The sequence below is a fragment of the Amphibalanus amphitrite genome, unplaced genomic scaffold (assembly GCF_019059575.1).
Source record: "Amphibalanus amphitrite isolate SeventyFive unplaced genomic scaffold, NRLGWU_Aamphi_draft 002127F_arrow, whole genome shotgun sequence".
In the NCBI taxonomy this organism is placed as follows: domain Eukaryota; kingdom Metazoa; phylum Arthropoda; class Thecostraca; order Balanomorpha; family Balanidae; genus Amphibalanus; species Amphibalanus amphitrite.
In genome coordinates this window covers 1-60,071 of record NW_024883620.1, presented here as the reverse complement: position 1 = coordinate 60,071, position 60,071 = coordinate 1, and the positions used below count along the sequence as shown (strand labels likewise).

At 45.4% G+C, this 60,071-nt stretch overlaps 4 protein-coding genes and 1 non-coding gene across 13 annotated transcripts; 3 read left to right on the top strand and 2 right to left on the bottom strand.

The window, feature by feature from the left end:
• Window positions 1–6,356: 6,356 nt before the first annotated feature.
• LOC122376407 (phosphatidylinositol 3,4,5-trisphosphate 3-phosphatase and dual-specificity protein phosphatase PTEN-like) lies at window positions 6,357–29,237 on the bottom strand. Of its 9 annotated transcripts, none has more exons than XR_006255626.1 (12): window positions 29,159–29,237; window positions 24,923–25,081; window positions 23,705–23,834; window positions 19,159–19,333; window positions 18,475–18,582; window positions 17,388–17,529; window positions 16,910–17,071; window positions 16,153–16,387; window positions 13,757–13,871; window positions 12,942–13,068; window positions 10,527–10,675; window positions 6,357–7,986 (listed from the first exon to the last, which is right to left on the bottom strand). XR_006255626.1 is itself a non-coding variant. In XM_043356275.1 (12 exons), the coding sequence occupies exons 2-12, from the start codon at window positions 24,999–25,001 to the stop codon at window positions 7,964–7,966; spliced, it is 1,347 nt and encodes a 448-aa protein (XP_043212210.1). In that variant the 5' UTR covers window positions 25,002–25,081; window positions 29,159–29,233; the 3' UTR covers window positions 6,357–7,963. The 9 variants fall into 9 exon arrangements, 6 of the variants coding, with proteins under 6 accessions (XP_043212210.1, XP_043212211.1, XP_043212212.1 ...); XR_006255625.1 differs by lacking the exon at window positions 29,159–29,237 and adding an exon at window positions 25,718–25,818; XR_006255627.1 differs by lacking the exon at window positions 29,159–29,237 and adding an exon at window positions 25,723–25,762.
• LOC122376409 (H/ACA ribonucleoprotein complex non-core subunit NAF1-like) lies at window positions 28,507–38,291 on the top strand. Its single transcript, XM_043356278.1, has 10 exons — window positions 28,507–28,547; window positions 32,039–32,858; window positions 33,274–33,394; window positions 33,975–34,093; window positions 34,461–34,559; window positions 34,970–35,118; window positions 35,587–35,684; window positions 36,810–36,924; window positions 37,408–37,607; window positions 37,916–38,291. Exons 2-10 carry the CDS (start codon window positions 32,087–32,089, stop codon window positions 38,187–38,189), a joined length of 1,947 nt encoding a protein of 648 aa, XP_043212213.1. The 5' UTR covers window positions 28,507–28,547; window positions 32,039–32,086; the 3' UTR covers window positions 38,190–38,291.
• On the top strand, window positions 36,551–36,623 carry Trnam-cau. Its single transcript has one exon. It is a non-coding gene; the product is annotated as a tRNA-Met (tRNA).
• A 1,448-nt stretch (window positions 38,292–39,739) lies between the features above and the next one.
• LOC122376411 (adhesive plaque matrix protein-like) lies at window positions 39,740–56,629 on the top strand. The gene is made up of 4 exons (XM_043356280.1): window positions 39,740–40,004; window positions 41,460–41,520; window positions 53,838–55,523; window positions 56,068–56,629. The coding sequence occupies exons 1-4, from the start codon at window positions 39,987–39,989 to the stop codon at window positions 56,340–56,342; spliced, it is 2,040 nt and encodes a 679-aa protein (XP_043212215.1). The 5' UTR covers window positions 39,740–39,986; the 3' UTR covers window positions 56,343–56,629.
• A 647-nt stretch (window positions 56,630–57,276) lies between these two features.
• Window positions 57,277–59,165, bottom strand: LOC122376410 (prefoldin subunit 1-like). Its single transcript, XM_043356279.1, has 3 exons — window positions 59,032–59,165; window positions 58,539–58,667; window positions 57,277–58,219 (listed from the first exon to the last, which is right to left on the bottom strand). Exons 1-3 carry the CDS (start codon window positions 59,128–59,130, stop codon window positions 58,127–58,129), a joined length of 321 nt encoding a protein of 106 aa, XP_043212214.1. The 5' UTR covers window positions 59,131–59,165; the 3' UTR covers window positions 57,277–58,126.
• Window positions 59,166–60,071: the final 906 nt, after the last annotated feature.

Genomic DNA, 60,071 nt, shown 5'->3' with positions numbered 1-60,071 from the left:
AGGAGAGAGAGAGAGAGCGAGCGGAGAGAGAGAAGAGAGAGAGAGAGAAGCGGATGAGAGAGAAGAGAGAGAGAGAGAGAGAGAGAAGACCGACCCACCCCCGCACAACCCTTTCATTTCAAACCATGCCACAGCACCAATTCGTGACAATCTCTAGCCCCGCACCACGCGGCCGCCCCCGCCAGGGTCACGCTGGGGTCACGGGTCACGATTAGAGGTCACGAGGTCACGGTGCGCACCTGTCGTCGGGCGACTGACCTGTATTCCCCTCCCCTCCCCTCCCCCCACCTCCGGTAAGTGAGTATGACCGCTACTTGAGCTAGGGTCCATGATTTAAACAGCAGCTGTTGGCCGTGAGTTCATGCTAAGAACCGTTTAAAGCTGCAGAGTCTGGTGCAGTGGACAGGAAGCAGGGGACATTATACAGCTCATAACAGGGTGATGGTGGGAGGTGGTGGGTGGACGGTGGAAGGTTGAATGTGGATGATAAACGGTGCACGGTGGACGGTACGCGCCACGCGATGGGTGTTGTATACCGGTGGAATGTGGACGGTGGACGGTGGACGGTGGATTGTGGAGGGTATTTACACTAAACTTACATGTGTAGTCGGTGGGGAAGTAAAGAAACGGAACCCAGGAAAAATGTTCGAAAGGCCATAGATAAATGGACAATTTCGCAACTTGAAATTTTGCGGTTTTGCATCCTTTATTGGCGCCGGATGTTGCGTGGTGCACACAATTGAAATCTTTGTTAAGTACACGGTGACACCAATGGTTAAATTAAAGGAGATATAAGACTTCAGGACTCAGGTATTTGAACGCTGTGTTGAGCATTGTAGTAACAAGATTATTAGAGGGAGGAAGTTTATTAGAGACATCAGACATCGGACATGAGTCCACACTGAACGACAGACCATTGACACCAGGCGGCAGAGGGCGGGCAGCGGCCGGCAGCAGGCGTCGGATCCAAACCAAACGGTGCCAGTTCAACGCTCATCACCTCACGGCCACCTGCCGGCGGAGACTACGGCAGATGGTCAGGTAGTTAAAGGGAGATAATGAGCTTTCTTTTTTCTTAAATAAAAACTACTCGACATCTATACTATTTCTACTGTAGTTTCTATAAAATATGAAAATTTCCTAGCACATTTTCGTATGTGAAAAAGGTTTTTATTTTTGCAAAAAAGAAGCAGTACTTGCAGTACTTGTAACACCCACCGGAATGCGTTGTCCTTCTCTATAAAAAGTCGCAGTATATGGCGCTTTTGTTTCAAACAGCGACGCTTGGGTTTTTGTTTATGTTATCGCCTTGTCGTTGCTTGGTTGTAAGGATTCTAATTTGAATTAGAGTTAATTCGGTTAAGAATTAATTAGATTCTAATTTGGGGGTACATAGTGCCTACTCTTATTTGTTTCCAAGTATTATTTTGCGCCACAAATGAACGGCATGCGCCAGAAACGCAGCCAAATCTTGCGATTGCGACTACGAAATTCATTATTTTGGCGTCAGAGCCTGAAGCGAAAAATATAAGCATATTTATTTCAAAAAGACTTCAGGTTTGTCGAACGGTGTTATGAGAATTTTGATAACAGTACTGCATAAGTTTTTCAGTGATGCCGCAAAAGTGTTGTATCTATCTTCTTTTATTGTGCAGTCGGCGGGACCGATTCAAAATTGAGTCGTTGCTACTAAAATAGCAGCATATGGCGTCAGATGATGAACAGGAAAAATAGTTGCGTAGCTTTAGACATAAACCACCCCCAAACCATGAATATCTTTTGAAGGCACTATAGACGACCATTAACTAACTAGATGTGATGAAGATCAAATGTAAGGAATACGCTCATTTTACAAAATTACATGCAAGTACCAAAAAGTGATGTAAGTACTTATTCAACGGTCATTTTCAGCGCTCCCCGCTAACGTGACTTCAAGTTGAGATATTTGCGGCAAGGTACCGAATTGAGCAAAATGGTTTTAATTTACATTATAACTTGTTGTGTTTTGTCAGAAAATAGTCCTAACTCAGATTTTGTGGAAAAAGGTCATTATCTCCCTTTAAACCCGGGGCCAGCCCGCTCCGTTAGGAGGCCCCGGCGGTGCCTGGAGGTCTAAGGGAGCGCCCGAGGCTGGGCTGAAATATCGAGGGCATGTGAGAGGCGTTGCTGATAACTAAGATAGATTGTGATTGCTGATTGCACTGCATTGCTGATTGTGGTTTTCTGGATCCGATTAGGTCTACGAAAATGGAATGAAGAGATTCAAAATACGAAATATTGCCTGCCTATTTCAACACTTATCCCAATCCGCACGAGGGTTGCATGTGCTGGTATTTTCATACGAAGCAATATTATACACGTACCATACCTATTTAAGATTTTCAGTTGAGCTGCTGGAAATAACTTCTCTCGCTTGCCTTGCATCTTTTCAAGGTTATGTGTTCTAACGGGACTCTAAGCGATTAATAGTCGTTTCCTCAAGACGATGCTTTCAGCTTTGTCGCGGTATACCTACTGACGATAACATCAGTAAGCTGCACGCCAAAACAAACTGTTTCCGAAGTTCAGCATTGGACCGTGCTGAATTGACGCCACGATTATCATCTCATTAGCATAGCGCATACCATTTAGCAATTAGCCTCACACCCACCTGACTGAGCGATAATCATCACCTTCCCTCCGACACTGTCACAAACGAGCAAATCTGAGGACCCGCTACCGAAGAAAATCATCGTGTAATCCCGCCTAACGATGCCCAAAATGACCAGCTGTTTGCGTGTGTGGCCAGCTGACGTTTGACGTCACTGGGCGTGTGAAATGACGCAGCAGGTGGCGCAGCTGTGACGAACGGCGCACCAGCTGACTGTCGTCCTTCTGAACACCCGCAGAGCGTTGGTGGTGCTGTTAGACGCCGGGGGATGGTTGTCGGAAACAATTTACACTGATCGATCACTTCCGGTTATCCAAAGACAAGGGATTTGGGAGGGGATATTCACTTGCGGTTCCAGCTAGGGCTGAGGGAAGGGTAATAGTAACAACCAAAATTGTTGTTTTGATGTCGATTCATATGCATACAGGTACTGCTGTGCCTGTAGACATAATGCTGACAAACGATTTTGCTACTAAAAAATGCCACAAAGAGCAAGAGCATGACTGGAAAAGAGCATGCTCAGTCATGCGGGCTGAAGTGGAAATATCTTGAGCTACAAACTTTGGTCCGTGAGTGTGAGTTGAGTTTTGCTTGCTGAACACGCTCAAACAAAAGCTTCACACTCAAACGACGCAGTTACAGCGGGAAGCATCCCGATAGGCGTTATCACAAGTGTATTCGCGGCCATTGGGGCGACGTAAGGAAAGAAGAAAACATCTGGCCCCAAGAGCTTTAAATTATCAGTTAGCATGCAACTTTTCCTTGCTGTGTAAAGATTCTACCATCAATTATTAGATAAAATTGCATTTAAAATCTTCCTTTTATGTTTTTCCATCGTTTGCACGATATATTACTTTACTAAGCTAGATTAACACTAATTATAAATAGTTCCAGCATCATCAAGAACAATAAGGAAGGCTTGAAGTGAATACAATAATCTAAACGGTTTTGCAAGATGTGAAGATCACTTCTAAAATTGCCTCTAGAAATATTGAAGGCAAAAGTTCAACTTTTTTACAAGACGGATGTCTATAAACCTATTCAACGTGTAACAACTCAGCCAGTATTTCGTCGCCTACAGCCCAGCTTTCCCTAGTGACCGCTAGAGGCGCTGCTATCGATGTCCACCCGTGCCGCCTAACGCCGCGACATTTTAGGTTATCCTTTCTATGCGTGCCTGCAGTCTCCGCAATTTCGGTGCTATTGTCGTGTGGTCTGCTGCAGTCTCCCGCATTACACGCGGAGACTGCATTCTCACACAAAAAGAAAACACCAAATCGAACGGAGACTTCGGTGGAGGCTGCAGACGCGCACAAGAAGATATCCACAAACTCGCGGGCATTTGCTTTGACCGCTAAATAATCAAACGACAAATAAACTAGCTCGCTTGTTTGTCAGCATGCTGGGTGCTTTGACCATGGGTTCGTTATGTACCCCTAAATAAACCAGCCCAATGAGCTCAACATAGACCTCTTAATTTCCAAATCAACTTACACACATACCGTTATATCCACCACATACCCTTCAGGGATAAAAATACCGAATATATTATGTCCCTTGACCCTATGCAAGCTATGTTCATCTGCTTATAACAACTTAGCAGCTTAGGTTATATGTGGAACTTAGCAGTTTACCTACTGTTTGTCTTATAACATACCGGATACGCTAGAGTTGCGCTAGATGGCCTGACGTATCGCCGACCGTCCTAGCCGACTGCCGGCGCCTAAATATCTGTTCACACGTGCCAGTTACGCGCTGCTGCCTCCGAGCCGCCCATCACACCCACCGGTAAACAGGAGCTGAATGGATACCAGTTTACATCGGTGCTTCAACAGGACTAACAAATAACAATTGAAGAAGGGTCATCAAAGCGCATTAACTTGTGTAAGAAAACTAGCAAAAGAGGTCAAGCAATTCAGTATAGGTGCGTCAGTGCTTGATGCTTATTTTTTTAGCTGGGTTATTCCCGTTCGGTCTGTTTACCTACTGTAAATAGCATTTCAGGGCTGTGAAACGATATAGAGTAAGGCCACCATAAGGAGAAAATGGGCTGATATGACACACGCTCACGGCGATGAACACGTCCACTGTCCAGTAGGAAGGAAGGCTGTGAGACTCGCCAACCTAAGGAATTTGCTGACTGCTGATGAGTAAACGAGACCATTTCAGAGCCAGAGGGATGATAGAAATTAGAGGGAGATATTGGTCTGGGCGGGCATCCTGGTGAATCTTCTGGGTTGAGACCGTTTCGATGGACCAGCCCCGCGCTTGAACGGTCACCCCACCGCACGTGAGCCTGCTCCTGAAAGGAGCTACACGCATCGGATAAAGGTGACCCGTCACTCGTCAGTACGGATCAGGGAGTTATAGGTGAGAAGGGCTGGGCTGTCCCGGAGATACAAAAAAAAACAAAAAAAAAACGGAACGGGTGGGGAATATTCGGTCTGAATGTTCTAATCCAGAGCTTCCTTAGCCGATGTTTACAGTTCCTTCCTTCCTTTCCTTCTTCTGGCACCTAACGTCCCCCAAATCACGAGTCATTTCTAACCAGTGTTTTTCTTCTTTCACAGCGAGCCCCCACGGTGGTTCTTCTCCACCTATCTCTACGAGGGAAGTTTCGCCGACCTCTGTCAACAGATGTCTCGACATCCAACACAACAACTCTGCCGTCAGCTGTTCCCTCATTGTGCTGAGGGCTATCGAGGATGGGCGAGGTAGACTGCCATCTGGTGAGCGTTCAGAGAAGCTGTAGTGATAGAGGTGGCCGCAAGGCGAAGACAATGCCTGGAATTGTGGGGGATTGAGCCCGTGAAGTTTGATGAACTGTGGGCGAAGAAAAGTAGTTTAGTTTATATGCAGCATGTGTTTTGTTGACGCTTGGCATGTGATACAAGTGTTCTTTTAAGTGTTAGCATTCCGTGGCTAGAATAAATGTACAAAGCTTTCGAAGGCTTTGTAATGTGACTAAACCTACGGACATTTATAACGGCTGGGTCGACCTGTCAGTGCTGCTAAATCGTTGACGCATTGTAACTTTCGATTGTATTCGTAGCGAAACAGTATTTAAGACCTTTGATTGTTATTGGACATATTCAGCTAGAATTCAGAGTGTGCATATGGCTCGACAAGTGCCGGTCTGCTTGTTTTGTTGCTAATTATGTTGCCAGTTGTTTGTTGTTTGTGAAGAACTGTTGGCATTTACGGTTGTTTTGCATTTCTTATCAACTGTATGTATATGTAGCTGACAGCTCGATGATTATTTATACGCGTTATTTATTGTACATCGATGGTTAATGGCGTTGTTACGATGTTACCTTGTTGCGTTACGCTGCGCAAATGCCGTATCGTAGAATGTTTAGGTGACGCATCTGCCGAGCGTTTAGACTGGCGTTATTTTCATTGTGTCGATCAAATATAGCGGGCAATCTAACGCAAAAGCTGTTCAGAGAGTCCTTATTAATGTCCTGGGAAAATTCCAGGATGTAAATGGGTGGGAGGGGAGGGGGGGGGGGGGTGCATTGAGGTTTTCATCAGCGAAATCGCCAACGCATCGTATACAATATATACGTGCGGGCAGGCCAAATATTTCCTCGCGCACGATTCCAACAAACGTTCTAAATAGTAAATTCACATCTAATTACAAGAACCATCGGGACATCACAATGTTGAAAAAGGAGCCCAGATTTTATCACGATATAAAACATAATTTACGATGGTCGGCTTGTATTTGGAGCCGGGGGCGCACTGCGCACATTTCCCATACACTTCACAACAGCGGCGGCCCACCAGTGACGTCAGCGCCGTCCCCCAGTGACGTCAGAGCGCAGAGACAGACTCGGGCGCCCGGCGGCTATACACACGGGATACTCCACAAACACACACATACATACACACAGCGAAATGTTGACAATTATGTCTATTGCTTAGAGACACAGGGATTTCTCTAACGGCATATAGACATCAACTAAAACCAGGTGATAGCGTCGAGACGCTACACTAACATATGAGCATGCGATCTCACTGATGGATTCTCACATGTAAGACAGTCTCACTCGCGTCACTTCTTACCACTCACACTCCCGTCAAATATCTCACTCGTGATTCTGTTGAAAGTGTTGCAGCAAAACACGCACGTGTTGTTTTGAGACGATTCTCGAAATCATACACGTGCGGTTTTGTGCGGAGCACTCCTTGGATGTTCAAAAATCCCGCTCGGCACCAAGCGCTAAAGCCATCTTCAGATGGCTACACAGCCAAGCGACAAGGTGCATCTGGCAACTCTCCTTCTGGGCTGCCAGATCTCGCCTCACTGGGCGCGGTAGACAACACGGTCACTCTCAAACTCGGGCGTCCACTCGGTACTCGTACCTCGGATCTACCAACTCCCCAACTCACAGCTCACAGCCCCTCCTCAAGACACCCCGCTATCATCCCAGCCGTAGAACGAACCCATCCAACTCAAACTCCACTCACAACTCAGCTCACACTGCCACCAACTCATCAGCTCAACTCACTCCGTCTCCATCAACTCCTCAAGTCACTCTCCACTAACTCATGAACTCAATCTCTATCTCCAGCTCAACCAAATACCAACTCTGGCCCTTCCACTTCGTCTAACTCCACATCTCAACCCACTTCGACTCCACTCTTATCGTTACCATTCGCAAATTCCTACCAAAACCCAAATCAAGAAAATGTCCTGTTTGTGCTATTTCCAGCACATTTTTACATACTCCTGAACATTAAATCCACCACTAAAATACCGTCAAATGGCCACATTGAATCCCTTCACGCTTCCACATTTTCCACGCTGTCCACATCTCTCCACACGTCCACATTTTAGCGATGACAGCAAGACATCACTCATACTTGAATCTTGATTCCACGCCAATCCCATACCATAGCGAGACCCATATAAGAGATAAACATACACCCGCTAACACACAGACACACAAACGCGGCAGACGCATGGGAGCTTATGATCTGAATTTGCTCAGTCTATGGCGGGGTTTTCTCACGCTGAATGCTTTGTTTCGTAAGCGAAGTTCCAACAAAGTCTAGCTTTCGGCTAGAGCATAAGCTGAAGAAGCCATCCCGATGGTTTTGATTCTGGAGGTCCATCTCATACGCTGAAGATCAAGCCTTGCTATTGATGAAGGTTTGCGCAGACGATACCTTCTGAATTCAGTCCCGCCGCCGCAAAATACACGTGTGGGACACCGCTGCTCCCATGCTCTCTCTCTCGTACGCTCTCGTTCATTTTGTACTTGGCTCTCTCCTTTGCCGTCGCCACAGTCAGTGCGCCGGCAACTCCTATAGGTGGGTGCTCTCTCGTTCTGAAATATAGAAACCAATGACGTCATAATTTATAAAGATATAGATACACATTGGCTCATGGGTGGGTGCTCTCTCGTTCTGAACTATAGAAACGGATGACGTCATTATGACGTCAAGATATATACAAATATCGATACACATTTGCTTATGTGGGTGCCTCTCATTATGAAATATGAAACGGTGAGGTAAAATGAAGATATTAGGAAAGGCAGACAATCTATAGGTGGTGCTTTATCGTTCTGAAATGTAAAACAAATGACGTCATTGTGATAGGCGTAGTTCTAAAGGCGGGTCTCTCCGAATCTGAAAAAAACTTCCATACGTGGGTGCTCTCTCGTTCTGATATATAGAACGAATGACGTAAAATGCCGTCATTTTCGAACACCGAAGGCAGTTAAGGTCTAAAGCACACCGGCGTACAATTCTCACTGAAAATTGAAAGCTCCCAATTTTTTTTTCGGCGAAAGAGGAAACCTTCGTCAATTTCTGACGCTACAGGATGATAAACCGAAAATGTCCCCTTGAACCCCCCAGTGAAGCCAGATTAGAAACATATACCCGACCATAGCACTCATCTCCGACATTTATAACGGTGAGATGAGTTAAGCATTCTACTTTCTTTCCTTAAATGTTTAACTAAGACACAAATGTGCAGAACCATTGAAAAATTGTTTGTACACAATTGTAAAAATATGACAAGGCGTTGACATAAGTGTCGAGAAATGCTTTTTAGTGACGAAGTGGTAGTTGTAAAAAACTTAGAATCTTCCTTTTAAGCTTTATGTAAAAAAAAAATTGCAAAGGAATATCGTAATGGGTTTTACGCAAAACATGAACTGCTTCATAAAATACAACACTACATACAACTTTGTTATAAAGCGGATGACATGGTTTTATGGCGTAGTGGAGGCAAAGCGGCGACGAAGCAGAAGTCTAACATAAACATGGGGACAGAAATAAAGCCATGCAAAAGCGATTCGCCAGGTTTAGGACAGCACATGCTAAGTAGGCATAAAAGCGAGCAGCAGGCATATGTACAAATTCATGCGTACCTAGTCAGGGAAAACAAACAAAGGTGGAAAATCTGGATGAGGTAATGACGAGACTTCACAAAAAGTAGACAACACAAGTTACACGCGCGTACAGCGCTAAAAGGCTAATTTAACAAACAAAAAGCTACAAGAGGAGCATAACAGTTAAAATTAATTCCCAAGGTAGCAAAACGAATACATAAAATGGTCAGTAGCGGTCGCATTTATTTAACGTGCTGTAAAGACTAAAGCTTAACGAATCAGTCGCCAGTAAATTTCTACAGCTATGCACATTCTAATAGCGAACGTTTAACAAATTACAATGGCGTCACCTAGCGGTTTATGGACAGCTGAAGGTAAACTTGGCACTGGATTAGTCCCAAGAGTCTAATACGCTTAGACGGTACAGCCTGGGTCATTAGTAGTATGTTCACGATAGCTGGTAGCCATGCTGAATACAATAGACAATAGATAAAATAGATAAAAAATGGCGTACAGAACAATACATTAATTGTTGGTTCTGTTCAGAACCAACATAAACTGTTGGTTCTGAACAGATCATTCTGATCAATATCGCTCAATATTTCTCGGCGTTCGAAAATTATCACACGACCCAACAAACAGCTAAATCTACACACAAGTACGTCAAGTAAAGCACTCTTTCCAATCTTAGCTAATAAATAGAGACTGTCAAACACAAACTTTACACTGATATAAAGTAACGAGTAGACTGCCCCGGTATTTTTCTCGCTACTTGCCCTAAATATCCTCAAGCCCTAAGCAGTATCGCTAGTCTACAGATTATGGCACACAACGCGCCAGGTCAGCTAGTTTGGAAACAACACAAATTCATCGGAATGTATGACACCGGTTACTGCAACACACACACTATTAGACTCACGCATCCAATTATAATCCTTTCTTGCAATGCCGTACATGCTTACAAAATCATCAAGTCAACAAAGACATTCTGCGTCTTCTTACACAAAATATTAACTTGCAGCTATTATCAAACTATCACTTCCCTTCTACTATCGCAACTTACATCTTCCTTCACTTATTCCCGTCTTTACCACAACTTTTCTAACTCTCATCTTCTTCTTTCCAACACCAGTTCCCACCAAGAGCACAAAATAGCCAAACCAAGCAGCACAACATAAAACACCGAGAAACGAAACGAAACTAAATAGCCAACCTACCAGCAAAACAGCCAACCAGCCAAACAACCAACTAATGGTGTGAAGTCCTTTAGCGAGGACCATAGCGAGAATAAACCAACCATTATAACCAACCAACCAACCAACCAACCAACAAAACAAACGCACCAGTCAACCATGAACCAACCAACCAACCAACCAACCAACCAACCAACCAACCAACCAACCAACCAACCAACCAACCAACCAACCAACCAACCAACCAACCAACCAACCAACCAACCAACCAACCAACGCAACAAACAACAAAACCAAATAAACAGTCACACAACTCTCCCCCCAATCACTTACCGAGCTAGACCGGCGCTATCACCAGCTCTTTCTGCCCGGCCGGGGCGGCGACACGGGCCGCTAGCTCTGAGGTGCCTGTGTCCTTAGCCACGGATACGACCGTTCGGTAGGTCTGGACGGCGCCGGCGGCGCCGGCGGCTGAAACAGCGCTGTGCGGCACGAGGGTGGAGCGAGATGAGATAGAGGGAAGTCTGAGGTTATGTCTGAGGCTATGGGACAAAGATCATGTATTTAAGGGCGAGATGAGATAGCTGAGGTTATGAGACAAAGATCATGTATTTGAGGGCGAGATGAAATAGTGGGTTGAAGATTGAGGCTATGGGACAAAGATCATGGATTTGACGGCGAGATCAGAATATATAGGGTCGAAGTCTGAGGTTATAAGTCTGAGGCTATGGGACAAAGATCATGTATTTGACGGCGAGATGAGATATAGGGTTGAAGCATGAGGTTGAAGTCTGAGGCTATGGGGACAAAGATCATGTATTTGAGGGCGAGATGAGATAGAGGGTTTAATTATGACATTATAAGTCTGAGGCTATGGGACAAAGATCATGTATTTGAGGGCGAGATGAGATAGAGGGTTTAATTATGACATTAAAGTCTGAGGCTATGGGACAAATATCATGCATTTGAGGGCGATATGAGATATAGGGTTTAAGTATGAGGTTAAAAGTATGAGGCTATGGGACAAAGATCATGGATTTGAGGGCGATATGAGATAGAGAGTTGAGGTCTGAGGTTAAAAGTTTGAGGCTATTAGACAAAGATCATGGATTTGAGGGCGAGATGAGATATAGGGTTGAGGTCTGAGGTTAAAAGTCTGAGGCTATGGGACAAAGATCATGTATTTGACGGCGAGATGAAATAGAGGGTTGAGGTCTGAAATTGTAAGTCTGAGGCTGTGGGACAAAGATCATGCATTTGAGGGCGAGATGAGATAGAGCGTTTAAGTATGACATTAAAAGTCTGAGGCTATGGGACAAATATCATGTATTTGAGGGCGAGATGAAATATAGGGTTGAAGTCGAAGGTGTGGGGCCGTAGGAGAATAGATGCTACATAGCTTTGAGGATATAGGATCCTGGATCATAGGTGATACACAGGTTTGAGATCATAGGTCTGAGGTCCTAGGTCAGGTCACAGGCCGCAGGTAACATGCCAGGTCATAGGCCAGGTCATGGGTGAAATGTTAGGTATAGGTCAGCTGAGATTATAGTTGAATTTGTTTCATAGCTCTGAGGTTAAATTTAGTTTTGAGGTCACATGTCTGAGGTCATGGGTTTGAGATCATGACAGCCGCATAGGTCATAGACCTTAGGCCTGAGATCATATCTCAAAGGTTATGTAGGAAGTAAGACACGTGTGAATTCAGAATTGAGGATGTCTTGGACAAGCTGCCGGCGAAAAGACGCAGAAGCGAGGCATGACGAGGCCAAGCAAGGCGACTGTATATAGAACTGCCGGGTAGTGACGAATGTGAGGAAATTAAGGAAGGGACGCACAGAAAGGGAAGCCATTGGAAATCGATATCATAGTAAGATGTTTACAAGGATGAGGACAATGTAAAAAAAAAAAAATACAATTAGACATGGCGAGGTAAAGGACAATACAATCAAAAGTAAAAATAATTCATATCATACTAAACGTTAGACGGGAAAGCCTCAGATGGGTATATGTCGAGATGTCTGAGTTAGTAAGGACGGACCAGATGTGTGGTACAAAATACACTGCCCTGCAGTGTCGGATCCAGGACAAGTCAGAGGTCCGTCAGGTCAGGTCAAAGGTCAGGAAAGGTCAGAAGAGGTCACAGATCAACAGGCAATCGGATGCAGCTGACAGCATTCATAGCATCATTGCGCGCACATATCAGAGGACAGCAGACCATGCGAAGTACCAGCACCATATTGACAGTTTCCGCAATTCATGGAGCCACAATAAATGCCCGAGAGCTGACAGTTCTCGCGATTCATGGAGCCACATGCCCGATAGAACTGACAGTTTCCTGTCCAAGAACCACATGCCCGGCGGAGCAGATAATTCTATTTTTTTTTTTTTCGTCCAGAGACTATATCGCCGTTGGTTTTATCGGTCCAAGGGACACATGTCCGGTAGAGTTGCTGGTTTTATCGCTTCAAGGGACACATGCCCGGTAGAGCCTTCAGTTTATCCGCTTCAGGGCCACAAACCCGGCAGACGGAGAAGATAAAAATGCCTCGTCCGTGTGAGAGAGTCGAACGGCAATTTTATTTTCGTTTTTTTTTGGGGGGGGGGATTTTTCAGGGAAGTTCTTCTTTTCAGAGTGAGTATCAGGAACAACTATTAACGATGCTTTCCATGCACAATTTTGTATACCCGTTCCCACTCTCTCGTTCTCTCTCATCCCCCCTCTCCCTCCCTCCCTCTCTCGCTCACCTCCGTCCCTCTCCCCTGGATAGTCGTCCCCGCTGTCGTCTTCACTATCTGAGTCTGACCCGGTAACCCTGGGCAGCTGCTGCTGCTGGGAGACCCGCGCCTTCCGTCGGGCCAGGCTCAGGTGCAGCTGGAAATAAGGAGAGGTACGATCGTTAAATATCATATGCATAGGAAATATAGTAAGGAGATACATAGTCCGTCGGGCCAGGCTCAGGTGCAGCTGGAAACAAAGATACGATGTTTACACATGAGATCCATAACATTACAACAGAAGAGCGGAGATCCTCCATAACAGCCGGCGATCTGAAGAAGCTGAAGAAAAAAAGGTTCATAGGGGGATACAGGTCTGATATACGCAAAACTGGGTATAGAAATGCCTCTTAGAGCTACCCAGGTAAAGCTGGAGCCGCGGGAGATATTTGTCACCTAGGTAGGTACCATATATAACATAGATATAGTTATATGGAACAGAGCTACCCATCTGCTCCATAATTCCAAAATCCCTACTCAATTAAAGAAAGTAAAAACAATCCTACAGTGCACATCAATTTACAATATGTTACCAGCTCGACAGTTTGGAACATAGACGCATAGATAAAGGTAAAACTTGCGCTCATCATCGACCTTTTCCACAAGTACATGTCGGCCAATTTGAGCTCAGCTAGATGCAAAGAAAGGCACGGTTGCAGTACCTGGCATTGCAGAGAAAACAAGATTTCAGCGCATTACCTCCTGAAAGTTACAATGAAGCTATCGAGCCTTAGCAGTAAGCAGACACAAACGCATTTTCAATCTCACAATCTCAAACATCTTACCTTGAAGCTCTCGGGTAGCCTGGAGTCTTTCCATCCTTTGTCCAGTTCGTCCTTCCCAAGTGTGAGCGTTATTCTATTACTGGCACCCAGTGGTAGCCGCGCGTCGCTGCAGGAACTGTAAGAACAAATGGTGAGAATGAGTTACCCGAGTGTGAAAGTTATGCCATTACTGGCACCCGTCAGTAGCGGCGCATCGTTGCATGAACTGTGAGAACAATGGTCAGATCAAATGGTGAGAATAAATGGTAAGAATGAGTCCCCCAGTGTCTGAGTGTTATCTTATTACTGGCACTCAGCGGTAGCCGGGCATCGCTCCAGGAACTGTAAGAACAAATAGTGAGAGCGAATGGTGAGAGAATAAGAGAAGCAACTAATCACGGGCGTCACTGTGGGTACTGTGCGATAGAAATGGCGACAGCATTATTACAGCGGGTGAAATTATCATGAGAGTCGCTGCGTGGTTGTACGGCAGAAATGGTAAGGACCAAAGGCGAAACAAATGGTGAGAATGGTAGCAACATGACGGACATCACTGCATGAGCTGTGAGATAAAATGGTGAAAAAAAAACATTTACACTTCACAGCGATCAGAAGTCACAGTTCGGACCAGGAAAAACAAACTTTATGGTTAGGAAACGATTGCAAAATGTTAGCAGCATTACAGAGACGCTACTGCACGAAATGTGAGAGCAAATAGTGAGCAATGTCAGCATAGATGACGAGAAAATAAAGTAGTTAGAGGTTACTACACGAACATTAAGAGTAAATAGCGAGAAAATGGTTGGAACAGGTTAAACCGAAATGTCAGCCAAACTACAGGTACAGTGAGGGCCAAAGGTAAGAAATGCAGAAAAAAATGTATCAGACCCGCCATTGAAATTTGATCGTAATTTCATGGGCGGTATTTGTTGTTAACCCTTTACATAAATGGCAAGCCAACGTAACATCGTAACAGAAAACACCCTTCAAGGCAAACAAAACCCACACAGTGAACCGGTGCCAAAAACAAACACAAATCGCGTGCCGATACCAGTTTAACACCCCCGAGTGGAAAAGATCATCTGCGTGCAGTCCATGAACAGGACGACGAATTGTCGCATACAAAAAAAGATCGTGGTTAACTTAAAAACTTTCACTTCACTGAAGCTTCAATTGATCATCTGATAAGATAAAACACATGCTACCCAAACTTTTTGATCAAGCACCTTTCAAATATCCATAGTACCCTGATTGACACTCAACCCCGACAAAGGACTCTCCGTTAACCTCCACCAGACACTCAGCACTCAGAGCATACTCCCGCATGGCACTCAATTATTTACAACACTCATAGGGTGTCACCACCACCGTTAACCAGCACCACTCGAGTGAGACAAACGTGGGACTGAGTACTCATAGGGTTCTCCAAAGAGCATACTGAAAGTTCTCATGAAAGCACTCTTAGAGGTTTCGCTGGAGACATCATGGAGGAGTTGTCTTGCGAACTCTTCAAGAAGACTCCTGGTCCTGAAATAATCTTTCCTGAATCTGAGAGGAATTTGATAAAACTTTACATGATTATTTCTTAAGGCGTTCCTTGAAAGCCCCAGGTGCTCTTGAAGAGTTCCCTATGAGTACAGCTCCTCTAGAGCACAGGCCCCTCGTGAAGGCACTCCCTGGACACTCTCCCGGACACTCACACTCTGCCGGCTGGCGGCGGATCCAGGGACACCGGCAGGGACTCCTGTTTCCTGTGGATGTTGGACTCTCTGACTCACTGACTCTCACTGACTCTCACAGACAAAATAACTCATGATACACTAACTCCAACATAGACACATCACATTGATTCACAAAGTACATCTACCAAACCAGATACATTACCAGAGAACGAGCTCATTGGCTCACAGAAACAAAACAGCCGATAGACTCAGACTCAACATATGAGACCAGATTGACAACTGGGCAGCCCTATCTCACTGAACTCACCTGCTATTGGGCAGCATATATCTCCTAATTTACTCCCTTGATCATCGCACATCCCTTCGCTCACGTAACTTTAAAGTAGATAGCTGTTATCCTTAGGCCTAGCTTTAGTTTTATCTTCTTAGCCATAAAATCCATCCTAGCTCTGCCATGCAAAGGCAAAAACGAGTACGTAGGGTCAGAGGTCATTACGTCGGGTGAGTGGTCAACCCAACATAATCGTTTTTGCCTTTGCGTGACGGTAGAACTCTATCCCTCTAGACTTTATTGGCTACTATTGGTAGCCATTAAACATATGTGCCTCGAGTCTCGACTCACTCGACCATTCGACAAACCCTATTCCCTTCACTCACGCCGTAACTACCAGGTAACCGCCTTCCCTTTGATTCATCAGCATCAACTACAGGGCAGACGCGTCCCCTTTGACTCACCTGACTATGGGGTACCCCTGTCCGGGCGGACCCTCGTCCTCGGGACAGCTGGACGCACGCTCCATCCTGTCCGCCCGCTCCGACGCCCCTCCGGCCACGAAGAACGTGTTTAGCCACAACCAGCAGAGCTTCTCCCTAGGCTTCAGCTTGTTCTTCGGCTTGTAGAGGAGCTCTAACTTGAAGTCGCCCCGGACGGGTAGTTCGCCGTCGACGGGGATTCGTAGACAGGTGTCGCCTGCGGAGAGAGAAGGGGTATTGCAAGGGTTGATATTGGGGCCTATAGTTTTTGTGATGGAGATGTCACAATGGAAGTGAAATGTGGGTGTTTTTTTTTTTTGCTTTGTAACACAGCCGCATTGAGGCCAAGGTTGCTGTATGCCAACTTTGCATTGATTAGAATGAGAGATGGTACAGCATATAATTTCAGATAAAATGCTGTTACAATTATATTGAGTAAGACATTATCCAAGAACCTCCATTATTACTTACTAGAAACATTACAAACTACATGACTTATCAAGCAAAGTAGGTATAAACAAAACGCATCCATGAATCGAACACAGTTAAAAATAAACCTTCCCGCTCACTCACTGATCTAGCAAACCAGACCTGACCACGGCTCCAATGTCCATCCCTGATTCATACCCTTCATCTTAATCTATACCTCACAACCACTCTGATGTCCATCCCTGATTCCTACCTATCTAGCTATACCTCCCGGCCCAGCCTCCCATGTCCGGCCCCTCCCCCGTCTCACCCTGCCGCCTGGCCGGCTCCACGGCTCTCGAGGTCAGCAGTTTGCGCTCCTTATCCTTCCTCAGATCCGGCTCTATGATGGTGTCCATGAGGGTGGGCCGTGAGTCTCCGTTACACGCGGCGGGTACGGTACTGCAGCGGGTCTTCACGGAGAAAAACACGTCTGTGGGAGATGAAATAGTCAGACCTATAGCGCCTAGCTGCACGCCTTCAAACAGGAATGAAACCATTTAGATGTCATCACCAAAAAGGAGAATTCGATGAGGATAAAATACCTAGAGTGAAATGTTTAGTAAGGACCGGGGTCTTCACTAAGAAGCACATGCGCTCGCTATTTTCATCTTCCCTCCCTCCCTCCCACCTTCTCCCTCGCCCTCTCCCTCCCTCTCTCTCTCTCTCTCTCTCTCTCTCTCTCTCTCTCTCTCTCTCTCTCTCTCTCTCTCTCTCTCTCTCCGTCTCTCTCCCTACCCAATACTCACTGGACACTATGTTCTCCAGTGCTCTCTCCGGCTCGAGGGTGATGGCCTGCAGGTAGAGCTCGGTAGGGTAGTAGACACAGCGCGATTTCAGCATACGATGGAAGTACGTCACGTACCGCTGCTGGGAGGGAATGGTGACGCCCTGTAGAGAGAGGGGGATACGGGTCAGTATCTGAGTATGGGAGAGAGGTCAATAGAAGCCAACAGAGGGAATGGTGACGCCCTGTGGAAAGAGGGGAGGGTACGGGTCAGTATCTGAGTATGGTGACGCCCTGTGGAGAGAGAGGGAAGATACGGGTCAGTATCTGAGTATGGGAGAGAGGTCAGTAGAAGTCAACAGAGGGAACGGAAGAACAGGTCAGTATGGTGGAACTGGGAGCAGAGGTCACAAACGGGTCAATATGAGGAGAGAGGCCAGTGGATGTCAACACACAGGGAATGGTGACGCCCTGTGGAAGGGGGAGACACGGGTCAGTATGGTGGGAGCAAGTCAGAAAAGGTTACAACGTCTGTGATTAAGAGACAGAGACTAGAAATGGTCAGTCCGGAGTTCAAGGAGAGGTCAGAAGAGGTCAGTAGAGGCTACTGGGTAACCTGTGGTATGATATAAGGTCACAATATGGAGTCACGTCAATAAAGTTCAACACAGGGAGAGGTAAAGAAACGTCAGAACGGAACATGTGAGGGAAGGAGAGGTTAGGACAGTAAATAGGTCAAAAGAGATTATAAAGAATGAAGGGAAGGGAAGGGAATGATTCATAAAAAGATTGGGAACAGGGTTGAACACCTTAATATCGAAAGTGCAGCTAGTTCAATGAATTGCTGAGTGAAAACTCTAATCACAAGCATATCCATGTATAAATATGTAGTAAGCAGCGTCAACTTCCGTAAGCTTTTTCATTCCGGAATGAGTCAAGGGCAAGATCGTCCCACGTTTGGACATATTATCAGCTATAGGCTACAGTACATTTTTTTTTTACTCCAAGCTTGAACAGAATTTCCACCTTTTTACAGAATACAGATATCGTCATACTCTCGCCAGCACAAAAGATCACAACCACAAGCAGGCGACTCGTTCGTCACTTACCTTGCCGTCTTTGGTTCGCTTCTTCCCGTAAAAGTCGAGCACTTCTTCGGGTGTTGCGCAGATACCGGCGTAAAGGAGGTAGCAGCAAATCATCACCCCCGTGCGTCCCTGGAGAATAAAATATAAGCGAGTCAAGCGAGCGTAACAGCTGCAGAACATCACCCCTCGTGCGACCCTTGGGATTAAAAAAGGTTTATCAGGAGCTTCAAAAAGGCAACACAGCGATGTAATAGCGATACACGTACAACTCTGCCGTAACGTCTTAACTCTCCCTCAAATCAAAGTGTCTCCCTCCAGCCGTAGCGTCTCCCCGCCCCGTAACGTCTCCCTTTTCTGCCGTGGTGTCTCTCCTCCCCGTTGAATCACCTTGCCCTTGCCCGCCGTAGAGTTTCTCCCTGCCAGCCTTAGGATGGATGACCACCACGTAGTGTTTCCCTGTCCCACATGAAGTCTCAGCTTCCCTGCCGTAGTCTACCCATCCGCAGAGCCTCACCGCCTCAAAGTTTCGTCTTTCCTGTCGTTAAGTCTTACTACTCCGTCTGCCGGCTCTAGTAGATGACTACCCCTGAAAACGTATCCCTACTCCGTAGAGTATCACCATACCGGCTCTACAGTGGATGGCGACCCCTGATTAAGTCTCTCGTCTTTCCTGTCCTAAGTCTTTCTTTCCCCGTAGAATCTCACCTTTCCCGCTTTACAGTGGATGGCCACAACATTCTCCTTGTTCGCGTCTAGCCACTCCTGGACTTTTCGGCAGAAAGTCTCGATCTGTTCAATCCGGGGCGGCTTGTGGTCCTCAAACGGCTCCCATTCGACCCGGCCCTCGAACATGGCTGAGTCGTACTGACGCTCCCGGCAGCTGTGGAGAAAATGACGTCATTATACCAATAATGTCTTATCTATGTGTCAAGGATATGGCTGAATCGTCATCATAACTTTTAATGCTTGTAGTTTGTCGATTGCTCAAAAGAGTAGGTACAAACTACAAAGCATGAAAATATCGTATAATGGCGTGGGTGAACCAATAACTTCACTAATCTCAAAGTCGCCGAGAAGAACAAACACTGCAGAGTGATGCACCTTGCAATGATGCAAGATGACCACCATCCGGCAATCAGAAGCAAGAAAATCGGAAAACCAGAGTTCTCTGTCACATAGACCGCACTGTCGCGACAAGCGATTTACTTGAAAGTCGTACGATTCCTATGAGTCAGGCAGAACGTGGGAGCAATACAGGATGCGACTGCACGTGGAAACGAACAGTACGCAACAGTGCCTTGGTAAGGCCCGACGACAGTTTTCTGCGTAACGTGTGGCATTGCATGGATTTACCGCGACGCATTGTCCTCATATCTTGCACGGAGCTTCAACAGTCAACACAATGGTTTAAAGTTCAAATACCAGTACCTTCCATTTTCAAACCAGCACGCATGCCACTTCCTAAAAACGCATTCTTCTATTGCCCTATCTTTGCTGAAACGACAGCTAAATAAAACTCTCACAAACTATAGTCTGGCAAACCTAAGAAAGAACGGATTTAAAGTGCTACGGCTGTTAAAGCATGTGCATTTATATTGTGAGAGCATATTTTCCCTCACAACTTTTCACACAAATTTCTCCGAACCATACATTTCAAGTGATCAAAACACGTGCAAAGTGATTCAGGCGCTTTAACTCCGTTCTTTCTTAGGTTTGCCAGACTATAAAATAAGAAACCAATGCACCTAAGAATCTATCCATCATTCCATCTCATTACCGACTTCCTTTATCTCTACTCTCCTCAGGATTCAAACAACCAGCCCACACCCACACCACAACAAACCCTCCCCTCCCCCTGATAACTTCCTCACAGCTGGCCCGCCTGAGCAGCTCGCTGTGTGCGCTGTTACTGCGCGATAGATAGCCCGCAGGCAGTGGTTATCCGGTCTCCGGGGCAGGGGTCCGACCGCCCTTAGCAACAGTGACGCTGAGCTGTGAGGGGAGGGGAGGGGAGGTGGATAGGGATAGGAGGGAGGAAGGAGCATGGGCGCTCTGCACATGCACTTCGGTTGAAAGAAAAGAAGCATAACCATAAAAAGTACGTTGGGTCCGATGAATAAGGAATGTGTGCAAAAAATAAACATATGAGATGAAACATGCACTAGTTTTGCACCAGAAATCAAACTGTAGTAAACATATCGAATTTGGTTCTATGTTTTGACTGTAAAACCGCAACAATTTCGCCTATTATGGTATGAAACTAACATCAAGTTCTGTCCCCTAGCAACAGTGAAATCGGTCTGTAAAACAAATTTGAAAAGTAGGCACCTACGCTAGGAACGAACCGGGTAATGATTCGCCGCTCCTCGCTTATCTCGAATGAGGCGATGTAATTTCACGAAAAATTTAATAATATATGTCTCCTAGCAAAACTTTTACAAAAGAGGCCGATATCAAGTCCCCGCTACCTAGCCGCATCATGACTCCTTTCCTTCCCTTCCCCCTTTTCCACTCGCTCACGCCTACCAGTCAGCACCCCTCCCCTCCTTCAAAAACGGCGGTATCATGACACAACCCCTCGCTCCCAGCGGGCCGATTTAATGAACTTTGTAGGATTTTCACATCAGGGACCAGGGTATATTTTACGCCCCAACAAACTACAACCAGTCAGAAGAAGGCAGTTTTATTAGGATCCGAGGCCGTAATATGCGCCAGTTATGTTTTTTGTTTGTTTGTGCTGTAGGTATTTTACTACATCCACTACTTAAATCATAATTCATAACATTATATGGTTGCATCCACAATCGCTTTACGAAACCATTCGGACGTCAAATGCAGCAGAATGGGTAGAAAACTGCGCCAGTGACTTTCACGCCCTTTTATGAAATCGGCCGCTGTTTTCTCAGGCTAGGTACCCAAGTCCCAATCGCGGTTAGTACCCCCTCCTCCCCCCTACCGCAGGGCTTAGATCACCCATCTGCTGAGGTTAGGAAGGTCAGTAGGGGGCGGGGCAGGATGGGGGAGAGAGGGGGGAGAGGGAGAGAGGAAGGAGGAGTGATAAGGCCCAGCAGAGCCCGCACAGACTCAGCTGGAGTGAACCGAACGCTCGGCCTGCCACTAGCCGGACCCAGCAGAACCTACAGAGACTCAGCTGGAGTGAACCGAACGCTCGGCTTGCCACTAGCAGACACTGGCTCGGGATATATGAGCGAAATAAATATGCATTAAACACACCTCAAGGATTACAAGTAACCTTCTAAAAATAATGATCTGAGGATAAGACGATGACGATGACGAAAGATGATGACGATGCTGGGAATGATCTATAAATGACGGGCGATGTAAAATAATGCATACCCGAAATATTTATGCCGACATAGTCGGCAAAAAATTTAGCACGATGCTTGTAACCGTCCGATGTAAAGTGGCTTTAAGCAGGATGCTGTGACCTGGCTGTGACATCGTTCCTCTTGTAAAAAATCGTCCTTCACATTTTACATATTCAATAGGCTTGCGTTTCGCTCTGGCCGTCGCCATAAAGTAGGTATATCACGAGTGCTGTAAGCGTCCCAGCGAAGCGGACAAGACATGAGTAAAGTGGACGTAAAATCATTAATTTTGCATAAAAAAGAGCTCACAACACGCATATCTACAGTTTACAAAGCACTTCACCACGACAGTGATACACCGGTCAACCCTTCAATTGATCAGCCACAAATTGTGATACCCGTAGCAGGGACTATCTGGAATGACCCAAATATATCACAGAAAAAATATCCAACGGGTGCATTTGCATCCTCTAGGTATACGTGTTTCACGTCGATTTAAAGAAGTAAGTAACGATCTAAAATAAATAAGTTCAATTGCAAAAAGAAGATAGAAGTTGCCAAATGTGTCAAATGTGCCTTGTGTCATAACTTACAAATGTATTCTTTTGTGAATCGCGCTTCAAATCGTGTGTTTCACATTGAGACATTGAGGCTGCCATACGTTAATTTTCAACTCACTTTATTAACCCGCGCCCTGCTGGGGGGGGGGTGTTTGAACACCCCCCCTTGTGGTTTTTCGCGAATATCTCAAAAACGGCGGCGCTCCGCGCCGCCGTTTTTGGTACACCTTATCATACATCAATTCTACACATGTTGTGAAAATTTCAGACCAAGGTCATTCAAGGTCAGGTCACCAGGTCACTTGAAGTGACCTCACCTCATAAAAAGTTTCAATGTCCGTCATAGCTACACCGAGTGACCGATCGCTTTGAAACTTTCAGCGATTGCTAAGAGCAATAGCATGTACAAAATGTATATCTCAGAATTTTGATATCGATGACCTAAGGACAGGTCAATTTTGCGACCTCCCCATTATAAGTCAATGGGAGAAAATTGAAATGCGCCTCTTTTGGACGAAAGACATTATAAACACTCCCAAACACTGAATTACAAGTGGTTTAGACACACTGAACATGAAAATGGTGTCCGTGACCCCTGTTTATGCCCTGAGGTCATCTTAGGTCACGAATGGTATCTAACAATTTTTCGCAAATAACTTTTGATAGGGGCATGCTAGAGCGATGAAAACGCCTTAGATGTGTTCAGCTCGACGATACGGATCGACTGATATGCAACATGACCCTTTCCGGTCAGGTCATGACCTTGACCTGAGGTCAAATTTTCAAGTTGACCTTTAAAGGTCAAGTTATGGTTCATTCGATGCGTCTTGACGAGAGGAACACGATGCCGGTAAAAGTAAGCTCGTACAAGGTCTGGGTCAAAAGTTATTGCAGAAAAACTGTTTCCGAAAAAATCGGCTATTTTTGCAGTTTTTGCCCCCTGCAGGCAAAACCGTTGACGTTAGGTCAAATCTGAGAAAATTACTCAGAAAGGGCGTTAATAGGGCTATCGAATGCGCTTTTCCGCGGCGCTGTAGCTCTATTGGTTCCCGAGTTATGCGCTGGCTTCTTGGAAATTGTCGACATTCGACCTGGAAATCGGCGAAATTTTGCCTTCAATGACCTCTGGTGACCTGACCTTTGACCTGACCAAAAAATTGACCGAAGTGATTTCCTCATTATTTTTGACGCTCTTTCGAACGCCGCCTTCCGCGTATCGCTACGTGGCCCAGGAGCCGAGTTAGAAGGGGGGGTGTTCAAACACCCCCCCCCCCCCAGCAGGGCGTGGAAATCCAGGACCCCCAGCCGGGCGCGGGTTAAGTCGACGAGAAAATGCAACTTAACGAGTTAAGCGGTACTCACAGGTTGAAGAGTTTATATCTCTGCGGATGCCTCTTGTTCAGGAACTCCAGTACCTCCTTGGCATCGTTCCTATAGAGTGTCTCTATGGCCTTCGCCGGGTATCCCATGGCGATGATGTTATCCGTGATGTCTGTTAGGGGAGTTAAGGAAACACGCAAATCCGATCCAGACCTGACTCTCATATATAGGAATGGTGATTAATGTTATAACACAGATAACAGTTGTACTACTACATTATTTGTGGTTAAAACAATCGATTTTGTGATATTTCACCAAAGGATTTCTCGTCGATACGAGTACTGGACAATACAGACTGGCGGAAAATCACGGAAAGGTGGATTCGAACAAAGACACTATGAATGTGTCCCGTAGATCATTTAATATAGCATTGAAGTCACGGTGGCGAGAGCCCGAGTTCGATTCACTCCAGCGCTCGATGTTTGACACTCCCGAAAGGGATGGTCTGCAGTTGGTGCAGTCAGCTGAAGCCTGTGGAGTGGGACATGCCATGTTGCGGTGCACGCTGAAATTTGGAGTCCTGATTCAACCAGGATTCGCACGATCAGACGATGGACAGTAAGGGTTGAATTTGGGGCCAACGACACAAGCTCTGCTCAGTACGTGTTAATCTGTCAATGGGTTCATTCATACATTCACGCTGACTTTATGAAAATAGTACTTGACAACATCATTTGGTGGCTGCATCAAGGATATGGACTATGGAGGATGGATTCAAAAAGAGCAAAACAGATCACAGACCAACACATGATGAAACAATGTCAATTGGGGTGAAACAGCATGCCACACAGACTTGGAGCCTAATTCATACAACCAGCACAGCATAACATATTTCAGATGGAAAATAGACAAAATATCTAACAATGTGATAACTAGCAAACTCATGAGCAGATTACCAGTTATCTTGGGTATATTTATTTTAAAAAAACTAGAAAAGCAAAGAAAATGTGATGAAAAGATGCCAGAAAGACTTCAAGTTATTAAATACAAGCAGTGTCCCCAATAACACATGACACCTTAGCCGTAGAACCTGTTAAGTGTTAATCTCCTAATCATGAATTCAGTCAATAACAAGCAAATCTGTCTTTTCTAAACCAGCATAAAACATCTCTATCTCCTCTCCTCACAAAACCATAACAATCATTTGCCAACATCTGACAAGCCTGCCAACTAATCAGTGGTCAGTATCAGAAAGGATACATGATAGATCTAAGTTGAACTTCCCCTCCTCAAATCTCTTCTTATTCTTGGATACCATGGACTTTATAGAGGTGGCCATGGCTCAGTCCTGGGTCCCAGGTCAGGTCAGGTCAGGTCAGGTCAGGTCAGGCTGGTTGGATCCAGCCAAGTTGCCAATGCCTGCAAACAAATTGAGAAACTATGTTAGCAATAATAAAGTACAAGCAAATATCTAAGATTTGACTGATATTGAAGTCAACTCTCAAGGCACATATTGAGATTCAATATTATTTTACGAACAATTTTGTAAGACCTAAACAAACCAACCATAAATCCAGCAATTGCAAATTGCATTTGAAGTCCTATATAGGTGAAAGGATAAAAATGAGGTAATACTTAAAAATACAAAGAAACAGAACAACAATTACTGGTACAAAAGATAATGACCCTGTGTAGCTGTGAAGTGTGATCACTAACTCAGCTACAGCTTTGAGATGCAAGAGTTACGTTGAAAGTAAATATTTGATAGCAATACATTCGAATAGACGACATGCATATTCTAACATGCTGAGAGTACCTGCATTAATATCAAAATATTTAAAAGACATCAATAATTACATGACTACCAAAAGGATGACTTAAAATAAATTTGAACAAAAAGAATCGTTACAAACTGGATGGACTACAATGCACTTAACAAACAGCTTGCCAGCTTCCAGCATTTGCATGTTAAAGAAAATGAGTAACAAAGATATGGTCAGTGCAATCAGCATTTTAAAAATAAGCCAAAAACATAGTAAAAAGATTAAAAAATATCTTATCTTCAAATAATATCACGGCACGAAAGAAACGCGGCAAACAGCAAGGAAGGAGACAAATTAACGATGGCGCTTCAAATACATTTGTGGCGTGATTTCTGTCAATTATCATTTTCATAAATGGCGTCATCATGAAATGAATACAAATTTATGTAGTGTTTGCTATAATTCTATTTCAATAAAATAATTTTACAAATTATTATTTATTCAACCTCGCTCTGAATAGAAAAAAAGGCTCAAAATACAAATGAAACAATATTTATATTGACGTCATTACATATTATTTTGAGACTGAAATTCTACTCCAGCTCCTTGAAGTTGAAGTTGAAGTTGTAGTGAGCTGTAGTAGACTAGGTCTATTCAGTGCTCACATCGAGCCGGACTAGGAATGAGGTCAATTGTGGTGCGAGGAGGCAGGTTCGGCAGCCCTGTGGTCTAGCCTGTTTTTAAACGTATTTGTAGATGGAGCCTCCACCACATCTCTTGGCAATTTGTTCCAGTCGTTTACTACTCTGTTTGAAAAGAACTTCAGCCTGTACAGATGGCTTGATCTGCCTTTCTTCAGTTTCAGATGGTGTCCTCTAGTGCGGTCTTCATGGTCGACTTCGAAGAACTGCTCACTATCCACCTTAACCTTCCCTGTTAGGAGCTTGTACGTTTCGATGAGGTCGCCTCGACGCAATCTGTCTTCCACGCTAAGAAGTCCAAGTTTGTGGAGGCGTTCTGGGTAGGGTAGGTTCCTTATAGGTCTGACAAGCTTTGTCGCCCTCCTCTGTACTTGTTCCAGCAGCCTGATATCCTTTGCAGTGTATGGACCGACAGCCTGCATACAATATTCAAGATGTGGACGGACATAGGTGGTGAACAGAGGCTTGAAGTTGACGAGATCGAGTCTGTCGAACGCTTGTTTTAGCATTCGGAGGGCTGACCGGCCTTTAGCAGCAGCTTTCTGACAGTGTATTGCCGGTTTTAAGTTACTTGACACGTGAACTCCTAAGTCCTTCTCCAAGGTACTTTCTTGCAGCTTTTTACTGTTTGTGCCGTCAGACATGAAGTAGTCAACATTTGGATTGCTTGAGCCACAATGCATTACTTTACATTTTGATTCGTTAAATTTCAAAAGCCATTCTTCGGACCACTTCTGCAAGGATAATATGTCCTGTTGAAGTATCTCAGCATCTTGTTGTACTTGAATAGGTCTATATATCTTGGCGTCGTCCGCAAACATTTTCATGTTGCTGCGCACAAGGTCTGGGAGCTCATTTACAAACATAATGAATAAGACAGGTCCCAACACCGATCCTTGGGGGACCCCACTGGTGACCGAGCACCATTCAGAGTGGTCTGACCCTATCACCACTCGTTGTCTTCTGTTTGTTAAAAAGTCACATATCCAAGACAGTACATTTCCTTTGATGCCATACCCAGAAAGCTTTTTCATAAGTCTCTTGTGTGGCACACTGTCAAAAGCCTTTTGGAAGTCTAGGTAAAGTATGTCAACTCCTCGTCCATCATCGATAGCTTTCGTCCAGTGCTCTAGAGCCTCGAGTAGGTTGGATTGACAAGACCTCCTGGATACAAATCCATGCTGGTGCTCGCTCAAGAGGTCATTTCTCTCGAGGTGAGTTGTTACACTCCTTTTAATTAACCTTTCCAACACTTTCCCAACTTGGCTGGTCAAGCTTACAGGTCTGTAGTTTCCTGGTTTATTTCTGTTACCCTTCTTGTATATCGGGACAATATTTGCATCCTTCCAATCCTGAGGTACTTGACCCTCTTGCAGTGACTTGTTGAACAGTTGGTGGAGAGGCTGAGTCAGCTGTTCTGCACACCTCTTCAATACAATGTTGGGAATGCCGTCAGGACCAGGTGCTTTTGGTTCGCATAGGTTGACAAGCTCATTTTTGATTGATTCAGGTGTTATTTCTATGTCTGTGATGGCTTCCTCTGGTTGCAATCGATCTTCAAATCCTGGTAAGGGAGCATCACCCTCTTCTACAAAGACAGATTTGAAGAAGACCTGCAGGGCAGCAGCAGTTTCTTTGTCACTTGAGGTCAATCTTGCTCCATCTTCAACTGCGTGTACAGCTGGTTTAACTTTCTGCTGGGCCCTGACATACTTGTACAATTTCTTTGGATTTTGTTTGACGCTTTTGGCTAATGCCGCTTCATATTCATGTCTCCGCTCCCTGATTTTGCTTGTAGCTGCATTACGCTGCACAGTGTATGCTTTATAGTCTTCACTTGATTTGGTTGCAGCATATTTTTTCCAGAATTCATGTTTGAACTTCACTGCCCTGGTCAGTTCCCTGTTCCACCAGGGTGCAGCCTTCTTGCATGGTCCTTTCCTGTGTTTTGGAACTAGGGTTTCAAAACAGTTATTTATCTTGCCTTTTATGTACTGCCAAGTTTCTTCAACTGAAAAATCATTTAGAACATTCCAATCAACAGTTCCTAGTGCTCCTCTTATCCCTGAGAAATTAGCTCGTTCAAAGTTCAGACTGTTTGCCTTATCTTTCATTGCCATTCTGTCTGGTCGGTCTCCCAAGTAGAGGATCCATGAGAGAACAGCGTGATCACTTTTCCCTAATGGGACCCCAACACTGATCTCTTCAATCATGCCTTGCTCATTTGTAAACACCAAGTCAAGCCTGGAAGGTTCTTGGCCATCTCTGAAACGAGTGGGTTCGCGCACATGCTGATATAGGTAGAGCTCCTGTATTGCATCAAGAAACTTTGCTTCTTCTGATTCCTCACTTCCATTGACTGTTTCATTTTCCTTACTATGGAGGCTTGATGCTTTTGAAGTGCGAGAGAAACATCACGTGGTTGGTTGGATGTGGATTGTGTTTTTGGAAATAATTTACATGACATGTGTCCGATATTCGTTTCATTACACGATTGTCAATTTGGCAAATTATATATGATCTGTCGTAAGCGAAGATTTGTGAAACACGTATGATTTAATCATTTATCAGTACCTAAATTACAAGTATTTCCTTTTATCTCGTGCGGATCACCGATGTCAATATGTCTGTTTTAATTTAATCAGTTGACAATTGCTTTTTGCTTTTTTTCCTTGAAACCATTACTTAGCTATATCATTTACCTACAAATTTGTATTCAATTAATGCATTTTACTGTTACTTATGTGTACTCGCACAAAGCCCAATGTTTCAATGTCAGTTGGTGACATACCAGGGAAATAAGCTAAAATTAGAGCGCTCTATTTATTGCTCCTGCCCCATGTTGAAGAGATACCCCTAAAAGCGTGATCTTTTATCGGCCCTTACGCAGCAAGGCAGTAATTCTCAGACCGGTGGATGGTATCAATAGAAAGAGAATGCGTCAAAGATTAACATGAATTAATTAAAATAACATTAAAATGTTAATTAAGCGTGGAAATTAGTCTCAAACATAAGCTAATTGTTGCTCCTACCTCGGCGACGGCGCTCCCCGCAGTCAGCGGAGAAGCTAAAATAAAAGCCACCATCCTCCTCCGTAAGTCAATTTTAGAGCGGCCGAGTGGGCCGATGCGGGGCCACCAAACTGAGATGAGACGTGGCTAGCAATTGTGAACTGCCATAGAAATCAATATCTTAACACGTACAATACCTATGGGATGATTACTCTGAAGCTGGAGTGAAAGCATGAGTAGATTGCAAGAAACGAAATGCATAGATTGGTTGAATTATGTACAATAGGCACAGCTCAGATGAAGCCATTTCTTTGATGTTGACATTTGACATAACCCTTCCTCTCCTCACCTACGACCTAAGTGCGTTGGCAGTTACCGGCATAGTTTTTTAGCACGAGTGTAATTCGCCATCAGACCGCAATGCATGTTGCTAGGCTGCTGCAATTACAACGAACATACGAATACTGCCTTCATTTGAAGACGTTTGTTTTTTAGGCGGTCTTTGACGTACAAGGGGGCATACCTGTCGACAACTTGAGTTTCTCCGAATTTCAAAAACTCCCAGAATTCCAATTCCTTATGCACTGTTGTAGGTACAGCTATGTTCACAAGTTTTCGTTTCCTCCTGCTCTAAAAAGGATGATATTTGTCGATTTCGTGCGTCGCTGATAGAAGGGTGCGTTTAATAATTAGGTCCAACGCTTTCTGCATCCGCGAGTACCTTGAAAAGGGAACAACAGTTTCCATTTATTACACTATGGGATAAGTGACAAAATGACCAATGCAACACGCATGAAACGGAGCTCATATTCCTAAAAATGTCTACAATCACTTCTTTTCTGACACTACTAGCAAATACCATCTCAAGTTAGGTGGTTGACAGACAGTCAATTGAGATCTGGGGAGACTGAGTGATGCCAATTCACCACTTAACTGATAATGAGAGCCGAGGGAAGAGAAACATGCAACATGCACAACTGACAACTTGACAAGTGACAAAACACTACCACTATTGCGCAGTGCACAACAAATTACAGCAGCCAGCCCAAAAATGCTTTTGGTGGCTAATTGCAAAGCAAGTCACTAATAAATGTCTTAGTTGCAGCTGAACACTGCACAATGATCACACTGTTCACACATTGAGTGAGATGCCACAGGTGGTTTGAATCACACTTTGGTACAACTGCAAATCTGAAGTGTTGTCATGAGGTTCATGCCTCCATGATCACAGCACTTTGGTTGTGGTTGGCATAACACTTGTAGTCTGCAGAGTTCCACATGAACTGCAGACACCTCATCTGGTGGTCTTCATGTTGCTCAACTTCTTCAGGAGGCAAATGTCGACCACCCAGCGGAAGCATGGTCCTGCAGAAAAGAAAGGTAATGCATAAGGTACAAACATTATCTGCTGAAACAGCCCCTTCTGTTTGCTGTTATTAAACTTTTAACATAGCATAACAACATGTATTTCATGTATATTACATTTGTTGAAGTAAAATATTTCAAAACCAGAAAATGAAATTATATTGTGGCATAATTCACATGCTCAGCTATCAGTATCAAATAATAAATTAAGTTAAAATTTGGCATATTCTATATAACACATTCATAGAATATTCTACTTCACGTCACAAGGACTCACAATCTTTCTGTTGGGTGTTTGATTGACGCATTAACTAGGTTTGTCTTAGGTTTTATTATTGCAAAAAATTCATATTGCATTATTGTATCAAAATACTGCCAGCAATAACAAAACAAGAACATGAAATGTCAATGAGCAAGTCGCCTTTCCTAAAAATGGATTACTTTGAAAAGAATTTGTTTCTTTTAAGGAAAAGGAGAAATGATTATCAGGTACTTATCAAAAAACCACTCAACCAGCAAGTGGCTGGGTGGTTTCACAGCAAACATCAAGCCAAAACATATGCTTACATTTATCTAACAATTGTGAGCCATTTGACTACACAAGGATATGTGAGCAAAATAAGAATCCAATTAACCAATGTTGACTTCCTTGCAAAGTTTATGCCTTATTTTATGAAAATGTGTCGCTAGAATATGATACTTATCATCGAATATTATTTAATTTACGATTTATTTCGATCGGAACGCACATGGGGTCCCGCGCCATTTTCGTCGACAATGATTTGATCGTGTTTCATGAAGAGATAAGGGGTTTCAATGGTCTTTCAAAGCAATAATTTGATGCAAAAATTTGTAGGAAATAATATAAAGCTGGTTCAAATGGCCATCAACCATTTAAAACACCGAAAATACTCACAACTCCGTCCCGACGACCACGCAGCACCGCGCACGCCACACTACTGGCACAATGCCAAAACTGCTGTCACAGCAGAAATATTTTTTTTTTCTCGATTGCAATTGTGGAATTATTTATTAAACAGAAGATGCTCTTTCCGGAAAACCGACTGATTTCATACACAGATGCATGGAAAATAAAAAATCCCAGTAAGTTTATTTGTATTGTTTTGTCGATTTTGACATGCTCCTAGTTTGCAGCCATATTTCGATATGTTCTACAGGGAGTTCAGAATTATTTCAGGACCAATCTTTTCCTCGTTCATTTTCCCGTCGATCATGAAATTTTTAGAGCGGAACAATTAGTTTCCAGGCGGTCCGAGCGGTTTTCGTGAGATGGGTGCAAAAATCGGCGTCATTTTTAGAGCCTCGACACCAGCTCAACACAGGACCCTATGGGAGACGGTGAAGTAGCGGAAGCAATAAATAGAGCGCTCTAATTTTAGCTTATTTCCCTGGTGTGTCACCGACTGATGTGTTCTCGATATTGATGAAATTAGTAGGTACTTTTACTTCAATTTCAACTTAAACTACCTATTCTTAAGAAGAGGTATCATGTGACATTTGCTATCTTCTTTACAGGTGATGATGTGCTAGTGTACTTTCAACACCAAGTATTCTGCCAGCAATATGTCAAATGACATTACAACGACAGACGCCATCAATCCTGATGAGCCTGCCAATGGCAACACACCTCAGTCAGCATCATTTTCTGAAGAGCCTGCAGCCCAGGCACCTGTTGCTGAAGAATCAGCACATCCAGCAGAGCCGACGTCTCCTGGGTCTGGTTCGCTCCCAGCGGCAGCTCCTGCTGTAATATTAAACGGGGCTGGTGCTTCAGTTGAGAGAGACTCTGCAACTGCTGGTGATGTGTCTCTGACAGATGACTCCATGATCACCCATTATGTAACCAGTGTCACCACTCTACAGCCCACTGGTGCTGGTGACTGTGGAAAGATTGGAGCTGGTGAACATGCTGGAGAATTTGTGACAGGCCATGCTACTGGCTCATCTGAAAGTCCAACTGGCATTTCCAGCAAGACTGAGAGTGAGACATTGGAAAACCCTCCTGTCAGCATAGAAGCTGGCTCAGGATATTCACAATCAAGTGGGAATGTGCCTGTAGAACCTACAGAGGAGTCTGTAAATTCTTCAGAAATACCATCAGTTCATCAACCCAACACACCTTCATCATCACAGATCATTCCACCAGTATCAGAATCATCATCATCATCCCTCATGGCAACAGATGTTACCATGGCAACTGTAAATCCAGCACCTGCAGTTGACAACACAACTTCTAGTTCGGATTCTGGCCAGAAGATGGCAGCATCAGGTGCTTTGGCCATGCTGGCAGGCTACAATTCTGATGGAGCCGATGATTCAGAAGAGGAGGATACAGGTATGTGTTTCATTTAGATAATGGAAAAATATTCGACTGCATTTTTATCGACATCTTCCCAACACATTTTCCTTTATTCTATTCCTCTTTTTTCCTTTTTTTTTGGGGGGGGGGGCTTTTTGTGTATAAATTGTTCTGCCTCAGCCCCACACCTTATTCCTACAAGTGTATTACTATGCATAATTTTTGTCATGTTGATGTTGAGATAGCATAAATGTAACTCATGAGCTTTTCAAATTTCACACCCAGCCATTTTACAGTCCATCGTAGGTAACTTTATTTATTCACAATAACACCTTCAAATTTCAACCTTCCACGCATGTAATCCCGATAAATTAAATATCGCACCCGCGCCGTCGAACTCCAGTGACGTCATTTATCACCCCATTTGACTCCAGTGACGTCATTTTCACAGCGATGGCCGTGGAGCCGGAGTTGACGGTGGACCGCGAGGGACTCTATCGTGACTCTCTGGCCGCGCCGTGGAGCGGTGACTCTGAGTCTGATAGCGAGTCGGCGGACGAGTCGTCAGATAGGTACGGCCTGTGAAGAGAAGATTCAGACTGATAAATAGGAGAATCAGATAGGTAATACTAATTGAGAGAGTTTATGAGAGGTTATTTCTTGTAGTTTGTAATCAAGCTGCACTGTTGCAATGCTGCTTTTTGTCGATGGGTATTGCGAGACGTGAAACCAATTGATATACATTATACAAGTTATTTTTTATCTATCGAAATTTGGCCAGTTCAGCTGCTTTTTGACGAAACCTTGGCTTATCACGAGGATATACGAACTGATTTTGAGCTCGCCAGTTAGGACTCGAATCAGTTGATTTTGAGCTCGCCTATTTTTCGTTCCTGCAATGTCAGGAAATATTATTGATTACAGTATTTATAGTGCCAAGCTGCAAAATAGAATCATTTTGTAATTCTTTATTCTAGGTCATTTTAGGTCTCTGAGCCTATGTATCAGGCTTGCTGTCCGTTTTATTCACAAACTGCCCGCTCTACCGCCGTCAGCTCCTTCAGTTTTTCCTAGTTGTTGCCTCGCTGCTGAGCTCCGTCGTCGGGCTTGCTGTCCGTTTTATTCACAAACCTCCCACTCTACCGCCGTCAGCTCCTCAAGCTCGTCAGACTCGGACTCGGAGCCCGCCGCCGAAATAGACAAGGAGGAGGAGGATGGCGAGACGGATCAAACGCGGAGTGTGTTTGGTCCGATGACCAAAGGAGAACTATGTGAGTACTTTGTTTGAGGGCCACTGAGGAACTTGACAGGATTTTTTTTTTGGGGGGGGGGGGGGGCAGGTCATGACTTCGCGACTGAATATGACCGAATGATTGCGCCTTGCCCTATTTCCGATTTTGAAGGCACACGTTTTTTCATCTTTCTCAACCGTTTCACGTTTCTCTGCTACTTGTCAGTTTTCGGTCATGATTTTGCAATGGTTAATTCGTTTCCTTTTTGTGGGCTTTGCAAAGCTCTGGCTGATTGATGCAGTTTGATAAAGGCGTGGCATGACGTTGGTGTTTCCAGTTCTAACATCATGTAACAATTATCTTCTTTGCCATGCCCTGACTCCCTGCTGTTTCTATCCCCCGTCAGGTTTGCTGGACCTTCCTCCCATTGAGCACCTTCACATCGTTCTGCCGGAGGATCAGTGCACTAAAGTGGGAGTGGTAACCAGTGTGGTCGACTGTCTCGGTAAGTCACTAGATATATCAGAAATAACTCTAGATTAATCAACGCACCAAAGTGGGCGTGGTGGCCAGCATGGTGGACTGTATCGGTAAGTCACTATGTAGACTATCAGAAATGTCTCTAAATGGAGTTGTGGACTGTTTCGGTAGGTCTTCAGATATATCAGAAATGTCTCTAGATGGGCCGGTGGACGTCCCTCCTCCACAGACAGATATTTCAATCAGTAACCTCCCCTCCCCCTCCCCCGGCAGTGGGTCCCCAGCTCTCCTTGCGCCCTAAAACACCAAATCATCATCACATCACCCCCGGCATTGGTGGTCCAGTCTGTACCCGGTTCCCCTGCTCTCGACATTTACTCTGTACACCCCTCCCCCACCCCACTGACAATGTACCCCCCCCCCCCCTTCCGACAGTGGTGGTCCAGTCTGTACCCGGTTCTCCGGCTCTCGATATCGACTCTGTACTCTTCCTGGAAAGAGGACGCCGCCCTCTCGGCAGAGTGTACGACGTCATGGGACCTGTAGCCGAGGCCGCCTACTGCGTCCGGTTCAACACACCCAAGGTGAGGGGCCTGGGACTGACGGGATTATAGTCTGTGCCATGTCAAGCTTGCGGCCGAAGTGCTCTGCTGAAAGCAGTGCGAGATTTTTTCTACATGCAGCTGATAGGTACAGCTCTACATTCAAAGACGCAAACTATTGAACGGAGGAGCGAACTGCCGAAGGATCTCCGACCGCAAGCTTGATATGGAACAGACTATAGTGACATTAATTAGTGACATGACCTGTGAGATGGGTCAGTGATACCTATTGGAGTGATACTAATGACTTGGGATGGTGCCTGTGTCTGTGACCTGGGTTAGATTAAGCGACTGTGGAACACTTCCCCCATCTTATGAAGGGCGTGCTATGTGACCTGGGGCAGGGCCAATGACCTGGGATGGGGTCAGTCACCCTGGATAGAGGCTAGTGACATCCTTTTGAAAATGTCATGTTTTGTGATGCACAATGCACATGCTCCTTCATTTCAGGAGATTGAGGAGTTCGGTGTCCAGCCAGGCGCCGAGGTATTCTACGCTCCAGGTTCTGCCGAGTACAGCCACTATGTGTTCGTGGAGGCCCTCAGAAAGTGAGTTTATAACTACTGCAGCATCTTTAGTGCGTGAGATGGACTGAACTTTTAACGGATAATTAAAAAACGCTGGCTGACTTTAAGCTGTTGGGACATTTCGAGCGTTTACCCCTCCAGTCAAGTCTGAAATCGTGAAAAAGTTTTTAGTTATGTCGCTTCTATTACCACCAAAAAGAAAACCAACTATGCTATATTAACCCCTTTTCCCTTCGGCTTCATTTTAGGTACCTTTTATTTCATTCGCAAAGATGGATAAGGAGATGTCGGCTTAAATGGCTTCCTTGTTCAGTGCCCTGCCTATTTATATTTATTTCAATGTTTGTTTTTAATGCATATTACCGACGTTTGCTATGCGATGTAATCAAACGATGTAAATTCGGTCAATTCGCCATGGTGAAGAGTTCTACTTATGAGAAGGGCCAATCGCCAACGTGAACCTCGCTGTCAATGAAGCCTCCTTGCAGGAGTAGACGGTGCCTGCCCAGTGCCCACATAGGGGAGTTGACCTTGTTGAGGCCGGTAGCCATGGGCGGTCATTGCAGCCTTCCTAATTCTATTACACGAATAATCATCGGTCTTACCGCCGTATCAACCGGGTCGAACCACTGACTGGCTTGTTATGAGGTCCAAATCGTCATTTGGACCGTTCACCATCGCTCCCACATGTAGAAGCGCGCTCGTCACGTGCTTAGCTTTGTCGTAAGGCCCTATTTAGGGATTGGTCGTGGATGTCAGCCCATATAGAAAGTTTAGCAAATGTAGATATTGCAAGAGATGAGAAAACGTTACTGCTAAGGTTTGACGGCGCTTTGTGTATGGGTCGAACATTGCCTGATGAACTTATAACCCGCCAGCACCCACCAGCCTCCGTAGCGCAGTAGGCAGCGCGTCAGTCTCATAATCTGAAGGTCGTGAGTTCGATCCTCACCGGGGGCATAACTTTTCCGTTTCTAACCTTGGGTTGAAGTCTACCTTACCATTTGGTCCACGACACGACACTTTGCATTCATATTCGGAAATGTTTATACGTTCTCTTCCTATCATGACTGAAAAATTTATATTAGCCTCTCCACCATCTCCCTTCGCACCCATTCACCTTACTTACCCGACTTTTTTTTGCAGAATGCGTGGCTCTGACGCCAGTTGGTGGGATTCGAACGAGCCACCGGAGAACTGTCGTGATTTCTCTGACGACGAGGAGGAGCGGAACTTCAAACGGCAGAACAGAAAACGAACGGTACGGGCTTCTTAGGGACCTGTGGTGGTTGCTTTGCTTGTTCAGTAGGCGTCGAGGGAAGAAAAGGTGGTGATATCGATAAAGCTGCCGTCACCGTCGGCATATCATGTAACCTTACCTAACCTAACCTACTCCTACAACCTACCAACCTACACCAGTCTGCAGTTTCTCGCCTACTATAAGATATACGCTGACGGTGACGCCAGCTTTACCGGTACCGAGAAAGTCTCATAGATTGAGATTAGGGGAGTTAGGGACTGCCAGAATAAAAGTGGAAGGAACCCATAACATTCATTCATTCATTCACCCCCTGTGTGCTTCTTTGTTATTACGCATTTCTGTTTTCGCTTTTCTATGGAGCATTTCTTACGTGCGTTTTTTCTGTTTGTCTCTATATGAATCAAATTACTTTTTTCTTTAGATTGCTCGTATTTAAACGTAAACCATCATTTTCTCACGTGCCGTTCGTTTCTCGTATTTCAGATTCAGGGCACCTCCGACTCAGCAGATCCCCCTAACGAAGACCCTCCCTCGTCCCGGCCCACCTCCCGCCCGGAGCGGGGGCGGGGGAGGGGACGCGGCGGAAGGGGAGGGGGCGGTCCACCAGGAGGAGGGGGAGGGGCTCGGCCGCCGTGGATGCCGGCGCCCCCTAGAAATCCGTTCTACGGGCATCGGCCGCCCAGGTAAGCATGGTTTATTTATTTATTTTGTGTGTAGCGTCTTTGAATTTGGAGCAGATACCTACACATGTTTTACCGTGACTGTCGTAGTTTTCTCAAAGAACGGTAATAATTAGCAGTTAGCACGTAAAAGCATAAGGTTGGTGTGGATATAACGTAACGTAATGTTGCTTTTTCAATGGCGGGCAGGGTGGAAACTCTTTTTCACGCAGATATTCATGCAACTGCGCAGAACCAATCTAGAATATTGATTCTGCCTTTTCTGTCGTTCCCTGCAGTTTGTTGACGTCTGTTCCCGCTGCCTGTTTCAGTGCTGGACCTGCGATGCGGTGGCATCACCCGCCTCCAGGACCCTACAACCGACCTCCCCCTCCCGCACCCCCACCGGGGACCTTCAGTCACCCCCCGCCCCCACCGGGCGGCTTTGGGCAGCCCCCTCCTCCCTTCCCCGCCCGGCCGGCGTTCGGCCTGACACCTGGTGGCGGGGCCCCGAACCAGCCTCCGCCGCCCGGCCTGCCACCTGGCGGCGGACCGCCGAACCAGCCGCCGCCGTGGAGTCGGCCGGCCTTATGGGGACCGCGGTGACGTCATAGGGGGTGATGAGATGACGTCATTTGAAGGTGCTTTTATATCATTTGTTGTGGAATGATTGTTACAGGGTGGAATACACAATGATGATCTTCGTAATCGCATTGTTTGGTTGGGTGCTGTCTTGAACATTTTTTTTTATGCCTGTGTTTTGAACGATACACCAAGAAAGTCGTTTTCAGTTTGACCATCATGTTCTTGAAAAATGCCTTAGTCTAAATAAAGATATGGATTATTCTACAACCGAAGAGGATGTCTCCACAGGCATCACGCTATATTCTTTCACACCATCTAAAACTCTGGAAAGTGAAAATCGCAGGGATTTACATATTCATCCAAGCGTTTGTATACGAACTTCAAAAAGGAACCATTTCTAAACGGGAGGTTTTACAATATTTTTGCCACAAAACTCACATGACATTTTTTCCCTGCATCGCGTTTCTCTCGGCGAGATTCATCGAACGAACAAAAAGTTGACCTTAGGTCAAGGTCATAAACTGACAGGAAAAGGCTGTGTTGCTTTCAGTCAGCTTATCAGTCTATCCGTATCGTTGACCTCATCACATCTAAGGTGGTTTCATTGCTCTGGTTTTTAGTAAAAGTGATAATAAAAAACTCAGGCCTTTCAAGGCCCGGGATGACCTCAGATGCATACATAAAGAGAGGGCAAGGGTGCACTTTCCCCGTTCGATATTCAATTATTGTTTTTGTTACTCGATGTTTGAGTGTTTATACCTAATGACCAGGGCTGCCGAGTCGATGGATTTTAGGGCGACTCCGACTCCGGCTCCAACTCCGACTCCGACTCCTGTCGGTTCTATTAAAATCCATATCATGATGCCTATACCTATTGAAGTCCATAATGGAGATGTTTTTATCTTGCCTGAAACGATCCCTTGTGCGTTCCAAGGCTTTGCGTTGCAAATATGCATTAACCCTCGCCGGCACAGGCCATTTTGAGTCCTTCGACGGCACAAGGGGGGGGGGGGGGGGGTCAGAACTGTCGACTACGACCGACTCCGACTCCGCAGCCCTGATAATGATCCTACGGGATCCACTCAGAGAAGAATAGGCCATCAGAGATCATGGCATGGGGGTCCTGCGAAAGTGACGAATAAACTCACATAGGAAGAAATTCACGTCTTCTGTGATCGGTTTGAGATCCTCCCATGATTCCATGAGATCCAGCAATATGATCATAGCCCCCTGTAAGCTAGATCCTAGACATTGAGAGCGATCTCCTCCAGACCTCACCGTGCCCCCTCTCTCTCTCCACTCCACACTCTCTCTTCGGTATAAAACTCCGTCGCCGCCGTGCCATGGCTTCAGTCGCACAGCTCGCGGCCAGCACGCCGCTCACCCGAGCTCACGGTCAGCTCATATTAGCTCACTTTGGCTCAGTTGAGCTCAGTTTAGCTCCTTTAAGCTCAGTTTAGCTCGGCTGGCTAATGAGGGGGACGATTGAATGCGGTTGTGACCGGTGAAGACTTAGTTGTGACTTAGTGTTACGGTAGTGTCGTCGTAGTGCTCATAGCCACGTGTTTTATTTGTGTTGTGGCTAGTGACACTAAGGCACTATTATTTGCCCTCTTATCATTGGCACGGAGCTATTGAAAAAGTTTTGAGCGAAACATTCGGGCGGTGCCGGTGATAGTGTAGCACCGAAAAGATCGTATAGTGACATTGTAGTGACGATATAGTGCTATAGTGACGGCCTGCACAGCGGTCTTCTGAAGAGTTGGCGTGCAACTCGGTACCCTGCTCGGGAGGTTATCGCTGCAGAGGAGAGGCACCATGGGACCAGTGAGATTGGTGAGTGACCTAGTTACACTAAGTCATTGACTGCTGTGAATAGCTTTCCAATGATGGGTAGGGCTGTACCTAAATAATGGGTGAATAACACCCGTGACACCGCTGATACTGATGTAAATTTGTGCAGTAATCGGCGCATCGGCTACGTTTCCGTAGGTCAATGGCGGAGACGATTTATACCTTATCACGAATGTGTGATCCTTTGACCTTTTTTACTTAGTCTACTGCCTCCACAGTCTATGTACACCCGTTCTAAACATGCAGATGATAATGCCTTCACTCATCCCAAACAGAAAATGTGGTTCCCTCTGCTTTAGGTGATCTAGTTTTTTTTTGGGGGGGGGGGGCAAATGATGCGCATTGTATGATAAGTTTGCATCAGTACCAAAACACTTGAGACCGTTTGAAAGAAACTTACCAAATTAAAAAACAGACAATTTCTACTTCTGCCACCTATTGAGCTTACCGCCCAAATTTTAAAGTCACGGGTTTCCCCCAACGACCACTTAGTGGCCCGTCCACAAGTGTTGAAACTCGCGTAGATAACTGTGGGAAAGCATGCACGTGACTATTAGCCATACAGTCAATGTTGCGGTGTACCTTACTGCTTAGGCGGTGAGTTGCAGACCCGGTGTGAACCACCCCTGTCATCGTTCAATGAATATGCAAACCTGTTCCTGACCAGAAAACGGCAATGTAAAGCTGCCCGTGCCAGACGAGAAATTTAGCGAGAAATTTCGGACGCCCAGAATGGCGCTGGGTCATCGCGCTGTGATTGTATAGTCGACTACAGAATGATGTTCCACTTTTCACAGGCAATTATTTGCCTGAAGTGGTAGGCTGTGCCGCATTACACGGGCTGAGCTCACAAATTATAGCTTTGTCCCAATGCTCACAATCGACACGCTTAATTGCGTGATGAACGGCACAACTTAGCGCTCCAGTCAACTAGCTTCTGAGGAGTGGAACATCATTCTGTAGTCGACTATACAGCTCACCGTCGTCTTTTTATGCCTAATTTAGAGCTTGTCTAGTTATTTAGTCGTTGTGCAATGCGTTTGAGGAATGTGATGTTATTTCTGGTGTACTAAATTAAAAATAATGAACAGAATTTCTTATCGAAATTGAACTCGATGTGAAGGAGTCCATTTGAAGGAATGTAAGGGCCTTGCCTATGGTCATATCGTGCCAGAAAAGGAACCATGTGAAACCATGTGATTGTAGACAATAAAATTGTCACCAATAAATGGCTATTTTCTACACATGATAACCCTGTTAATCTGTATTGTAACTTTGTTTTGCCTTTCCTAGCATGGATATGTGTGTCAAGGCTTATGACCACTAATAATGAGTGTATTCAAATTTAAATCGCAAGCTTGTTTTAACCTCTTCTCAGCAATTGTATGCCGAGGTTGATTCGGCGAATGTTTATTCGGTGTTTTTCTCTTATTTCAGCTGTGGTTGCTGCTGGCATTGGGGACGTTAGAAACAGCTTCTGGATGGAATTTCGACAACAGTAAGTGGAATCGTTCTTGTACCCTGTTTCGGTGTCTTACAGCACATCTTAACTAATTATCAGAAGTAGTTGAAATCAAGATTCATCTTAATCCCGTTTACGAACAGACCCATTGGAATGGACCTAGGGCCGAATAGCTGTTCAGTCGCACTCCACTTGCCCACTTATTATATGCACCGTCTTTAGCTCTAAACTTTTCAACCATAGTAGAGCCGACACAGCGAATAATGAATGACCTCAGCACTCACTATCTCTTTAGTATGCAGGTACTCCGACACTAAAAGCATACCTCTGCATTTCCCAATGGCGCGAATTCAGCGGTGCATTACATGAAGTATTACCGTTTGATGTGATTCGTACGACCCCGGTCACGACACTGATACATTTGGTAGCATTTGGTAACATTTGCTCATCATCTGATTGATGGCTTCGTAGTGCATCGGATTCGAAACCCCAGGGCAAGCGTGGTTTTGGGGACGGATGGTTTCTCTTTCATACAGAATAAGTCTGCATTAAAAACCAGATAGTTTTCCATGCCAACGGACAGTTATTTAACATAAGGCTGAGCTGAATAATGTTTAGGACGATAAGGCAGATTGCTATAATAGATTACCTATTACTGGATATTAATCAAGAGTGACATGGCTATTGGCCATGTTGCATGCTACTGGCAACGTACATGATGCATGTTGCAGTTCTAGTAGCGAGCGAATGTTCCCTCCGTTTAGCCTCTGCCTCATATCCTCGCTTGAATCCATCGGAAAAGATACAAAGTGAACAGTTTGTCACCGTTATACCGTCGGGATATCATGATCTGATCCATGGCAGATACTCCAGGATAGAATGTGGGCTGTAGCTAAATGCTGGTAATAACGTCATAAAGGACCTTCAGTGAACGGGTCCTTTTTGTCCTTCACTGAAATTCGGTCACGTTTATTTATAACGTCTCGTGACTTTTGTAACATTGCACTTCGGTTAATCACCCACATTGATTCACGATGATGCCTCGTGACTTTTTATTCCCATCCGGGCATCCCCTCTAGTACGGCCACAATAATTATGCGTGTGGGAATCACAAGATGTCTCAATACGGTACAGTTCAATCCAGGATCCATACGCGCAGTGTCACGCTGTCATAAATAATAGCTGGGTTCACACCGACCATGAAATACCGTGTGGTTAGTGCGGTCACACGGTCTAATAAGTTCGTAGCGACCGGATCGTACGGTTAATTTGTGTAAGGTCGCTCTCGTTTGCCATGTGAATTGTGCTTTACGAGCATGTGCTTTGATTTCGCCGTAGTTGTCATGTGGTGCTAAATGATGAGTCGACCAGATGTTACCAGATGACTCAGGGTTGCCAGTTACCACAAAGTGCTGACAGCTGCGCATATTTACATACCATAGATCTCTGTACAATAACCGCTTTTTCTGGAGAAATCATGCAATTTAGCCGTCAAACAATAAACAAATGAACATCATGACTCCTGCTGCGCCGCGAGACATTCAACTGACAGTGCAGATGGAGTAACATGAACCACTTTCTCTCTTCAAAGGCCATATCTCACACCCAACCACAGGGGATGTAACTTTAAAAACTACCGAATGTTTCTCGCTCTATCTATTCAGTGATTTACATTCCAACGGTCTATTCGGACCACCCCAAGTGTTCACATATCAGTCACACAACAGTAACTTTTTCACACGAAACACGTGAGATATCTCCAAAGCTACCTTAGACTGTCCGCACCTCAGTGACATTAAACACACAAACCAAGGGCAGCGCGCGACTGGGTCTTTCGTCATGGCCAGTGCATATATTGCTTGTGCCTGTTGGGGAAGGGAGGCGGGGGGGGGGATGGGTCAGGAGCGGAGGGGAGTGTAGCCGGGTGTAAGCTCCCGCGAGCGTGCGCAGTCAAGCGGAACGGATGAACGCTGCCTTCAAGTGGTTGCCAACACTCATGCCCTGAGGGGTTTCTAAGGAGTGAGGAGTAGCGATTAGACGTCAATCAAAATAGAGGAGAGTAGATGTGGTAATAGTGGTGTTTGGGGTATGTAGGAATGATGGGACAGGCAAGGTAGGGGGGGGGGGGTAAGCCTGAAGGTAGGGTTGTTGCTTGAGGGATGGGGTGTGAAATGTTATGACGTTCTAATTTGGGTGTGGGCATTGCTTCAGCAGCGATTAAATGGTGATACACTTATGCTTGTATTATCGTCGACGACACATAAACAATTTTGAAATATTGCTTAATTTTTGCTTTCGCAGAAGAAATTCGAAATAGTGCACGAAATACGTAATTGGAATGAACCACTCAAGTGGCTACGCTACTCAATACTCATAATGAAAGATACATGACCTAAGTATGAACTAGAGTCACTCCAGCAAAATGTGTTTTCAATCATTTCAAATTTTATATACCCTCTTAGAAAAAGTTCATTGCAACTTATTTATGTTGCAGTACTATGAGACTAGCTTATACCTGGTTGACGGCATCTGTTTGTTGGGTTGGATTGCTAATAGGGGAACTGAATATCCAAGTAAAATATCTTGGAACGTTTCATTCCAAAATCGACATAATTGATTTTAACCAGGGAAGCGGAGCCGGAGCCGGAGCCGGAGCCGGAGCCGCCGGAGCCGGCATATTTTGCCCGGAGTCGGAGCCGGAGCCGGAGCCGTGAAACAATATAGCCCGGAGCCGGAGCCGGAGCTGTCAAAAAGGGGGCGACTCCGGCTCCTTTTCTTAAGAGGAAACAATTATTTACCTAGTTCGGTTTGACGGTACAAGGGGTAAAACAATGTGGTATTCAAAATAGCCTTGTTATACAAATACAGAAGCAACGTGTACTAATCCGGCCCATCGCCTTTTTTCTTCCACCCGTATTTAATTGATCGCATAGGGGATGTACTGAGTAGAAACCGGAGCCGGAGCCGCCGGAGCCGGATCATTTTACTCGGAGCCGGAGCCGGAGCCGGAGCCGCAATGACATTTCACCCGGAGCCGGAGCCGGAGCCGGAACTGATTGTTTTCTCCGGAGCCCGATAGGTGTTATCATAAGTGTATCCGCGGCCATTGGGGCGACGTAAGAAAAGAAGAAAACAACTGGCCCCAAGAACTTTAAATTATCAGTTAGCATGCACTTTTTCCTTGATGGGTATTAAATTTACCATTAACTGTTAGTAAAAATTGCGTTTAAAATCTTCCATTTATGCTTTTATCATCGTTTGCACAATATGTTCTTTTACTAAGCTAGAAACACTAATTAGAAATAGTTCCCGCATCATCAAGAACAATAGGGAAGGCTTGAAGTTAATACAATAATGTAAACGGTTTTGTAATCAATGTGAGGACACTTCTAAAATTGCCTGTAGAAATATTGAAGGCAAAAGTTCAACTTTTCCACAAGACTGATGTCTATAAACCTATTCAACGTGTGACAACTCAGCCGGTATTTCGTCGCCTACAGCCCAGCTTTCCCTAGTGACCGATAGAGGCGCTGCTATCGATGTCCGCCCGTGCCGCCTAACGCGGAGCCGGAGCCGGAGCCGTCTGAAATTTCCACGGCTCCGCATCCCTAATTTTAACACGTAGCTTCAGGTAGCTGTCAATTAGGGTCAAACAGGCGGGGTGGCGTTATGCTCCAAAGTTGTGTCAAGGATTGCAGTTTAATTGGTTACGGTGCGTTTCAATAACAGTTGTTTAATGCAGCGTAAGTTTAATTGCGCTCTGTGAAGGGCACAAATGCCATAAAGTACTACTACTGGCTAGCTACTGGCTTCCAGATTCATTGTATAATTTCCACCCATGTTAATTTGCTTGAGATCGATACCGTTTTTGCAATGACTTTCAAATTGCATAGCTTGTATCCCGCTTAGCGCTCTCTCTCTCTCTCTCTCTCTCTCTCTCTCTCTCTCTCTCTCTCTCTCTCTCTCTCTCTCTCTCTCTTCCTCCCCTCTATCTTACTTTTTCACTTTTAATTTTTTCCGCCTCCGTTTGTATCACTGTCCATTATTGGACCACTAAATTGGTATGCACTTTACAGTGGTCGGTTCCATCAAATATCTACCATTTTATCAACCCCTCTTTTGCGTCCCTCTTTTCTTACTTACCTTGACGATAGGCAGCAGCTGCTGATATGGTGTTCCAGATTCATCCCTCCCAGTTTTGACAAGGATACCATCTCTAACATATCCGTCATATTAGAGGCATTGTAATCTACGGTATTGCATTGTGTAGAGGCATTGCAATCTATCCCAGCCAGACCCACATAGTTCCCATCGGGTCAACAGCTGTTTCAGATATATACCTACAAACCGAGAAGACATATCGAAAACGTGTGGAGTGATTATGTCGTCTTCTGATGGTGATGAGTGCCATATGGCTGAAAACTATTGATTGAGGTGCTCAGAGATTGGCCGGGTGTTCCCGAAATGTAAATGAGACATCTGCCCAAACTAGTGGAGAGTGCGGATAGGCATTTATCCTTTCACTTGTCTTCTCCGACAACTAACATGTAATTTATCCATGGGCATGTGAAATGCCACTATTCTCTTCTGGTGTTTTGGGTCAGCCAGCTGTCGTAGCTTATCTGCAGGGGGCGGACAGGGGAAACGCTGTTCTGCCATAAGTATTGCGATATCGTTTTGGCGTCGACTGAATCTGGGGTGCGTCTTGTTTTAATAATACTCGCACAGCCACACAGTGAAATGGGCCAAGACCTTGCGCTCTCCCTTTCCAAAATGAAGCGAACGTTACGATTAGGTATACGAGAAGAAAAAGACTATTCACTTATAGGTATAATATGCATATACAATCTCGTTATCAGTACGTATTCGTTATTAGAAGCGTGCTGGGCCCTTCGTACAATCATTTGTTGATAATAACTACCAGTATTTTGTTGTAGGTATATTTTTGAAATGTCCGATAAGTGCCGTTGCCACCACGGGGCCTTGACCCGTGCCCGCCTCAACACAACACACCAACAATGATCCAAACGCCTTGAACTTAAGGCAAAAACGACCTTGGCTGTTCCAAAGACGCTTGTCGTGTCATCCGTGTCATCCCACAACTTTTATTCCACCCATTCATTCATTCCTCGTGCGACTCTTTCATTTGTACCCCTCAATGAATGAGCCCGTTGGAGACTACTCAAGTGTATAACGACGCTTACTTGCACATTATCTGATAAGTTCAACAAGCATGACAAGATAGCGCGGTGTCACCTCGAGCGCTGATTGTGACACAAACTTCAATTCAGCGTAGTCATGACATACAATTTACAAATATCGGTGTGTATTCATCGCCATGGCGTAAGTATGCGTTAGCAGCGTTTTGCTGCTACTGAACAGGCGAGATAGATTCATACGACATCCAAACACGAAATCTTATCAATCACATTATTACATCCATGTTGAGGAAACGTGACATCGTAGTCTTCAATGTTTTCACTGTTCCGTCGACCTTCGTACTGAGAATCTGTAAGCATTTCGCTCCAAAGATTGCCCCCTTCAAATTGGAAGCTCATTCAGCAATCGTATAGGTGGGAGCAGGGAGCGATCGCACAGTGTTTGGAGCTTTGATAATGGAGGATTATATCTCATAGTTGACACATTTGTGACGCCTGACACCTAAGACGCGATATGAATTGATACAATCATTATTTATAGTCTGGCACAGCTGCACTTGGCAATTGACACAGATGTGACGACTAACATGACTAAGATTTAGGTGTGTTGTGTTGATGCTTTTATATTGGATGTATCATATATAGGTATAGAATATATCATCCTACATATAGGATGCTGCCTAACAAATACGCCATGCGTCAGATATCGAAATGCTAGAAGAATAACAAAGCCGACATTGGGCGAACATCACACCAGACTTAATAAAAAAAGTTATTCCCGATATTTATCAACATTGACACTAGCTCAAACGAAGCTACCTCTCAAAACGGACTAACTAGCAGTCCACTAGCTATAGCCCCTATATTCAACCCGTAACTTTTCTAATTACGCCCACGACAGCGTCTATTTTGGCACACATTAGCCTCTCAGTTAAACTCAGTTTAGCCTCAAATTAGCCACCGCCTCTAACTTTGTCACTCGGACCAGCCTCTCATTTGAACACATATTAGCCTCTCATTTTGACAGGGGCGGATCCAGAAAATCACCAAGGGAGGGGCCATTAGATACCAGGAGGCCCCCCCCCATAATCCCACCTGTTGGAGGCCCCATCTTCCCACTTGTTGGCCCCCCCCCCAAAAAAAAAAACTGCGTCTATTGAGCTTATCTAGCTGTTCAGGCAACATCTCAACATCTGTGCAGGCTTGGAGGCCCTCTGTGCAGGTTAGGAGGCCCTGTAAAAGTGGTCATCTCTGTGAGTATAAGAGACCTCCAAGTTATGAAAAGCTTTACCAATCTTCTAACAAAGAAGTCTTCTCAGCTAGTCTTCTAAGAAATAACTAAGTGGGTAGGTTAAAAAAAAAACTCATCGGATTTCGGCCACTTTATTTTCAGGAGGCCCCCTTTTCAGCTTTTTAACTTTTTAACTTTTTATTTTATTTTTGAAAAAAATCGGCCAAGGGGGGGGGGGGGGGCCATGGCCCCCATGGCCCCCCCCCCTTGTATCCGCGCATGCATTTTGACTTGTTAACCAGCCTCTCATTTTGAGGCGCGGACCAGCCTCTCATTTTGGCGCGCCAAGTGACCTCTCATTTTGGCGCCAGCCCTCGGCCACCGTAACACCCCTTTCCCTTTCAATGTGCATCGGTCCGTGACCGAACATCCTGCGGGGCGAATGCATTAAAGGCGGGTTCATACTGGACTCCATGGGGATTACGAGTAAGGACGGCCGTGCAAGGTGTTACAGGTGTTATAGCCTAAGGTGGTGACAGGACTTTACGCTGAGAAATGGGTGTGGGAGAGAGAGGGAGAGGAGATAGAGGAAAAATACTTGAAGAGGGAGGAAGGAAGGAGTAAAGGAGAAACAGAAAGGATAGAGGAGGAGTGGAGCAGCTTAGAATGAATGAGAGAGAGAGAGAGAGAGAGAGAGAGAGAGAGAGAGAGAGAGAGAGAGAGGGGAGGGAGGGAGAGAGGGAAGGAGTGAGGGAGGGAGGTAGGGAGAGAGAGAGAGAGGAGAGAAAAAAGAAGTCAAGAGGGGATGGAATGGGAATGGAGGGGGAAACGAAAAGTAAGAATGAAAAGACAGCCGTGGGTTGGAGTGACCGCGCAATCGTTAACCAATAACATTTTTGAAAGGTAGATGAATGGCTACCCTTACAACAACAAGGCAGGTTCGTTTTCATGTTCTCAAACCTCTCCCTAATGATTTTTTTTTGACCTAGCCAATGTCGCTATGACCACAGATAACCCGCGCCCCGCTGGGGGGGGGGCAGAATCTGCCCCCCTCCCGTTTTTCGCCAATAACTTCTAAACGCGTTACGCCAGCGACGCCAAACTTTCAGTACCTTATCATACATCAATTTGACACGTTCCTTGAAAATTTGAGCGAAATCCGTCGGATTTTTTTTGTTGAAAAAATGACGTTTTAGTGACGTCATGTTCGCAATTTTCGCCTCAAAAATCGCAAAATTTCAAGCGCCGCTAACATCTTCATTTTAAAGGAATAAAGACGTAACAAAAAAGGTTATACGTGATTTTACTTTGTCTATCAAATGGCTATCTCGGTTTTTGGAAAATTTTGGATTTTGGCCCAAATTTTTTCAAAAAACCGACCTTTTTGGAAAAATAATTATAAAATCCAAAATTTTGAGTGTATCGAAAAAAACCGGAATATATGTCAGAGAAATGGTCTATGTGCACATACATACCAATTTTGAGAAGAATCGGTTCAAAAATGTGGGAGTTATTCAAAATTTTATGACGTCACGACACACAAAATTTTTGAAAGATGATTTTTTTTTGGAAGTTCTAGATCTCGTACGGAAACGAAAATAGGACCATTCGACTCGCCGTGAAAAACTGCATCAGATAGACACCCTTTTAAGCCTTAACAGCCAACTTCAAAATTTGACCTCACTTGACCTGACCTTGACCTGACCTCGACCTGAAATTCATCCAGAGGTGGTCCATATCACTAATTGAGTGTGCCTATTGAATTCTATGAATAAAATGACCCATAAAACATGTGTCGCACATGCCCTTTTCTATATTTTGTTTTTGGTGACCTGACCTGACCTGACCTTGACCTTGACCTTTGAATGATATTGTATGCAACGAATATTGTCTTGGTAGCCTAGGAACACGTTTTGGGCAATCAGTCTCAGTCCATTCTTCGGCAATTACGGTGCAAGGCCGATACTGTAGAAACTTGCATTTTGTACCCTTGACCTGACCTTGACCTGACCTCTGACCTACTTAAGCAAAAAAATTTGAGCTCTGAAGATTCGTCTCGTTGAGAGCTTTCGATTGCCGTTTTCCCCGTCTTTCTACGACCATCGGTTCGGAAGTTAGACAGGGGGGGGGCAGAATCTGCCCCCCCCCCCCCCCCAGCAGGGCGCGTATGGCTGAATAGCCCAGCGGGGCGCGGGATAAGATGATGTGATGGACCGAACATTAAACATCAAGAACTTGCAACAAGCGGCCAGTATGTGGCCAACAACAGATGACGTTTACCCATTTCTAAACTACGAATCGGCTTTTGATAAATCGTTCCCAGCGCTCACTTCGAGCTAGCATGTCCCAAGCACCATCGTTTGTAAGTACTTCGCCTGAGAAAGGACGCAGAAGCTGGCAACGTCCGAACCATCCGTAATACACAAATTTACATATGCACTGAACCGTGAAATTATATTCTGCTCAGCCAAAGGTGCAATGAATAAGTAGTCACGAGTGAAGGGATGTCTTGGTCTTGTTATCGCGTGCACGAGAAATTACGACTGTGTTTCTTCATCCTTTACATAACGATTTGTAAACGGACTGAGGCAAAATATAAAGTTAGTGAGCGGGGCAGACTGTACACGGATCGTTATGCTGATGTGTACCTAAAACTAGTATTCTATGACCGTGCCTAAAACGTCCTAATTCTGCAGTGTGTTGCGATAGGAAGTTGAAGCGACCAGTTTCATGCAGCTTTCTAGTAATATCTTACTATGGTCCTTTTTACTGTGGAATGATTATACATTTGTTTGTGTTGAAAAATGTAATTGATCTTGGGTCCACTAACGTACCTTTGCTTTGCGCCGACGGACGGCGACATCATGGCGCTCTAGCCCCGCCGTGTGCTGGCTGTATGTACGCTGCTGCAGTCTTTCTGCTGCTGCAGTCTTCAGGCGCTCTAACATAATACCAGAGTGTGTTAGCTCTTTGTGCCTTACTGCAGTCTCCGCCCGTTGTACAATACTGTGTGTTAGCTTTCTGTGTCTTATCGCAGTCTCTCCCTGTAAACAATAGCACCGCCGTGTGTTACCTTTCTGTGGCTTATTGCAGACTCTCCCTGTTTACAATAGTACCGCTGTGTGTTAGCTTTCTGTGCCTTCTTGCAGTCTCTTCATGTCAAATTATAATGCCACCGTGTGTTGGCTTTCTGTGCCTTATTGCAGTCTCCACCGACCACCTGTAATACAATAGCGTGTGTTATCTTTTTGTGTCTTATTGCAGTCTCTCCCTGTTTACAATAGTACCGCCGTGTGTTACCTTTCTGTGGCTTATTGCAGTCTCTCCCTGTTTACAATAGTACCGCCATGTGTTAGCTTTCTGTGCCTTATTGCAGTCTCTCCCTGTTAACAATAGTACCACCGTGTGTTAGCTTTCTGTGGCTTATTGCAGTCTCTCCCTGTTTACAATAATACCGCTGTGTGCTAGCTTTCTGTGCCTTATTGCAGTGTCTCCCTGTTTACAATAGTACCGCCGTGTGCTACCTTTCTGTGCCTTATTGCAGTCTATCCCTGTTTACAATAGTACCGCCGTGTGTTAGCTTTCTGTGCCTTATTGCAGTCTATCCCTGTTTACAAAAGTACCGCCGTGTGTTAGCTTTCTGTGCCTTATTGCAGTCTATCCCTGTTTACAAAAATACCGTCGTGTGTTAGCTTTCTGTGCCTGATTGCAGTCTATCATTGTTTACAATAGTACCGCCGTCTGCTAGCTTTCTGTGGCTTATTGCAGTCTCCGTATGACAACTCATCCACGGCAGTGCTACTTTCTGCCGAGTGCTGCAGTCTGTCTGACTATAAAGCGTCAAAATAAAACGCCATTAAATATAGAATACACATAGCAGCATTGAATGAGAGGTCATTTACACTATTCTAGTCAATCGGCCCTTAAGCCAGTATAGGAGCTGGGATCTGCACTGTTACATGTGACAGCAACACATCAGATTGAGAATCAGCCCTGTTCCCTGCTTGAAAGCTGGGAGACTGCATTGCTTCATGTGAGAGTAGCACCACCAGTTGTGGTCGTATTGCCCGACACAGAATAAATATACATTTTTATCTCTCTCTCTCTCTCTCTCTCTCTCTCTCTCTCTCTCTCTCTCTCTCTCTCTCTCTCTCTCTCTCTCTCTCTCTCTCTCTCTCTCTCTCTCTCTCTCTCCCTCTCTCTCTCTCTCTCTCTCTCTCTCTCTTTCTCTCTCTCTCTCTCTCTCTCTATCTTTCTCTCTCTCTCTCTCTCTCTCTCTCTCTTTCTCTCTCTCTCTTTCTCTCTCTCTCTCTCTTTCTCTCTTTCTCTCTCTCTCTCTTTCTCTCTCTCTTTCTCTTTCTCTCTCTCTCTTTCTCTCTCTTTCTCTTTCTCTCTCTTTCTCTTTCTCTCTCTTCTCTTTCTCTCTCTTTCTCTCTTTCTCTCTTTCTCTCTCTTTCTCTTTCTCTTTCTCTTTCTCTTTCTCTCTCTCTCTCTCTCTCTCTCTCTCTCTCTCTCTCTCTCTCTCTCTCTCTCTCTCTCTCTCTCTCTCTCTCTCTCTCCCCCCGATGGGAAGGATATTCGCCGATGTCATTCCACATACGATAGTTTCACATTCTACATAGCACAGCCTTGCTAAATCGTTATTTCAATGATGACTGTCAGCTTTGAGCACTGAGCAGTAGCACCAAACACTGGGAAATTATAGCCCCATTGTGCTAGATGGGTTAGCTACATAAATAACCCATAAAAGCCATACGATGACTTTGACGCACAGTTTCACTGAAAGCCCAGATCACTCGTGAAACTCGAGAGCCGAGCAAGAAGCAGGTGGCTATGATCCATCTGGCAGCCGCAGCCATGACACCCTCGGTTGCCAGCTTGGCTAACATAACTCAAACCGCTTCCCACCTTTTCCCATAGTGACATTAACCCGAGCGTGTAAATTTAACATCGTGTGTAAATATACCTTCTGTGGGAAAACATGATTTTCACGGTTCAGTTCCGGCCATAATATACACTTCGAGACGGCTGAAATTGATATTGATGACTAAGGTGGCGCCTAAATGACGTGTAACTTGGCCATTACATGCGTCAAGACATCAGCGGCTTTGGCCATTATCTTGGCTAATTGCTTTGCGTAGGGAAACTTACCTGAGTCCTGATGAGTCATGTGCTTTTAGTTGATGAGGAATAGAGCAAGGTCATACGAAGGCTCGTGGCCTAGATTGAAGAAAAGTGCGCTCATACGAAATTGACTCATTTATTTTCTACTCATATGCTGACCTCAGTGTGTATAGGAAGCCGTGTGAACGACACAGCCCCTCGTTGTTGCCCAGAGGCGCCTGTCTTATACCCGTAACTGTCCTACTTTTTCCATACATTGCGCAAAGTCTATTATAATTGAATGACAGAGCAGGATGGTGAACGATACACGAGAAGAAAAGGTCACAGAAATAGTCTTTTTGTGACTGGTTCTGTCCTAACTACATCATCGCATATTCACACAACGTTAATTCAGCTTTCAGGTCCGCCTGATATATCGTTAGAGAACCAAGAAAATAAGCAAAAATATATTGGCACCCAGATTCCGTCTAACATTCCCGCTTTCGTCGTACTACTCACATGACACATTCTCTTTTACTCTGTTAACCGTGCATTGCCGATCAGTTGAGCTCTATATTTTTATTCTCTATCTTGTCTTGGATTTGTCACATTTTTTTACCGTTTTTTTTTTGTGTGTCTGTCATGTCGGTCTTTGCCACGATATCTTGTCATACTCCTGTCTTCCATACTCACATTTTCCATTTAGCTATTTTATATACCTACCTAATTCCGCTCTATAGATATATTTCACCTCCTTTTTTAGTTGTTCAACCCAAAGGAGCATCCACAGATTGAAGTATAGTGCGTATAGTGATTTCCTAGTTATGCTCCTCTAACCGGTGTGTTTTGTTTATTTTCAGATCGCCAGCGGCGCCAGTCTCAATACGGACCACCCCGTGCCTACAGTATCACCGAGGCCCCTCCCCAAACCCCGTCCCCGGCCCCGCCCCTCCCCCCGACCTACTCCCCGGTCACAGTCGCCGGCGCCGCGGCGGCTACGGCTTTGGGCGCGGCGAATAGCCGGCCGCAGCCGGCGCACAGACCAAAGCCACAGCCGCCGGCGTGGCAGGGTGGTTTCTACGCACGGGCGGATGGGAATCGGGACGGGAATTCGTTTGTAACTGAACGGAGTACTGCGCAGGCGCAGTTTGAATATAGCCAGCAGGGCGGTACTCAACAGGCTGCCACTCAGCAGGGGGCCACTCAGCAAGGGACGACTCAGTCGATTTATGTGCAGCCTACCGTGGCTCAGCAAGCGGCGACTCAGCAGCAGACTCAATATGTTCAGCAGCAAACTCAGTCGCAAACTCAGTACGTCCAGCCACAAACTCAGTCGCAAACTCAGTACGTCCAGCCGCAAACTCAGTCGCAAACTCAGCCGACACTCCCTCCAGCACCTATAACTCGTTACAACTCTCCTTCGTCACAGGCTACAGAAGAGTCACCCGAAGCGACTCAAAGCTATGAGACGCAGCCCACACCGGCCCCAGTTGAGACTACGGAGTATATTGAACCTGCCGTTGAGGTTATTGTAGGCTCTCAGCCTATAGGCTACGATACACAGCCTACGGGTTATGAACCTCAACCTATAGCTGAGGTGGCTGCGAGTGAGGAAACTGCAACGTATGATACACAGCCAACGCAAGATCCACAGTCCATAACGTACAACACACAACCACCAACTGACAGCTCCCAACCCACAACCTACAACACGCAACCTCCAACTTACAACCCCCAGCCCACAACCTACAACACGCAACCTCCTACTTACAACCCCCAACCCACAACCTACAACACGCAACCTCCAACTTACGACCCCCAACCCGCAACCTACAACACGCAACCTCCAACTTACAATCCACAACCTACAACCTACAATACGCAACCACCAACTTACAACCCACAACCCACAACCTATAGGCCTCAACCCACCACAGCTCCTACAGAGCCCGAAACTTCAGCACCTACATACGCCCCACCCACTACCCAAGAAACGATGACGACTACTTATGGGCCGGTCCCAACAACGGTCGCTTCTGATGTGACGACTGAAGAGCCGGTTTATGTCCAAGAGACTACTACTGCTGCTGCTGCCGCTGCTATGTACGAGACAACTACAGTCACGCATGAGGTCACGTATACAACTGAAGCTACTGAACCTACCTACCAACCTACCACTGAACCTACTTCTTCACCTATATCTTCAACATATGCTCCAACTACCTCGGAACCTGCTGAAACCTACACCGAAACTTCTACTGAAACTTCTACCGAATCACCGACTGAAAATTCTACTGAAAACTCTGCCGAAATCCTCGCAGAAGAGCCCACGTCAAGTCGTCCTGCAACCGCTAAAGGCTATTCCCCAACCTCATCGCGTGCTAAACCATCTCCTAGCCCCTCCACTCGGCCAAATAAGGAGGAGCGATATCGCCCGACCACATATCGCCCCAGTTATCGCCCGTCTGAAGAGACCGCGGCAGGCAGAGATCGGCCGTTCGGCCTGACTGGTGTGGGCGATACATTCTTCGACGATGGATTTGAAGGTGAGACTTCAGGGTGTGTTTGGGGGTTGAAAGGTTGTAGGAGGGGCCAGGGGGGGGGGAAGTCGTTATGGATGAGCGGGGTTCATGAAGGTCGAGCTATTTGGGGTTGTTATGGTGGATGGAAAGTTTAGGGTTAGGTGTAAGAGGTAAACGACAATACTGAAAGGCTCGAAGCGATTTTCAGTGATTTTAAACGTTATTGAAGTGGGTTGATGTGGTTCAGAACACAGAATAAGGCGTGGGGTGCTGGAAGCCATGGGATTGGTTGTGGCAGTTGGAGGAGCAAAAACGTTTAAACTCAGCACTACCTTACACACTACATTGTGACTTTGAGGGATAATGATGAGCCCCGTAAAACCAAAGTGCCCTGCTACAATTACGAAAAATGCGCCCTGTATTTACGTTGTTGGATTTTGTGAATATATTGCATTCAATGTACTCAGTCATCCCCGACAACCACAGCCAATCTGACAGCTTACAATGATTACATTACAGCTGTCCTGGAGACATGCGTCTAACCACCCCTTCCCCATCTTTTTCACAGACGAGTTCAACAGCAACATTCTTAGCCCCCACCGGTACCAGTACCCTCCTCGGTACCACAGTCGTCCCGGGTACCCGGAGCACCGCCAGAGGTACCCCGAGGTACCCCCGTACCGCCGTCCGTACCCCTACCACGGAGAAGAGTACGCAGATGAAGGGTACGGGTCACATCAGAAGGGACATGGAAGACCGGGGAGGGGTGGTTTTATTAGGCCGTGGACGGTACCGAAAGTGATTCAGGAAGCGCTGAAGGATGGGCTACGACCCAGCTGGTAGATGGCAGCAGCATAGCGAGCGGAGTTGTAGGTGGTGCTAGTGTCACCCGTACTGTACGATAAACGTGGAAATTGTGGATACTGCCGTGTAATACGTAATGTTAAGAGTAGCTTCGAGGCTTTGAGCTTCGCATAATTGCGTAGAAATAACTGTCCGATTTTATAACTTACGAGAAGGTTATGATAGTTATAGCCAAGATATAGTCTAGGACTCTAGCTAGTCACTCGATCGTACTGAACTGACAAATCTGTCCTGATGTTTTAATAATAAACTTTTTTACCTTTTTACCCTTTGTCTGTGGCGACCATCGTATCACGAGCATTGGTGAACAGTATCGGATATTACGTACCGAAACACACCGTGGGCACATTGATCAGACACATACAGATTCTCACAGAACATTTCGTCAACCGTCAACTGCCAATAAGTAAATAGTGTCGAGTGAACTGAATGTGAAGTTGACCGCTCAACTTATGAAATGATGCGCTATTCTATTGAAAATTGATTTGTTGTAAGCAGGGCTGCGGAGTCGATGGATTTTCGCCGACTCCCGACTCCGGCTTTCAAAAACCAGCTCCGACTCCGACTCCGACTCCGGGCAGAATTGTCGACTCCGACCGACTCCGACTCCGCAGACCTAGCAGGGCTGCGGAGTCGACATATTTTCGGTGACTCCGACTCCGACTCCGGCTCGGGTTTCTAAAATCGACTCCGACTCCGACTCCGACTCCGGTCACAACTGTCGACTCCGACCGACTCCAACTCTGACTCCGACTCCGCAGCCCTGGTTGTAAGTATACGCCATTATCTGCCAGAATATAGGCACCTGTTCCGCTCCGTTAGTGTCTCCCGATTAAAAAAAAACAAAACAAAAAACTATCGACTGCTTAGATTGAGCTCTTTTTGACGACAGGTCTCCAAAAACAAAACTTACTACTTGCAGATTTATTTAGCGGACGTTTCTGGCTTACACAAGAGTTAGGAACATATGAGTAAAACCATTTTGAGGATTGTTATTGTCAGGCCTGACGACGTTACCTGTTACTTATAACACTCGAGGAGCAACTCTAGCAAATTCGCAGCGGAAAACTGGTAACACGAGGTGCCAACAACAAAACGATACAGATTGATGCAACACAAATTAGACGGTGAAAACCTGAAAAATATAAAACCTAGGGAAACAATTCGCGAAAAGACCCAAGTAGCAGTCAAAATCACGAGACATTTCTCATCTCGTAGACTTGTCAGTGAAACAGTGAACACTGGACTTTCTTATCGAAAAAAGAAACCGCAGCACATTAGGCAAATAACCAACGTGTTATCACGCAACTGGCGAGTGATAATGAAAACCTTCCCCACCACTCTAGGCGTGTAATTTTCTCTTCTCTACGCCAAAGTCCGAACATTATGAACCATCTCCTCTCAAACGAGCACGGAATAGCACACAGCTTAGTACGCATTCACACCCTTCCAAACACACTCACAGGCCGATGACGTCATCCCACCAACCAGTGATGTCACCTCATCAGCCGATGACGTCATATCAGACAATGACGTCATACCGACAGAACGGTAAGTGTCAGCCGAGGATCATCCAATGCATCCCACCATCATTATACACAGGCAAGGAGCAAAGTGTGAAGAGTTTCCCTTTCCCCTGTGCCAAACCCATCTACTCCGTCACTCCTCCGTTACTCTCTCCCTCTCCCCTCTTGATACACTCTCTCCCTGCTCCGTCACTCTCCCTCTCTCACTCCCGCTCTGTCCCCGGTTGTATGATAGCCCTAACTGACCGCAATACGCTGCTTGGTCCTTATCAGTTCGCGGAGGTTGTTCTCTGATTCCTTCAGGCTCTTTTCCAAGTATTGCTTGTTGGCCTGTAACGATATAGAATGAATTGTGGTCAGTTGAAATACCACACAAGTTGAGCATAAACGCGTGGTTTTACCGAAACAAATCAAAGACTGGATGCACGGATTGTAAATTTCACATCAGACACATGAGGCTTTTAAACTTTATAGGCAAATTAGCAACCACTTCAGAATAAATTTTAGCGTTTTCATCATCATGGCAACTTTTCACCCTCAATATTTTTATCATCACGGCGACTTATAATATTTTGTTGACGTTAGATACGTTAAAAATGTCACTGGCGAGATGTACTTTTCAAATATACACCTTGGTATTCTTTCTCACCTCTAGTTTGGCGATTTTTTCCTTGTTGGTCGCCTGTTTTTTCTCCAGGTTTTTCCTCACGGTGGGCACATTGTTCAAGACAAACATCCTCCCCACGCCGTCATACACTCGCGTGGTGTCGGGCATAGCCTGAGGGCACAGTCGGCTGTCAGTTAGAACCGAGCACCGCGGGTTCGATTCTCGGCATTGTGAGGTTTGCAATTTTATGACATCTCATGTTACTTACAGAATACGCGAAAAATTGCATAATTTTTCGGCCAAAATCTATTAACGTGGCAGCATCTCATTTGCAAATTGCAACTCTTGCCATTTCTTACCGGGTTTCCACAGGACATTATTAAATTAGTCCACCACTCTCAGCTCCCAGCAAATTGGCCCATGTCAGCTGCAATGTCACCCAAATTACATCCTTTGAGTGATTCTAACCTCACATTGTTTCATACCCCTCTCACCCTCTCACTAAGTCCATCCCTTTCTCTCACTCCCTTCTCACCTGAATCTCCCGATCGGTGAGCGTGGCATGATCGATCTGCCGCTTCAGCGTAGCAATCTGCATGTCAGACAGCCGTATTGACTGGTTGGTGTTCTGCATCTTCTGCTGGAGCTCCAGGAACGCCTGCACCGAGGAGCACGACACAAAAATGCACGTGAGACACCAATGACCGTGCTAGGTCAAGGGGTGTTCGGACACTCCCCCCCCCCCCGATGTTTTTGGCAGATATATAAAAAACGGCGTTTTGGCACGCCTGTTCATTTTATATATTTATTTATTTCGCAGAATCGCCAACGGGGTGGCCCATTGATTGACAAAGACATGATTTTAAATGGATACATAAATACACAGCGACATTCGTACGCAAATCATACGCAACTTTTACACACTTACAATGCATCTAAACCGCACATTTTGTGAAAATTTCAGACCCATGTCATTCAAGGTCAGGTCACCAGGTCACGTCCAGTGACCTCATCTCAGAAAAAGGTCTGAATGCTCGTCATAGCTACACCGGCCCGAACGATTGCCTTGAAACTTTCGATTGATTAAAGTAGCAGTATGAACAAACTGCATATCTCGGAAATTTCAAAACGGTGACCTAAGGTCAGATCAATTTGCTGCATTGTAAATTAATCGGAGAAAATAGGAATGCTCCTCTTTTAGACGAACGCATTCTAAACACTCAAACATCGGTTTACACCTTAACTTGACACACTGAATCGGAAAAAGCACCCGTAACCCTCCGTACGTCCATGAGGTCATGTCAGGTCATAAAAGGTCCCCATTCCCCAGCGCTTTTTTACAATAACTTTTGATAACACGTTTCGACGACAGAAACAAGATGCTGGCAATAAATGTACCGTGCGTTTTTTTTTTTTTAAGCCAAAAGCGGGGCTGCGGAGCCGAGTCTAGTCGGTCAGAGTCGACAGTTCTGAGCGGCGTCGAAGTCGGAGTAGATTTTGAAACCGGAGCCAGAGTCGGAGTCACCGAAAATCCAACGACCCGCAGACCTGCAAAGCCTACGGTGTCGGAGTCGG

Excerpts from the sequence above, each read along its gene's own strand:
- LOC122376411 (XM_043356280.1), top strand. Across the intron at positions 41,521-53,837 it reads TGGATGGAATTTCGACAACA|ATCGCCAGCGGCGCCAGTCT; the intron begins GTAAGTGGAATC and ends GTTTATTTTCAG. Across the intron at positions 55,524-56,067 it reads CTTCGACGATGGATTTGAAG|ACGAGTTCAACAGCAACATT; the intron begins GTGAGACTTCAG and ends TCTTTTTCACAG.
- LOC122376407 (XM_043356273.1), bottom strand. The coding sequence starts at position 25,001 with ATGGCCACCTCTATAAAGTCCATGGTATCCAAGAATAAGAAGAGATTT. Across the intron at positions 19,334-23,704 it reads AGATATAAACTCTTCAACCT|CTGCCGGGAGCGTCAGTACG; the intron begins GTGAGTACCGCT and ends TTTTCTCCACAG. Across the intron at positions 13,872-15,435 it reads CCGCCGCCAGCCGGCAGAGT|TTCCTGCAGCGACGCGCGGC; the intron begins GTGAGTGTCCGG and ends TTGTTCTTACAG.
- LOC122376410 (XM_043356279.1), bottom strand. The coding sequence starts at position 59,130 with ATGCAGAACACCAACCAGTCAATACGGCTGTCTGACATGCAGATTGCT. Across the intron at positions 58,668-59,031 it reads TCACCGATCGGGAGATTCAG|GCTATGCCCGACACCACGCG; the intron begins GTGAGAAGGGAG and ends CTGTGCCCTCAG. Across the intron at positions 58,220-58,538 it reads AAAAAATCGCCAAACTAGAG|GCCAACAAGCAATACTTGGA; the intron begins GTGAGAAAGAAT and ends ATATCGTTACAG.
- LOC122376409 (XM_043356278.1), top strand. The coding sequence starts at position 32,087 with ATGTCAAATGACATTACAACGACAGACGCCATCAATCCTGATGAGCCT. Across the intron at positions 32,859-33,273 it reads TTCAGAAGAGGAGGATACAG|CGATGGCCGTGGAGCCGGAG; the intron begins GTATGTGTTTCA and ends TCATTTTCACAG. Across the intron at positions 37,608-37,915 it reads TACGGGCATCGGCCGCCCAG|TGCTGGACCTGCGATGCGGT; the intron begins GTAAGCATGGTT and ends TGCCTGTTTCAG.